This window comes from Musa acuminata, chromosome BXJ1-1, assembly GCF_036884655.1.
Source record: "Musa acuminata AAA Group cultivar baxijiao chromosome BXJ1-1, Cavendish_Baxijiao_AAA, whole genome shotgun sequence".
NCBI classification, from domain to species: domain Eukaryota; kingdom Viridiplantae; phylum Streptophyta; class Magnoliopsida; order Zingiberales; family Musaceae; genus Musa; species Musa acuminata.
The window spans coordinates 19,124,754-19,195,936 of record NC_088327.1 but is presented as its reverse complement, the minus strand read 5'-3'; the positions used below and the strand labels follow the sequence as shown (position 1 = coordinate 19,195,936).

The 71,183-nt window shown below is 39.3% G+C and overlaps 6 protein-coding genes, 1 long non-coding RNA gene and 1 other non-coding gene across 16 annotated transcripts; 2 read left to right on the top strand and 6 right to left on the bottom strand.

Annotated features, from left to right (window-relative positions):
• The first annotated feature begins 3,434 nt into the window (after positions 1–3,434).
• Positions 3,435–6,429, top strand: LOC135676795 (protein DEHYDRATION-INDUCED 19-like). The gene is made up of 5 exons (XM_065188366.1): positions 3,435–3,700; positions 3,826–3,986; positions 4,893–4,970; positions 5,060–5,337; positions 6,104–6,429. The coding sequence occupies exons 1-5, from the start codon at positions 3,619–3,621 to the stop codon at positions 6,213–6,215; spliced, it is 711 nt and encodes a 236-aa protein (XP_065044438.1). The 5' UTR covers positions 3,435–3,618; the 3' UTR covers positions 6,216–6,429.
• A 1,116-nt stretch (positions 6,430–7,545) lies between these two features.
• On the bottom strand, positions 7,546–15,977 carry LOC103999841 (callose synthase 12). Its single transcript, XM_065188345.1, has 3 exons — positions 15,688–15,977; positions 9,611–15,075; positions 7,546–7,826 (listed from the first exon to the last, which is right to left on the bottom strand). The coding sequence occupies exon 2, from the start codon at positions 14,989–14,991 to the stop codon at positions 9,613–9,615; it is 5,379 nt and encodes a 1,792-aa protein (XP_065044417.1). The 5' UTR covers positions 14,992–15,075; positions 15,688–15,977; the 3' UTR covers positions 7,546–7,826; positions 9,611–9,612.
• LOC135592691 (small nucleolar RNA J33) lies at positions 11,907–11,987 on the bottom strand. Its single transcript, XR_010479192.1, has one exon. It is a non-coding gene; the product is annotated as a small nucleolar RNA J33 (small nucleolar RNA).
• LOC135676792 (uncharacterized) lies at positions 15,083–16,628 on the top strand. 2 transcript variants are annotated; one of them, XR_010514427.1, is made up of 2 exons: positions 15,083–15,598; positions 15,669–16,628. It is a non-coding gene; the product is annotated as an uncharacterized LOC135676792 (long non-coding RNA). The 2 variants fall into 2 exon arrangements; XR_010514426.1 differs by having other exon boundaries at positions 15,666–16,628.
• Positions 16,629–17,439: 811 nt separating this feature from the next.
• Positions 17,440–19,565, bottom strand: LOC103999939 (pentatricopeptide repeat-containing protein At3g58590). Its single transcript, XM_009421849.3, has one exon. It carries the CDS (start codon positions 19,518–19,520, stop codon positions 17,535–17,537), a length of 1,986 nt encoding a protein of 661 aa, XP_009420124.2. The 5' UTR covers positions 19,521–19,565; the 3' UTR covers positions 17,440–17,534.
• A 2,086-nt stretch (positions 19,566–21,651) lies between these two features.
• On the bottom strand, positions 21,652–26,527 carry LOC135581006 (interactor of constitutive active ROPs 4-like). Of its 7 annotated transcripts, none has more exons than XM_065188310.1 (6): positions 26,277–26,527; positions 26,103–26,195; positions 24,677–24,769; positions 23,297–23,370; positions 23,063–23,210; positions 21,652–22,983 (listed from the first exon to the last, which is right to left on the bottom strand). In XM_065188310.1, the coding sequence occupies exons 4-6, from the start codon at positions 23,308–23,310 to the stop codon at positions 21,979–21,981; spliced, it is 1,167 nt and encodes a 388-aa protein (XP_065044382.1). In that variant the 5' UTR covers positions 23,311–23,370; positions 24,677–24,769; positions 26,103–26,195; positions 26,277–26,527; the 3' UTR covers positions 21,652–21,978. The 7 variants fall into 7 exon arrangements, with proteins under 7 accessions (XP_065044382.1, XP_065044372.1, XP_065044385.1 ...); XM_065188300.1 differs by having other exon boundaries at positions 23,297–23,358; XM_065188313.1 differs by lacking the exon at positions 24,677–24,769.
• A 2,813-nt stretch (positions 26,528–29,340) lies between these two features.
• Positions 29,341–35,229, bottom strand: LOC135676780 (ubiquitin-conjugating enzyme E2 36-like). 2 transcript variants are annotated; one of them, XM_065188331.1, is made up of 8 exons: positions 35,010–35,226; positions 34,798–34,825; positions 34,612–34,698; positions 31,804–31,862; positions 30,849–30,890; positions 30,707–30,780; positions 29,680–29,777; positions 29,341–29,530 (listed from the first exon to the last, which is right to left on the bottom strand). In XM_065188331.1, exons 1-8 carry the CDS (start codon positions 35,223–35,225, stop codon positions 29,493–29,495), a joined length of 642 nt encoding a protein of 213 aa, XP_065044403.1. In that variant the 5' UTR covers position 35,226; the 3' UTR covers positions 29,341–29,492. The 2 variants fall into 2 exon arrangements, with proteins under 2 accessions (XP_065044403.1, XP_065044411.1); XM_065188339.1 differs by lacking the exon at positions 34,798–34,825 and having other exon boundaries at positions 35,010–35,229.
• Positions 35,230–47,225: 11,996 nt separating this feature from the next.
• LOC135676758 (uncharacterized) lies at positions 47,226–50,873 on the bottom strand. Its single transcript, XM_065188274.1, has 2 exons — positions 49,413–50,873; positions 47,226–47,516 (listed from the first exon to the last, which is right to left on the bottom strand). The coding sequence occupies exon 1, from the start codon at positions 50,206–50,208 to the stop codon at positions 49,780–49,782; it is 429 nt and encodes a 142-aa protein (XP_065044346.1). The 5' UTR covers positions 50,209–50,873; the 3' UTR covers positions 47,226–47,516; positions 49,413–49,779.
• Between the last annotated feature and the right edge of the window lie 20,310 nt (positions 50,874–71,183).

Here is a 71,183-nt window from a genome sequence, read left to right as displayed (position 1 = left end):
TAGAAATAACCTTAACAAAGAATTAAGATATAAGAATGTCCATGTGAAGACTGCTACAGCAGAAAAGAGTATGGGGCTTCTAACAGTTTTTTACATCAGCAGATCCCTTTTTGTTCATCCCTGGTATATTTGTCCTTCAGACTATAATTTTTTGTTGGTGTCATGATCTGGATTTCTTTTTTGCATTTTGGTGTAAAACCGAAAGTAATACTGATTTTTTTTTTGCATTCAACCAGCTGGAAATGATGACGTGTGACAAATACTAGGTGCAATCTAGCAAATAAGTTATCTGATCTTCTCAAAAATACAGGTTGGCATAATGAAAATTCATCTTTTTCTTGGTTAAATATCTGGTTATATCATTCATGTTCTGATTGACTTGATATGTTTATCAAGGCAATTTTTGAGAGAATTAAGCAACTATTGCTCCGGTTCAGAACAACAGCTTTAAATAACCATGTTAGTGACTTACCACAATTTTCAAACGAAGTAGTGTGGTTTCATGAAAACATGAAATTGCTATTCAGTTATTTGAAATGCCATTTGCACTGAATATTTCTTGTTTCCCTTGACTAGGTGACTTGGGCTTCAGACTAGTAACATCCTTGTTTTCCTTAAATACTGCTTTCAGTTTATGTCATTGGTGCTGCCTGTTTATGTATGCTTGTCATGTGATTTCTCCATGTACTTTCTACTGACTTTTCGATAACAAGATGACTCATTTTATTAACTAGAATACCAAGAACATTTTGCATTTAGGTGAGGAAAGCACTATACTTTTGCACTCTTTATACAATGTCACCAAAATGAACAGATATATGATATATTGTGTTTACAGTACTTGCTAATGTTGATGTGTTATGATATTGAGTGTATCCATGCAGTATTTTGGTCATGAAACTCCTAATATGTTGAGACAGAGGTGGCTTGTTAAATCATGGTAGAAATTGATTCACATTGGTGTTGTGAACTTCAGCTAGATGAACCAGTACATTTTTTCTTTGTTCCCTTATATGTTGTATGGTCTCAACACATTTTCCATGTATTCTTAGAGCTTTGTGGAGCTCAAAAGTGAAAAGTGTGATAAAAAATTATGTTGGCATGCTTCCACCCACAAAATAAAACGAATGTCATTCTTTCTTTCTAATTTGTCATGCTGGTATGTTGTTAGTGATGAGTTCATTAGTATTAGTAGCTTAGTTTCTGGAAATGTTAGAATAATTGAACGATTCTGGAAGCATTAGAAATGCCTCCTTTTTTTGTTTAACATCAATTTTAAGTTAAACCCATATGTTTATGTTTTGCTTATGTTGTTCGTGGGACTTACGAGTTGTGTTATTTGAAGCTAGTCACCTATTATCTTGTATTTGCTAGCTGTATTTTAGACTGATGTTTTTAAAGGTGTCATATTTTGATTTTTTCTGGTTAATACGTGTCTGATATGTGCAAACTTGTTGATTTCTCATTTGTTAAACTCTGTGATTTCTTATAATGGAAGGTCTTTGAATTGAAACTGTCATCCCTCTTTAACATTTTGGTTTATTAATGCTGTATCTGATGTTTTCTGACTAGAAGTTTTGTCATAGAGGAAATTTTGGTATTTGTTGTTTACTGTGACTATTATGATTGATCACCATTTGAAGTTGTATCTGAGATACTTGGCCCTTGTGTTGCAGATGGATGAGTGGTAGATTTTCGAGGACACTGCACTGATCATGGAGCCACAGATTTCTTGATAATGAAAAATTTTCTGGAAGCAATTTACTGTAGGTATAGCTGCTGGAGACCAGTGGATGGTACAAATAAAACCATGCTTGTTGAGACTATTGGTTTCTGTTGCCCATTTCTTTCTTATTTCTCGAAGCAGAAATGTAGATTGTTTTCTTAAACAGTTGAGACATCACCGGCATGGATTAGCTGGCTGTCTGGGTTAAGCTTATGATGGGCTACTACTGTACTGTCTCGAGCAAAGTGAGAAATGCACACCTGTTTCATGGTTGTCGCAAAAGTAGTAAGAGGCCCAACTGCTCTTTGCTTGTTGCTTTTGTTACATGCTGTTGCTGAAGCCATTTTTCTCAATTTTTATTTACTTGCATTGCCTTTTTCCCTTGTCTGAATCATTTTTACGATTGGAGCTAGACATATAGGCATTGTAGTACAAGGCATGTTAGGTTTGGGGCAAGATGATACTTAAAAAGACTGGTTTATTCCATTCAAGGATTAAAAGATTTGCTATTGATATCATCAGCACTTAAAAAGTCCCAAGTTTCCATTATTTGAAGTGGTATGCTAGGCTGTACGTGTGACAGGCTTTCTTTATATTCTCTACATGGCCAGCCAGTTTAGAGTGCTTAGGGTATTATTGGTTGTCATACGAGCTCTCATTCATGGTTACCTAAACCGGATAAGTGGGGGGGTGCAAATGATAAGTGGTGAAAGTGGGTTTTGATCTTAGAGATGTTGCAATAATATTATAAAGCAATTTACTACCTAAGTAGTTAGTATATTAGAAAATAATATGCAATGAGATTTTAAATCTTCATAAATTATATATACTATAATTGTTAATGTTTTAAATATAGTTTTGTACAATGAGTGTTTGAATCTTTAATTTAATTAATTTTTAAAGTGTTTTGAATCTTCAATTTAAGTGAGTTAGGTGTAAAAATTTATTTATTTATTTATTTATTACGTAAAGAAAATGAAGAAGTGGGAATTTGGGTTTAGGATTTTCGATAAATTGTCAAGGATTGTATAGCTGACACTTTTTTTTTATTTTAGAAAAGACTATTAATGCAAAAGTTGAGTTTAGTATTTGCTTTTGCTACATGTATATTCATGTACTTATATCCATATTTATTTTCTCGAATACACTCGTTCTAAAGCATCATTCATACAAAAATGCATTAACGCTATTAGCGGTGTCATCACATCTCTGAAGAATGTTTTCATGATTTATGGGAAAGTGGATTGAAGTGATGGAGATAAAAAAAGTCCAGTCAAGCTCGGCTGACTTGGAAGGTTCCGACTGCTTTCTTCTCCTCGAAAAAGGATGGACACGTGGATGTAAACCAAGCCGTCGCAAGAAAGTTGTCTTCCTAACAACCATACACAGCATCCACCCTTAATGAGTCTTATTAGTCCTCTCGTGCACGTGTCAATATACCATTTGTGCGGTAGCTTAATTATTCTTGCCACCATACTTGAAGTGGATCCTTAAACATACGGATGGGGATCGAGTGAAAGGTACTAAATAAGATTCCATCTTTACCGTGCACGTGTGCCGAAAGCAAATGACACCCAAGGAACTGGCGCGCCCTTGCCCGCTATTAGGGACACGTGGAGCACCGAGGTCGGGTCAAACAAAAGGAGAACGAGCCACCATTTTTTATCCCCTCTCTCGGTCGATCTCGACATCTTCCTCTTCCGTCTTCCGTCTTCCCAACCCCAAACCCCCCCACCCCCCGCTTCTCTCTCTCTCTCGATCGCGAGTCCGTCGTCTTAGTATCGAAGAAATTTGAACTAGCAGGAGGAGACGAGAAGGAACCGACTCCTCTTTGTCGGATTTCGAGGTCCGACGTCGCCGCCAGCGAGATTTCTCGGGGGCGCACACGGTCGATGGATTCCGATCTCTGGATCTCTCGCCTCGCCGCCGCAAAGAGGCATTACTCGATTCAGCATCAGTACAGCTTCCAATCAGGTCATGCCCCGATCACTCCTCCGTCCGCCCTTCCTTCTCTTTGCTGTTCCCGTGGAACTCCATAGTTCGATTGGAATCCTTTTGCCTGTGTACCGTTTTCCGAGCTATAAATTGGATTTTGATAGATCGGTTGAGCATCGATGAGTTCGAGATGGAGGAGGAGGAGGAGGAGGAGGAGGAGGATGTCCGGCCGGATTTCCCCTGCCCCTACTGCTACGAGGATCACGACATCACGTCGCTGTGCTCCCACCTTGAAGAAGAGCATGCTTTCGAGTCCAAAGCCGCTGTGAGCATACAAACCCTATCTATCTAATGATATTAAGGAATGAATATGATGATAAATGTCAAAATAAATGAGTTTTCACCCAAAATTAATAGTATTAGTTTTTATTTGTCTTTGCTTATATATATATATATATATATATATATATATATATATATATATATATATATATATATATAAAGATCATATCTCATCTAACAACTTAACCTTTTAGATGCAATGATATTGATAATAAGTTTAATTTTGTATCGACACGACACGAAAGGTCCTTTGTTCAAAATTTATCGGGATCACGCTTGTAAAAAAAATATTTTTTGATTAATTTTCCGTGTTGAGTTGAGCAGTTTGCCCTCACACTCTATGGGAAGCATTAAAAAAATATAAATTAAGATTGTATCTCATCTGATAGCTTAAGCTCTTGGATGTAATAGCATTAATAAATAAATTTTAAAATTTAAAATAAAAATTTATAATCTAGAAAATATGATTTTAGGATTTCCTTGGCTTGGATGCTAAAGATAGTAAGCTTCCTCTATTTGATAAGTAGAATCGAATGCTAGTCTTATCTTTCTCTTTATTTGCACAAATCCCCGCTTATATTTCTCATGTAGATGTCTCGGATCCTTTAGATTCCAAACTAGGGATTATTGTCTCTTTTGTGGTAGATTTGAAGCTCTTATAGTTTCTCTTGCCATGAAATATCCACTTTCTTTGATAATCAAACATGAGAGATCTAGCAATACGTGTAAATTAGACAAAGGGAGAATGAGTTTTTCGTAGAATTAGATGTGTCTTCTATTATTCATATATTTTAGTGGTCATCAAGTTAATGAGTTAATTATCCCATCGAGCTAAATCATGACACCATCTATTCCAGAAAATTATATTTGCTCGGTTTTCTTTTGACAGGTTTGCCCTATCTGCACTATAAAGGTTACAAAAGATATGCTGAACCACATCATCTTCCAACATGGGCACATATTCAAGATATCCTTTACACTGTGTTACAACTTATAAATCATGCTGTCATGTGATCGTAAATATCTTATCACTTGTTTTCTTTGACAAAGGATTACCTGCAAAGACATCGAAGATTACGCAGATTTGGGATCCCTAGCGGTCACACACTCTCTCTTTTGGGGAGGGATTTGTATGAGTCTCATTTGCAGGTGCTTTCGGGAAGTGCTGGTTATGGATCAAACCACATCGATGAGTCAAATATCGCAGCCGACCCATTTCTTTTGACACTTCTGATGAACTTTCCAACATCTGGGGCAGAAGAAGCTTCAAAACGTTCCCCCGATGAGAATTCTTATAGGAAAAAAGAATCAAATTTACCTTATTCAAAATCAAGGTAATTTATGTTTATTTTTTTTCCTTAAATAAGCATTGATTTCTGCCGATATATGGTCTTAGCATAAAAGGTTGTAAATGGGTAACGTTTGGGGCTTAAGATATTTAACAAGAGGATCACAAAAAGTAAAACTTGGACTTGATTTTGGATATTATAATCAACTTAGTGGCTTAATGCTAAATGTAAGCGATAATTGGTATTTGAATGTGAGAATATTCCTATCTTCCATGCTAACCTGGCTGGAAGAACAATGGAGCAGATACTGAATGAGAGGCTCAGTTGATGTTAACGCATGAGGCCCCCCCTCGCCCGCCAATGCAGGCAGGGTCTAGGGATGTTTAGGATTGTTATTGGTGGCTTTGATTGCCTGAACGCTTTGTCCTCATTCGTATTATTACTGCAAACACCTTGTCATCTGTTTCTTCTTGTTCTTCTTAACTGGTGAGACGGATCATCGGACTGTTAGGTTTATGAGCTACAATTATATGAGCATCGATTCTTTGTACATATTAGAAGGCATACACACATGTATCCAACCATCAACGGGAAACAGGGCCAAATTGCAGTAGATCTTCAAAATAATTGCATGTGCCACTACTTGGGGTGGATATTGGACTTAATGTTCTGATTATATTCATGATCTGACATGTCTGATCTGTCTATGTGGTTCTCAGTAGTCGCATGAAAAAACTCCTTTGAGAAATGATCTCATCATCATTGCTTAATGGCACCTATTTCTCATCTGAGAAACTTTCTTTCATAACAGTTTGAACGCTTCTTCATTGGCATGCGAGCAAAAGGAACAAAGGCAAAAACAGGCCACAGGTAGAGCAGATTTTGTGCAGGATCTACTTGTCTCCACTCTTTTTGGTGATTAAGAAAGCTGGGGGACATGTTGTTGATGCTACATGGAGGCCATTTTGGTTTCTTCTTCCTGCCTTTTAGATGCAAGGTCAAGTTTGGCGTATGTATACTACCTTAGATTATGTTTACAGTGCAACCGCCCACTTTGCAGAATATGATGCATCATATGTATTAATCAGTTTTAACAATGCTATACGTAGTAATGATGCAGCATACTTATTTCAGAAACATCAGATGTGCATGCTATTCTTATGCACTGAGTTTGATGATTAGTGCATGGAGGACTGTATTTGCAAACATAACTGAATCTCTAAAGAGAATTATGTTAAACGACAAACATTAGAATAGCCTTACTACAATTTCAATTATTATGAGACCCGTGTTAGTAGTCTTATGGTCGGATCAACGTGTTTGCATACTACCCAATTAGGACGGTTTGCATACTAAATCAACGGTTGGACCAATAAATACCCATAGAAACATGCCAAAAACGTATATTTGGACCAAAACTAATAATCTTATTTTAGACTGTTAACAATGTGATTACTCTTGTTTGATTAGAGCCGCCACAGCATGATCTGCAAAATGAAGAATGACATACTTGAGATATCCATCAGACCTTTTATATAACATGTTTGCTTAGACTTGATGATGATGCAATTATATTGTTCTGAGAACGGAGAGAAGAAAAGGAAGACTAAATGCAAAAACAAGATACATAGAGATACGAGGATCTCTAATTTGATTACAAATCCTGCATCAACAGAGAAGGATGTAAACACTATTTTAACTCTTTTTCTTTTAGATAAGCTCTCTCTCTCTCTCTCTCTCTCTCTCTCTCTCTCTCTATGCCAAAGTTAAACAGATTTGGTGAAGACGAGTTTAGGTGATACCTTTCACACCTCCCTTTTGTCCGTCGAAGAAGAAGGGCACCATGAAGAAACAGTCTGAACTAGACAGAAACAACAACAACAACCTGTTTCAACAGCTTTCAAGAAACTCAACATTTGTAAGTAATCAATTGCATTAGAAATATCATATCCATAATTACTATTATCTACAAACTCACAATATAAAATAGAGTTGCAAGCTAGACTAATCACCAAAACCTCCTTGCTGAAGCTTTTTTCGCTTAAGGTCATCTATCTAGGCACCTCTCCTCACATACATGAAGCACTTTGCTTCACACGGAAGGCCCAAACGAACTACACAAACATTCTTGAACATTGAACAACCATCATCTCGATCATCTCATTTGTGTTGTTTTTTTCTTTTGAATGCTGATATTGAGTTCCTTTGGAGAACACAGGCATCTTGGTTTACTAAAACTAAGGATGTCAGAGATACTAAAAATATCAACACACCCAACTCATAACTTCAAAATTACAAGTAATCTCAAACTTTCCTGAGTCTATGCCAAAAACCTAAATAGAACAGAGAGAATCAAAGTTCCAAAATGAGATACTTACATACCATTTGACTTGCAAAGGAGTACCAACTCAAGAAGATACAAAAGCAAAGAAAATTACTAAGACATAGGTATTCCCGCCAGGAAGTAGCAGAGAAAATGCTAGCCATACAGAACGCGAATACCTCCAATAACCGAGGTTGATTATTAGTCTTACCTGCAAAAAATCCTTTCCATATCAGTAACAAATGATGTATCAAGACTGCAAGATCATCCAGAAGCTTTATGTGATTTCAATGGTTGATGAAAGTAATTTAGTGTAAGAGACCATGTTTCATAACAATTTGACACCTTCAAGCTCGAATGAGCACGACAGTATACCATAATCTAAGGAGATCCAGTGACAAAATTCATACAAAACTGGTTAGGTGAAGAATTTCAAAGAGGAATGTGACATATCCTCCAACCATGTGAATGTTTTACAAGCATCAGCACATTGATCATTGGCATTAATATGGAGAGACATAGTTCCATATGAGCATGACACAAGCAAACAGAGATATAATACAACTATAAATTGAAGTGTGCCAAACTAAAGTGTTGTGTTCTTTTGAAGCTCATAAGTTGACAAATGCAGAAATAATTACTTGATAGATGCATCAACAGTGCTAAGTTAATAGAAACTACTTCAATAATCAGCTAAACGCAGCATCTAAGTTTAGCTTGAGTGACTAATCCAACGATCTGATCCAACCAACTTCATTTATTGCATGTCCTTCGTTGCATGTAATCATCAAATGGTCTAGAATAAATTATTGTGAGTGAACCTAACCAATCAACATAAAAAAGATGATCCTTCAGCTCTCAAATTGTGTATGAAGGTGGAAGATAAGACTTGCAATTCAAATTATTGATCAACTATAAAGTGCATATCAAGTTCTCATGGGAGCACACCAGTTGACTTCTCTAAGCTAGTTATGACAGAGAAGAACAATACTTGTCCTGTGGGCAACCACATCAAACATCGCTTTCTAAAAGTGACACAAGGGAGCTCCATCAATCTAGGTTGATAAGCAATCTGAAGAGTGAATATGGTGTAAATATTTTAAACTTAATGATTATTATAAAAAAAGTACCAAATTGTCATCATCAGCATGGCTTAATTTATCTTTTGAGATAAACATCGATCCACAGCAAATTTTGAAGTTTCCCCTTTTAGAATCCTCCAAGTTGACAGTTGCTCCACCATTGCATGAACTTGAACTGCAAGCAATATTGTAGTTTTCTGTTTCTCCCAAGAGATTTTTTTTTCTCCTGAGGAGATCATCTATATTTGATCTGCATTGTTGGGAACAAGATTCTAAATTTCCCAAGTATGGTTGGCACCAGACAGCATTTACCAATCAGAAATTGGACCTGTGTCTGTCAGTTGGTGTCATGCTGGTTAAATCATTTATTTTTAAAATTTCCAGGTTGGGCTGGATAATTACCAACAAGAAACAGCCCCGTACAGTACACAATCATGAAGCAACAAAAGTAATCAAGGTGAACTCTATAGTTTAAGTAAAGAAAAGAGAGTCGACAGAAGATATTTTTGCCAGCTGGTTCAACTTGGTGAATCAGCCATGAATTGCTGAAAATAAACTTTGAAGAACTCAGCAGAGTGATATAAATCTTGTCTTGAAAGAGTCAAGACCCAGTCTCAGTGGACTGAGTAGTGACATAGACATCTGATCAAGTCAAATAAAAACTTGGACCAAAAGACAGAAAGTTTTTTGCCTTGTTCTAGGTATAAAATGTGCCTAAGTTCTTATATCAGAGAAATACATAAATTAAGGCAACCAACCAATTTGCAGAAAGCACTCGGGGAAGACTCAATGTCAATTATAGAATTCCATCAAAGAATCATATCTATACACATTCAGACATATGCATCATAGAAAAGTAAGATGCAACAGCTCAAAGTAATGTATAACATGATGAATTATATGAAAGACATACCTCTACATGGTTTCAGATTTTTTCCCAGTGAGAATACGCGATATCTGGAGACCTCGACTGAATGCTTCATTGAAGAGAATCCTTGTCTGCATTTCCTGGAACCCAGGCATCCAGGACAAAAATGCCACTGGAGCCATTACAACCAATCCAAACATTATGTCATAGAGCCGAGCCACGGCAACCACAGTTTCCCATAGCACAGTGGATTCAATGAATGGTTTGATCACTTGAGCAATCGAAATTAAACCCCAACCAGTTGGAATAAATGCCAACAGGCTTGTAAAGATATCAACAATCTCAAAGGAAGTAACCTCCAGTAATAGAACGGTCACAAATATCACGAAGATTATTATGAAGGACTGGATGGCTCGATATGTTATGTGTTCCTTTGCAGCATACTTGTCTCGAGCATAATTCACATAGACAAAAATCCCTACAGCTGCAACAATACATATCCAAGAAAGTAGGTACACAGCAACACTGTGGCTCCCATCAGCAATTTTTAGCTGGTACACAATCCCATATTGGAATAAGAAATACCGGAGATCTAATATGATCTCCAATAGCTTTCCCCAGAGGCCAGTTGTCCGAAGATGATCATTTTCTTCATTCCACCATTTCTCCCAGGACAGGTCAGATGTAGCAGAAATATAACTAGGATACCAAATCCAGGTCATGAAATCATCAAAGTCATAGACAGTTTTTAACCAATCAAAACCAGATGGGTTGAATGCAAAGGGAGCCATGATCCATGATACCACCAGAAACCAGCTAGAGATTGTCATTACTATGTAAACAAAAGTATTCTTCGCAAGAGGACTGTAGGAAGCATACACAGTCAATATCACGCCAATCTCTATTGCTTTTATGAAGTGGCTACGTGAAAACAGTCTATAATTCTCTGCAAATTTCTTGTGTTCAACCACAAAACCACGTCCTGTTGCTCTATATTTTGCACCGCCATGGAGGATTGTGCGCCCATAATAATGGGCCTTAGTTCCCAAGGAGAAGGTATAGAACATCGATGCAAGCTGGAGCTGCATTGTCAAGAAATCCCAAATCGCAGGAAGAAAGCCATGCTCAATAGAGTTTTCAATAACCATTGGCAAGGCAGTGAAAAGGCCAAGCTGGATAATGAACTGCTGGTTGATAACAGTACCCAGAGCTGCATTGTCAGTAGAGTCAGCAATGTTTTTGATGGAACTTTCTAGACCACTAAGTGCCAGATAAACATGTCCCCAAATATATGCATAAACAGTCAGCACCACCATCATGGTGTTAAAGTAGAAGCCCACAGTTGTGTAAAAGAAGGAGAGCATTCGAAAGAAATCCAACCTATGACCCAACCTATAAACATCTCTGCTTAAGGTCTGTTCACCATTGCCACTAGCAACCTTGGCTTCAAACATAGATATCTGATTCAGGCCTACATCCCGTCCTTTCCCCACCTGGATGTATTCATGGTGGGTGACATTGCCACCACGAAGCGTGCAATTAAAGCCTGCAAATATGTCCTCACTGATATTGATGACTCTGGATGCCTTACTAATGCCACCTCGGCTCAGAAACCAAAGGCGATCAAAGACATCAGGATGGCCATAGTGCATTCGGACCTTCAAAGGATTTGCCAAAACCCGTTGTCCAAGTGTGACAAAGCTTGTCTCCTGTGCAGACATGAACCATGCGAGGGAGGACACTGAACCAGTAAAAACATGTTCACGAACTCCCAAGATTGTTGGTTTTCGAGCACCATAATTATAGGAGTACTCCTCTAACAGGTTGCGCATTTTGAGGGCCTCTTCAAAATAATTGTCTTGATTCATGTCAATAGTCTGCACTGCATCACCCCTTGTGAAGATGAGGGCATGGTTCTGGTTCTCTGGTTTGCCTTCTCCAAGCTTCAGTGGCCCTGGCAAACGGACCCGGTATATCTCTACCTCTTTCTCCAGTTGCTGATCATATCTCACAAGAACAGAGTAATATTCCACTTCATCCCTCCCGGACTTCTTTTCATCAACATAAGCCACACGAAGGGCTTCGTTGTTCTTCATTAGATACAAAATATCACTGGCACGTGCATCATTCTTGGCTTTCTGGTTTCCATAAATCTGGCAGGCCAGCACATAAGTGTACTTCATCATGGCAGTCCCATGTTCATGGCCTTTAAACAACAAGCTGATACCACTGCTAGCTCTGTTACGGTCTCGTGATAGTGACTTGCCCCCATCTTCCAAGCCATCTATATCATTTATTCGTCTCCTTGACAAACCAACAGAAGCTAGCTCCCTTGAACCATCGCTGATGTCAATCTCAGAAGCATTATCAAGAAAGGTAAGCATTTTGAGAGCCCTGTAATAGTACATCATTCCTCTCACCGTGCGTGACAGTGTCTGACCCCTATATGAGGCCCAAAGGCGAAGATCTCTCGACCTTTTGTTCCATAGCTCTTCCTCATCAACCATGCCTTCTCTATGCATACGTTCCAAAAAGTTTGCCCAGTCATCTTCATAAATCTTCTGCAGATAGAATATGATAGAGATGCCATCTTCATTTTCTGAGTGAAGCTGCTCCTTGCTGTACAGAACTTCCTCATTGTAATATGGAGTCAAGACACTAAAGGCCCTCATCTTTTCCACCTTGGGAGCTCTGGGCATGTTCATGAACAATGAGTTGCTGAAGAAAGCAATACGCCTTCGGGCCTCCAGATTTTTCGGTACATTGTTCATTGAATCTTTCGATGTAAGAATTGTGTGCAGCCGTCTTACCTGCCTGTAGAAGTTCTCATTGTCTGCATTGGGCAATTCAATGGCATTCTCAAAGAGCAGATCACTTGATCCCCTCGGTGCCAACCCTGCTTCTTTAAGTTGCTTGATGCTCTTCTTGTTATTGGGGAAGTCACGGGTAACTATGTCATAGAGGGTCTGCAATGTGTGGACCACTTTGTTCCTGTCCTTGTTTGGCTTGACCAATGTACCCAGGAGGATAACCAGTTTATCATATATACTCTGCAGAATGAACATATTATATTCCACCGAAAACTTCTCCACCCTAATCCAATTATCAAACTCCTCATATACCCGGGCAACAATGGAATGCTCTTCGGTTCCTTTATTGATGATATCCAGAAGCAAGGACTTGATGCTGTCATATACCTCGATTACTGCACATCGCCTGTATTCATTCTTGCAAATCATTCTCCAGTGTTTTCTGTCATTAGCCTTGTATTCGTTTACCTGGCTGAGAGCAAGCAACAGCTCATTGCAGAGTAAAATGCATGGCCACCTAATCACCCGGATCTTCCATGTATAGGGTGGCAGCTCAAGAAGCTCTACTTCGCGGTCACTTAAAATATCCTCCTCCCTGAACGTTTGAATTATCTCATTCCATATCAATGCAAACCTGCTGGGACCAACCTGATTCGATTCAATCTTCTTGTATGGGCGCCCCAAGCCATACCTCAGCTTTAGCCGGTTGACAGCATCTCTGAATTTACTCCTCAGCGAGTCATGTTCCTCGGTTAGTTGCTCCTCTGGCATCAGATTGAACTTCATTGCACTAGCAAAGAACTGGAACCTCAGTCTCAACTGCTGGACATCACGAATCTCACCCAGGTGCGAGAACAGGCCCACTAGCGCACCAACAAATGAAGAGAAGATTGAGTACCAAATCTGGATATCCATCAGATAGATCAGGATGACAGGAAGCCACAAGATAACCACGCCGAACCTGTTGGTGCGAGAAAAGAACTCATGCCACTCATACTCAATGTTTCGAAGTTCGAGCATAGCCTTGGTAGGGGCAACCATCGGCTTGATCTGGAGGAAGTAACTGAAGGAGAACTTGGCAGAAAGGAGTGCAATCCAGAAGATGGCATACTTGAGGTTGTCCAACAAGCCCTCCCTGAGCCCTCTACCGATGAATATTCGGCTCTGGAACCACCAAGTGAGCATGTAGAAGATTCTCCAATTGGTCTTCTCGAGGAAGTTCCGGAGCCAGGGCAGGATGAAGAGGATGATGGCGAGCAGCTCTGGGAGGATGAATACAGCAGCCGCCTCGAGAAAGTTCACCAGCTGCTGGTTTGCGGCCTGTGACCACCGCCTGTCACGGTTCCTCTGCTCCCATATCTGGGAGTAGAGAACCGAGAATGCAACCGTCCACGTGATGGCGACGAGGCTCTTGAGCACCATGCGAACCCCGAGCAGCTTGGTCTCGGATGACACGAGGCTGTACTGGGTGCCGGCGTCAAGGATGGACTGGAGCAACCGGAGGCCAGCCCAGGTGATGAAGATGGTCAAGACCCGGACCTGGTCATCGCGGGTCTGGAGATTCTGCCACGGGTATGTCTCCCCACGCCATGCCACGATGATGGCCGCCTGTAGGAAGAGAATGAGCATGACCCACAAGCGGTCGAAGCTGCGGAAGAGGTTCCAAAAGGAGCGCTGCTCCACGAAGCCCGTCTTCCCAATGCGGTTCTTGTTGGGCGGCGTCAGGAAGAAGTCCTTGGACCGGTCAAGGGGCCAGCGGAGGCGCTCGAAGCAATGGTTGCTCCAGAAGTACTCGTTGATGTCGTCATAGTTGCGCCAGGCGGAGTTGGGGGCGGTGCCATTGCGGCTGGCCTCGACCTCGCCCTGGATGGTCAGGTAGATCGGGGTGACGACGCGGGTGAGAAAGCCGTTCTCGCCGGAGGTGACGGGTAGGGCGCGCTGCCCCGTGGCGTCGTCAATGTAGCCCTCGAGGACGCGGTTGAGGTCCATGGCCATGTTGTGGAAGATGTAGGAGAGGCACTCGGGGAGGAAGCGGAGGTTGGCGGCCTCGCCCCAGACGAGGAGGTAGAGGGAAACGTAGAGGAGCTCGCGGCGGGGGTCCGGACTGGCGCGGCGGAGGCCGGAGTCGGGGAGAGATACGTGGGGCTTGCGGCCGAGAAAGGCGCACCAGGTGGTGTAGTTGTGGAGGAGCTTCTTGCGGACGTGGCGGACGACGGAGGGGTCGAGGACGTCCGCGTTGTCCGGCGGGGGCTGGAGGCGCATCTGCGCGTTGGCGAGGAGGAGGACGAGGTGTTCCCGCTGGTTGCGGACGTTGTCTCGTTGGAAGCCGAAGGAGATACCAAGCCAGTCGAGGAGGTCGAGGCCGGAATGCCAAGGGACGAAGAGCGGCGTCGGGATCCCGACCATGTCGCGGAGGGCATCCATGGCGGCGCGAACCTCGGGGAAGCGGAGGCAGGGGTGGTCGGCGAGGAGGTTGTGGATGGGGATGATGTTGTAGACATCCTCCCCCGGGCCGCCGGCACCGGGCGGTCCAACCATGTTGCGAGGCGGCGCCGTCGGGCCGGGGCCATAGACGGCGCCCGGGCCGGTCCGGGTGGGGCGCTGGCGAAGGTTCATGGCCGCATCAGATCTGGGCGAACGTCTGTACCTTTCCCTCTCCCGCTCTGCTGTGTCTTCTTCTCCTTTTCGAATCTTTTTGAGCTGTAGAGAGAGGAGAAACTCGTAGTTTCGGAGCGGGGGAATAAAATACGTACAAAAGTGTAAGCTGACATGTAAAAATAGAGAGATTTAAGTGAAAAATGCAAGTTTCCTTCTTCTCTCCTCTTCTTTTCTTTTTCTTATTCTCCTTTTTAGCGCTCGTGATTCGAAAACTCCCAAGCCACATACTTCTGTGGGACCCAGACGCAGGATGAGAAGGAGACAATTTTGGGGAAACAAGTGCGGGACGCGTGTAACGAGGTTCATTTTCTCTTGTGTGTGTCTCACTCGCTCTGCTGCCAATCTCACGCCCCAATTATTTTCACCAAATCACCAACCATGGCGACGTTCGATGGAGGAGCTTATCGCGTAGAAAATTACTCTGCGGTTACGACGGCTTCTCCCCCTATGGCGGTTTCTGGAACGAGGTAATGACGGGACGACGCGGAACAAACGGCGACTGTTGCTTGGCCGGGAAGCAAGAGGAAAAGAGGCGAAGAAAGGACGATAATAAGAGGAAGAGCAGGCAAGTACCTCTCGACGGTTCTCTTCTCTCTTTCTCTTCTCTACAACTTTGCTAAGAGCACAAACAGTAGAAAGGAAGCGATCATGTACCTGCGAACAGAGCGAGACGAGAGGAAGGAGGCAATCTGCTGCCGATCCAGTGACGGCGATGGGGCAACGGGCGAGTGGAATGTGGTGACGAGAGGAGAGGAAGGGCAGCGGTGGCTTTGGGGTGCAATGAAGCTTGCGTGGACGGCTTCGCTGAGGTTGGAAACCCTCGGCGTGAGATATGGGCGGAGCCCCTCTTTTGTGTATCTTTCTCCGACGACGCAATGAGAAGAGGTCTCTTCTACCAGATGATTCGGTACCCGCCGACCCCCGTACGTTATCCTGACTCAGTAGGTCATTGGGTCCCGCGGGGGGCGATGCGTGTGATTCTAGCGAACGGTGTGAAACGGTGTGAAAGGTTTTCGCGGTGGTTTCGAGTTTGGCAATCGAGGAGCTTTGTCGTCAGGCGATTGAAGGGTACGCGTCTCACCTACCCGCGCTACTAGTCGACCTTGGTAAGTGGATTCCACGGCTTCCTCGTGGCTACCAGGCACGCGAATGGGTCGGAAACGGTGAGTTGTTAATTTGGACTTGGTAATGGCGTCGTTTCAGTATCTTACGGCTGCTTGTGCTTTTCTGAATCCGACCCGCGAGAGGCTACCGTTGATGGACGAGCGGACGAGTCCCACGTGGTGACTGCAGCACTACTCTCGAGGTGGGCCGTGGAAAAATTATCTCACACGCGCCATGCACGTGCCGGGTGGCAATCAGTGAACCCGTATGTGGGGCCAAAGACCGCAGTCTTTCGGGTGTCGTCAAATCGCCCCACGTATAAATCTCTTCCCCTATGAGAGACAGACACATGGGCCGAGGGGCCTGATGGAGCCATGTCATGTAAAATATTCTCACGCGTTGGGGAGAATATTATATATGTGGTCCATCATGTTGGATGATTGAGTTACATTTATGGGATAAATTGATGAAATAGTTGGTGTCATCCTTTACCTGACACTCGTGTTGTAGATAATTGTTAGTAATTAGCACATTAATATTCAAAAGGTAAAAATAATAATAATTTTCAAATTCCAGATTTAAAAAACTGTTCCACACCAGCACTGCAAGCGTGAGGCATGTGCCGAGATCTGCTACGTTGGATTGTAGTGCCAAAAGCCTCTTGGCTTGTTCTTATGATTGGAATTGTCCTTTGTACGTAATAATTTTTATTAAATATAGTCTAATATTCGGATGATTTTTTCTTTCAGTTTTAATTTTTCTATTTGATTCTTTTTTCTTTAATACCCTCTTATCGTTACCATCTCCTTTGGATGGACATTGTCGATCGTCATAGGCATGTCTTTTATCTTCTCAAATTTTTTATCTTCTCAATTTTTTTATTAAATATAAGTTGAGAAGTTGAGATTAAAGATGCTCATGATTGAGTGAAGACATCTATGATAATGTAGAAACAACCACAATAGGATGAAAACTATCACGAGATAATATTCATACGAAGAAAAAGGTGATAGTGATGAAGGGCATTTAGGTACCAGAGAAGAAAGGGACACCAAATATGAAAATTGAAAACTAAGATACCTTCCTAGAAAAATCTAAAAAGAAAAGTTTTTTTTAATAAAAATCACCACTACTATTATTATATAAATATGGGGTTTATAGATACATCAACAACGTTGGGTCTGTGGAAGGGCCTATATATATATATATATATATATATATATATATATATATATATATATATTGGTTGAATCGGATGAAAGATCTTGACCCGCATACTGGGCATACTGGTGATACATGGAATGAAATTTGAAACCATGCTTCCAAAAGAATGAATCGTAGTTGTCTATTGTCCTACTTCAGTTGCACTTTAGACATAGTTCCATCCTTAAGTATGATCATGTCAACAGACCACCAAATGTCTTGCATCCTCGAAGGAAGGTGCGCCATAAGACAGCATTTGGCTGAAAGGGCATGCCACTGATCACAAGCTCTGCTTTCTTTAGATGCCCACATTTGCATAGCAAATCAACCACACACACATAGTGATCCATCTCTGGTTCAATGCCATAGTCACTCTTCATGCTTTCCAACATCAGCATCCCCTCTTCCAAAAGACCTCCATGCCTGCATGCTGAAAGCACTGCGAGGAAAGCGACTCGGTCGGGCTCGAACCCTTCGGACTCCATCTGCTTAAACCGCGCAAGCGCTTCATGAGGGCAGCCATGGAGTCCTAATCCTGAGATCAGCGCCGTCCATGAAACGAGGTTCTTCTTATCACCCATTTCATCGAACACCTTCAGACAACCGTCCAGGCTGCCGCATTTTGCGTACATATCCAGCAACACGTTGCAGACGAAGGTGTCCATGCAACCAGAGATGGTCTTGACGATAAGCCCATGGACTGACCTCCCGAGCTCCAGGCTGTTGATCCTTGAACAGATGCTTACCAAGCTCACCGCGGAGTAGTTATCGATCGAATGACCAGAGGATTGCATGCGTTTGAACGACAACAAGGCTTCGGAGTAGCCGCGATTTCGAGCACAGGCATTCAGCAAGATGTTCCATGACATGGTGTCAGGAGTTTGCAGCCGGAGAAGCAGCTCCTGTGCCTCTTGGTATCGACCGGCTCTGTTGTGAACACTAGCTGTAGCATTTGATCGAGCAGTAGAGGTAGCCACTGGATCAGCATCCTTGGCAGAGGAGGACGCATCAGATGAAATGCCAGGAGAATCATATGAGGCAATGAGGGCACTGGAAACATACTCGTTGTTGTCGTGTCCCATTCTTATGATCAATGAATGCAGCTGCTGGAGTTGGGCCGGAGACAGTCGCGTGAGCATAGAAGAGAAGGACAGCTCGTTTGGTCTGTTCTCCGATCGCAACATCGACTTGAGAAGAAGTAGGCAGGTAGGTGGATCATCCTTTGAATAGCCTGAGATGAGAGCATTCCAACAAACTACATTCTTCACGGGAAGTTCGTCGAACACTTTGTGCGCATCCTGCAGCCTCTTCCAATTTGCATAGTAGTCGATCAGCGAACTGGCGACGAACATGTCGTTGTCAAGATTGCGCTTGATTGCTTTGGCATGGATGAGCTCGCCGTACTCTGCGGAGTCGAAGCAGGTGCAAGCATTGATCACGGTGGCGATCGTAGCCCCGCTGGGTGATACTTCATCGACATGCATCGCGAAGAAGAGCTCCAAGGCTCTCTCCGGGATACTACTCTTCGCGAACCCTGTCATCATCGTGTTCCAAGAAACCACGTCCCGAGTCTGCAAACTGTTGAAGAACCGCTCAGCTGCGAGCACTCCCGAGCAAGTGGAGAGTGCATTAAGCAAAGCATTTGCGACGACAAGGAAGGAATCCATCGCGGTCTTCACAGCGAGCCCATGAATTTGCTCCACACACCGCAAGCTGTCCGATGAGCGGAGAGAGCACAAGATGCCCAGAAAAGAGCATTCCGTCAGACCCATTCCAGTTCCCAACAGCCGTCGGAACAAGAATATGGACTCCTCGACGAAGCCGCGCCGGGAGAACGCCGCGATGGTGGAGTTCCAAGTGACGACAGTCTTGGTGGGCATTTCCTCGAACAGACCGAACGCATCATCCAGTCTCCCGTTCCTCGCGTACAGGCCAAGCAAAGCGGTGCCGGAGAAAGGGTCGGCGTGGAGAAACCCGGACTTGAGTATCAGAGAGTGCAGTTGAATGCCACGATCGAGATCAAGCGAAGGGAGGGAGAGAAGGGGTGCAAAGGCGAAGCGAGTGGGTCTGAGGCCGGCAGCCAACATCCGGGAGAGCACCGCGAGCGCCTCGCGCGCGTGGTTCCGGTGAGCGTAGACGGCGACGAGGGAATTGTCGGAGGCAGAGATCCGGTCGAACATACGGAGAGCATCAGGGAGGTCATCTCGGTTCAAAATGGCGCGTATACTTTTATTGGGTTTAAGACAAGTGTGTGTGTGTGTGTGTATATATATATATATATATATATATATATATATATATATATATATATAGTTCATTCATTAAAAGAAAAAAAACCCTAATAATTTCTCAATAGAGAAATGACATGGCACTAAACATCAATACATTGTTTAATAATGAAACTTTCTGACACATATTATTGCATTGCAGTCATGAAAGGTGGATTCTGCAATCCGAGAGGAGTGTTTTCTTCTCTTGTTTTGTTTTACCTTTGAAGCTGTAGACTTCTTGGCGAACACAAAGATGCAAAAGGTTTGTCTTATTGCCTCTTTGCATTCTGCCATTGACGATGACTGAATGCAAACATATGTTTGACACAGAAAGAAGCATCACATCATTTTACAGATTCCTTGGAAAAGGTCAACACCAAAACTTGATTACAAAGTGTGCAAAGGTTGGTGGCATCCTTCTTTCTTCAATAAAATGTCATCTTGTGAGGTTAGTCCACACATTATAAGAGAAAGGTGAAGAGGTTCCATCAGCCAAAAATTTAGCCTCCATGCTTTTCCTAGTTAGATGTTGAATGTTTCCAGTGGTTTATTGATTAAAGTCTCAAATGTTATTTGGCCATATGTAATTTATCATGGTGAAGCATTTCTGAGAACAACAGCGAAGTAGCTCCATCCTTTGGTTTTGCTAAGCTTAGTCACTATGATTAGGGTTTTCTTACACTCCAAAGCTTCGAAGCTGTTGAGGACAACAATGTATGGCTGAAAGCACAGCAGACATGGACTGTTGAAGTGCCTGACTGTGTCTCTAAGATTGAGTTCAAGTTCTAGCAGCAATAATTTAAGAAGGTAATCAACAATTCACATTGTGTGATTCCAAGGAATTCGTTGACCTTTTGGTCTCATAATTAAGCAGAAAAAACTGCATTAAATATCTTCACTACTACTTGCAGCTTTAGAGAGGCAAAATCAAATTTTAAGCCATGAATCAGCATGCTATACTTGGGATTACAGACTAACAATTGTATGTATTCTTCAAATATATATATATAATCCAAGTCCATATATGATTTCCAGATATTGCAAGCATTCAGATTTTGACCCATCGTGTAACATCCTATTAGTCCCACATCGAAAGTGGACAATGTGTATGATTAGCTTATAAGGACCTGATGAGTATACTACATTAACTCCCGTTTAACCATTTTGGTCCGTGACTGAAGGACCAAAATGGAGTTATTGACCAGTTGACTCATCAAACTCGGCTCACATTTGGTATCAGAGTCGACCTAACGTTTAGAACAATCATAAAGCATTGTTCCATAAATTTCCTACTTGTCTTTGAAGTAATGGATTTACCATTATAAAGAGCTTTGCCTCACATGTAAGAGAAGAAAAAAAAAAAAAAGTACTTCTTTAGTTCATGTTAAACTCTGGTTAGTATGCAAAAACTAGTAGAGATGATCCATCTCATATCCTCACATTTGTACATCTCAAGCATAGTGGATGATGATCAACATCAAAGTCAATTTCATTCATATGATTGTATATGTATTAAAATAATATATTTGGATGTAGTTGTGTCAGTTCTACACATGCATACAACCAACCAAGGCTTGAAGCCAAAGGGTCCTTTTAGGTCTCAATTTCATATAAATTGCAATTATACATTGACCTTTCATGGATGATAAATTAATACGTTCATCACTATGCAAACACACACAAATGGTTTGAAGGAACACTAAAGAACAAATTTCCATCCTAATCCCCTTTTTTTTTTGGTAACATCAATTCTTATTCTTAAAGATGTTTTCAAAGACCATTTTTGCTCTTTTTCACCTTATATAACATTTTATTACGGTTGACTTCTATCAAGAAAGATCAAGAATAAACAATCAAATTCAAACGCATAATATGCTCTAATAATTAATCACTTTTCGTAAATTATTAAACAATCAAATTCCATTCAATCAAATTGAATAATCAAATACCAAGACATAAAAGTAAATTATTAATCACTTTTCGTAATTTAAAAAAAAACTCCATTCAATTTAAAAGAAAATTCATGACAGATTAGTGTGAGTTTAGCAACGTAATTAAAATGGGGAAGGATAATTACTCGTGCTTAAACCAAGAATGTTGATATTTAAACCTAATCTAACATGATTAAAAGTTACATAGCCAATGATTTGTGTGCTAAAACAGTGAGCCAAAAAAAACTCCCATGTCTACCGAGAAGAACTCATACAACTTCCCTCCGTTTATGATTCAAATCCAAAGCAGAGAGATGCAGAGACCAAAAGATTGCCTATTACCGACAACTACAACAGTAGTAATAATCGAACAGAGTAAGCATAACGAGGGACGGATGAGGATGAGCTACTCACCTCCTTCCTCTGTTTCGATCAGCTCATTTCCGCTGACCCTTCTTCTTCCACAGCTCCCCGAGCACTCGAATCCCGGCGCTCTTTCTCCTCCCGCTGCCGTCTTCGTCCATGTCCCCGGCCACCAGCGGCGACCCCCAGCCGAGGTGCTTGTCCATCGACCCACACCGCTCCGCCACCCTTCTCCCCGTCGTGTCCTCGGCCGTTGCGTCCCCCGTTGCCAGTACCGCGGCAGCGGCCTCTGCCGCCTTCCGCCATTGCTCTGTCTGCACCCTCAGCCGCTTCATCTCCGCCTCTAACGCCGCCTTCGCGCCTTCTGCTGCCTCCAGCTGCTCCGCCAGGCGACCCGCTTTAGCTCTGCTTTCTTTGAGCTCTTCCTCCGTGGAGTTCAGCCTCGCCGTCAGCTCTTCTTCCTTGGCCCGAGCAGCGTCTGCGATCTGCCTCGCTTCCTCGTCGGCTCTGGTCTTGAAGATGACGTTCTCCTCGAGGAGTATCTCCACTTCCTTCTCCTTCTCCGAGAGCTTGGCCTTGAGAGCGTCCACCTGTGGGCTATCAGGTATCACCACCGGCTCTCTCTTGTCTTCCTCTTCTTCCTTCTTTTTCTCCTCTGTCTCAGCAACTACTGCATCGCTGATCATTGCCTTTGTCTCCTCCTTTTCCCTCTCCACCGCACTCTCTTCTTTCTTCTGCATGCTGACGTCTTCGTTCTCTCTGTGGATGGGCTCAGTCGGCACTACTACTTCGAAGACATCCATCGTCGCGGGAGAAGTGACGCTCTCCTCCTCGGACTTGTTCTCCTGCGGTGGACCGCCCTCCTTTCGAGACTCCTGAGGAACATGACGCTTGACGTCTTCTCCTTTCGCCGTCGGGGATGTGGCCGTGATCCGCTTCTTGGCCTTCACGAGAGCTTGCTCCGCCTCGGTCTTCGCGGCTTCCGCCGAGGCCACCTGGTCTCTCAGCCGCTTGAGCTCCTCCTGCGCCTTCTTCAGCTTGGTCTCCAGGTCGGTTACCCTCGTGCCCCGCTTCCTCTGCTGCATCGAAGCCATCAGCCACGGAGTTGAATCAGTGCATGAACTGGTGGCCAACAAGAGCAGGACGCTCCTCGCTTACCTCTTGTAAGACACCACGAGGGGACACCCTGGGGCTGCGGTCGGCGGCCACGGGGCGGTGGTGCACGCTGTTGGCCTCGGAGCAGGCGGTGGCCCTCAGGTGGAGCGGCGCCCGCGGCGACTGCCTCTGCGGCGCATCTGACGACCCTCTGCTCCCCATCAGAACACCTCTCACCAACTTGGTGGCCTCAAAGAGAGAGCTCACGAAACAAAAGTGTTCGACGAAAGTCCTTACCTTGATCTCGGCATTGGATCGAATCTTAAAGCTCAAACCCACACCCCAACACTTGGCTTCACCTGCTCAGATGCCTAAACTATGCTTCAGAACCAAAGAGATGGTGGACAACGGTACAATTAAATAGAAGCAACACCGCACAGATGGAGGCACACATTTCCAAGCCCCACTTCAAATTTCAAACTCTCTCCATGGAGGAAGGAAGGAGAGGTGGTGGTGAGAAGCACAACAGCAGATACTGAATTAGCTAAAGAAGTGAGCAAACCGTGAGTAGAGAGAGAGAGAGAGAGAGAGAGAGAGAGAGAGAGAGAGAGAGGAATAGGAATAGTAGAGCTTGTGCATACAGAACTGTTCTGTACTCCCACATGGCTGCTCTCTCTACAATTTTTTTACCATGGCAATACATGTACATGAGCGGTAGATCCATAGCAATGTGAAAAACATTGCGTGCAAAGGAGAAAGATAGAGAGAGATGGTGGAATGGTTCAGGTCAATAAATGATGTAGAAGCTGGAGGAAGAGACAGCTTTGGGAACAGCAATACTTCCAACTTTATTTCATCTGTGCAATTCTTTTGCCATGGCAATGCATGTACATGAGCTGTAGATCCATAGCAATGTGAAAAATATTGTGTGCACAGGAAAAAGATAGAGAGAGAGAGAGAGCGAGAGATGGTGGAATGGTTCAGGTCGTCAATAAATGATGTAGAAGCTGGAGGAGGAGACAGCTTTGGGAACAGCAGTACTTCCATCTTTATTTCATCTTTGCAGATGAGTGGATGATAAGAAACAAGGACAGAATTAATGGTACTCAAGTTTCAACTGGCATTCTCAGTGTTTTAGCAACAATCTTTACCAAAGCAGTAAGCAGAACATCCCCTTGTAATTCTCCCAAACGGAAACAAGTGTATGAATCATAGCAACAATCTCTATCCATGCAGAAATAAAGAGTGACCAGCCAAAAAAATTGTGGATTTTGCAAAGGGAACTATAGGATTATACTACTTTTCCAAGCTTTCTAGGCATGAGAAAAAGGAGGAGGACATGCTCTGTAGGAGCATTTAATACTAGAACATGTGGATCTGTAAAATTGACAAACTTTGCATGAAAGATAAACATTTGCAAATATGCATTCATAAAAGTAGAAACGAGACCACCTTTTTGTGAATCAACATAAAAAGCTACTTTCACATGGCTAGGGATTATTAAATGGGTGAACAACATGAAAAATAATATGAAGTAATAATAGGTCAGCAGGAGTCTCCCCCTACAGCAATGTGCTTTCACTGTTGTCTAACATGCAAAGAAGAAGATAGCAGAGACTGGATTTGTCAAAGAAACACAGAGATCCAACTGAGGAGATAAAAAGAGTGGAATCTCACCTCTGTAACAGTATCTATGCTCATACGCCTCAACTTATTTGTTTATCCGAGAGTTCCTCCACAGCCACCACGCTCTGGGAACTCCTCAGTCCCCTTCGCAGAGGGAGAGAAAGGATAAAATAGAGTAGAAAATTGGGAAAGAAGGGCTTGGGAAGGTATGCATATTATTACTCTAGAATGGGGTTGGAAGCTCCAAAAGAAAAGCTAAGGGAAATGTTTCCTTGTTGCCAAGACAAATATATCTCATCATTAGGATAAGGATGGTAGCAGCATTTGAAATACAGTGAGATAAAGTGGTTTAATTTAGTGCTTTGTAAAAAGAAGCTACAGCTTAGGAAGGATTGCAAGAGGACAAAAGGATCCATCTGCAAAGACTGGCACCTTCTCCCATGTTTCTTTTGCCTTTGGGGGGGTGGTGTTATCTTGTTATCATTACCACTGCAACAGTTGTCCTTTTTTATCTTGGGAAGGCTGACTCTCACAGGCCTCCTCATGTGTAAGAAGGTGTGTAATATTAATATTCTACATTGTATTACTCCCTCTTACATGCATGTTTTGTGGATGGCTTTATAGATTTTTGTGGTTGCATGAGCTTTGGATGACTGAACCCAATATCTTGTTATGACCTAAGGATGACATATCCTGTTTAATTGAAAAATACTATAACATCTGCAAATCTCCTCTCAAAATCCCTGAAGGTTTAATTCTGTTTTTTCTTTTATTATTTATTGCTGCTGATGCCATTTTCTTTGATTGAAGTTTTACCTTAGTGTGATGGAAGATTAGCCTTGAGATGTCATTGTGTATATGCTTTTTAGAATGTCAACAAATAGATCTTCCCTAAATCATTCATTCATAATTTTTTTGATATGCTAAGCCCTAAGAGCGAATTATTGATACAAAATAATTAAGTCCAAGTCGACGACTATCCTTTACAAACCCTTATAAGCCTGTAACATTATTATAAATACTTTTACCATGATTATGAACAATATGAAACAAAAATAATTGGTTGGTTAAAAGAATTATAACAATGTTGGAACAAAGCTACATACGTTCATACTAATAACATCATCAAATAATCTATTACAACCTAAGACCGATTAGTTTTGCATGATTAAGAGATTAAATACTATACTTGGAGTCGATAGTATTATTGTGAATCCATATCCTACTAGATATATTAGGTTGTTTGATTTGCTCCCAAAGCATTCCATTGAAATTACCAGCTAAACACAATTAGTTGTATCAACTTTAAATGATCGAATCAAACTATGCGATGCTTAGTTTGTGCATCGGTTATGATTGTCGTCACACACTGTATTATGAACGAACCTCTATAACCAAAAGACTGACGTAGGGAGGTGAAGCGATGGAGGAAAAAAGCTAAGAAAAGACTAGAGAAGTAATAAATAGCATAGCATACCTTACGCGTTTGCCGGTGTCAGGGATTCTTGAATACGTTGCGGCAGAGCGATTCCATTACTCTGCCCTAAATAGAGGACAACGAATGGCAAACCTAAACCGAAGGGGAAAATGATTGATACGCTATGCTGCCAGCAAAATCCAAGCCGATGGATGGGATTGAAACAAGCATCACCTGTGAGCGCACATTACGAGTCCCCGTGACGCAGTGGTTGCTATCAGAGTGACGACGATGAATGCCGCCATGGGAGAGAAAGAGGGAGGACGGATCCTGGTGGTGTCTGCGCATCAAGTCAAGAGGTGAAAGAGATGGAGAATCCGTGTGACCAATAAATGGAGGCGGCCGGTCTCGTTCACGAGGGAGTCGAAATGGCTCGCCTCAGCCTTTCTTCCTCTCGCGGCTACGGAAATGGTGGTCCTGAGGAGAACAAACCATGGAACAGAAGGTTGAGATATGTAGTTAGTACTTGGCACAAGTGAAGTGAGCTGTTTATTCTGAGGTGCATGCACAGGTCCAATACCCATTTACCTTTATTATGAGTTTGTCCCCTGTATAAATAATAATAATAATAATAATAATAATATTATTATTATTATTATACAGTCTTATTTTATAGACAAAGAAAATATTTTTTAACTTAAATAAAATTAATAGGAAGCCAAACTTTTATGTCATTTTGTGCTAATAAAAGATTGGGTGCTAGATAAAGCATAATTCTAAGCTCTATCTTGAGACACAACTACTTGCCACTTACATATTATGTATTTTAATGTTGGAGAGTAAAAAATAAGCCAAGATTTAGTTTTGAATATAGTAAAAATTCTCATTAATCCAAGATTGTTGCAAGAACATTTTAGAAGAAGAAAATTTACTATTAGTCATTCAAGATATAAGAAAAAGATATATATATATATATATATATATATTCGAAAAAAGATTAATTTTAGAAGCAATTTTATCAAACAATCAAATTTAAAGGCTCGTGCACATGTATTATTCAAAACAACAACAATTCTGTAACAATTGAAAATATTTTATTTTTTAATAATAGAAAAACACAGAGATTGCAAGTCAAAATTTCTAACAGCAATCTGTGGTTAATTTCTCATCATGACTTTACTCAGGGTGATGTAGCTATAGAGCAAGATGAATTTAAAATATTTGTTAAATCTGTTAGTCTTATTATAAATGTTAAATCATTCGAGTGAATTTGATACGAATGTCAGATGGATCTGAGAATCATGGTGCTGTTGTTTTTGCAGGTTGTGTGGACAGATGTAGCATACGTAATGAAGCTATGACTATACGGAATGGCTTATTTGAAGCTTGGAGTATGGACATATAAAATATTCATATCGGAAGTGATGCTGCTGCTTTGATCCATCTATCGAATACTAAAGACTTTGAGCCATTGTTAACATTCTTTTTTTTATATGTGTTTTAATTTTAGAAACTTTGATCTCTTCTGGTAGAAGAGGAGATGGTAAAATGACGTTTTTTTAGAGGAATACAATTAAGTTTTGCCTTGGAACAAAAAAAACAAACACTATGAAACTTCAGGATGGCCCCTTGTGCAACACACAGAATTTGCACATGCTGTTGTTCCATAGCAAGACAAGATAACCATCTTTTAAGATGCTGTCCTCGTGCAACAATTTCTGAGCAATTCAAGTCTGCTCAAGTTATGAAATTCTACAGCAACAACACAAGCCAAGATCAATGCAGATGTACAGGGTTAATTACCTGGAAGCTGAAGGTTATCAATCAAGACCATTCTGCAACAGAAGATTCCTTGCCTCACAGAAATGTCCACTGACAAAATCAAATGGTGTTCGAGCAGCCATGCAATGATGCTCTTAATTAAAGGAAAAGGGGATGAGGCCGCAGCCATGGGCATGTGAAAGCCGAGAGATCTTTTTGGTTGTGGACAAACATTACATGTGACCTCACTGTCTCTAGAATCCCACAAACCTCCCACCCAAACCAATAACGAAGCTACAACTATCACCAACTGGTGGGAGACCACCATCACTGTCATTGCAAAAAGATCTCATCAGCAGGTGGTGTTGGGTGTTGAATCTGCTCAGAATGCAGTGTCTGGTTGTGCATTTTATGAACTACTGTCATTAGATTTCTTCTTCTTCTTCTTCTTAACACTTTCTAATGTGTTCAGAAAAACAAATGGAGGTCCCCATGCATTGTTGTTGTCATATGACTCGCATAAATCCATCCATCCATCCAACACTGGCTTGATCTTTTCTTCTCTCGCTTACATCCAGTTCAGATATGGACAAGAGTTGATGGTCCAGGAGTACATCACCAAGGGACTGCCATGGTTCCATGTTTTGTCTGGGATAACTCGGTGGTCTCAGGTAAAAAAACAAAGTACAATTGCAGCGGCGCGGTTATTGCAGCCGTATTATCCATTGCATTGCCAACACAAATAAGAGATCACCGTGGACGTCCATCTCTGAGCAAATCTAACGACGGTGGGTAGTAACTTAAACTAGCTATCGTACAAGTGATTAACATGAGGATTTTAGATAGTTATATATTAACAAAAAATTGTAAAGGATCTTCATAATACACCCAAGCGCAGATGAAGACCATGCAATAGATGTATGGTACAGAAAACATAAAAGTGAATAAAAAATTACAAGCCTAAGGCCAGTTTAAGATAGAAGAAATTTAACCTTCACCCCTTGAATATGATTGTATAATATGTAAGCAACGCGTGTGTATATTTGTAAACACCCTACCTTATCTCAGGCAGTTGGAAGCTCTCGAGTCACTTAACCAAGGCTTATTTTAATAATGCATCACACACAAATGCACATGCATATAAAGAACAAAATAACATAAAAAGATTATAGCGTGTTTCCGGTAATGCCATAAGATCATGCTCCCTATGGATGAATATATCCAATGTTTGGAGGGACCAGAAATCAAAGTCAATATCGCAAAAGGTGCAAGTCAACCTACGGTTAAACTAATGATTTTTTTTTTATTTATGCATCCAAAACCTGTATAATAAATACAAAATTAATGAATTTAAATAACATACAGAACAATTAATCTAAATACCAATAGGCCCTAAAGACTGATAAAAGGATTATTTTGTCCTCCAAAAATGTTCCTAAGCTTTTTCATTGGAGAAGTGTTGTGACATAGAAGAAAATTCACTCCAACCATGTTTGCTACATAATTTTTTTCTTTATTCTCTTGCAGACAATGAAACTTGCTCAGAGGGATGAGATTGTATAAAAAAGAGGGGGTTTCAACCAATGTACACCATATAGTATAACAGCAGGAGCTTGAACTAATTAAAGCTTGGAACAATTGAAGTTCGGTAGTAAAGATGTTATTACATGCAGAACGCCACCTTCGCTTTCATGCCCCAGTTGCATATAGACGGGTCCATTCTTTGGCTGCAGGAAATTGAAATTGAAAGAAATATAATAAGAAATTTCAACAAAACGATCATGAACTCAAGAAAAAATTGGTACCATCTTCAAAAGTTGTTGATTCGTGCAGAAAGCAAAGGCAGAGCTGAAACAAGCATGACTGGGCCTATTACCTGTTTCCACAGCTTCTGCTTCATTTGTCTTCCAGTGCCTTGCAATGTTGTCCGATAGTGGATCGTCTGGGTTTGGGGCACTGAGAAGAGCTTGAATACTATAGAAGAGTATGTGAAGGATCAAAGATCAAATGTCAGGCTCAAGAAATGAAACTCTTACAAACTCAAGAAGCTATTATCCAACAGCTGATTTAGAATGAGCTCATAAAAGTTCAGTCAATGAAAGCATGGTCGTAACATTCATCAAATCTGTTAAAGACTTACATAACCAAACATGCTTTTTTCCCCCCAGCTAAATAGATCTGAGATTTACTTGCATGTTCACATAGTATTCATTCTTGAATTAACTAGACTATATTGATATCTGATGTTTGTCATGAGAAAAATTATTATTTCGGTATGTTAATGTACCAAATATCTATTCTTTTTTAGTATTCATTATCCAGTACTCATTTCAAATTTTATTACTACTTCCCAAATTTCAAGTAACTGCATTTGTGACTATGGATGAAGGTAAAAGTAATTATCATAATGATCCTTAGAATGAACATTAAAAAAGAGGCATATTATGTATACATATATATACAAGTAATTATCATGCAACTGTATTGTCATGCTTAAATGAGTGGTACATGTCTAATAAATAGTTTGAACAATAAGGAAAATGACATGCTTTGTTATTTCTTAGGGTCATTAACAGCAAAGGCAATTCTCGCCATTGACAATTTGTGAACCAAAGTTAGTCCTTTAATAAGAAAACAATGGCTAAAGTAACCATTTAAATTATTTGCCTTTAATAAGATATTTTTTATTTAAAATAAATTATCTGAGCAGCAAGAATGCAAAAAGATCAAAAAAAAAAGGAGCACACCATCGGATAGAAAGCAAGTTAGAAGTATCAAAGCAAACACATTATTCACAGGAATGCATATGCAAGAACCTGAACTGAGTAGAACTGAGTAGCACATGCACAGGAGTGCATTGTTCCACGATGCAAACAGAATAGCCAAGAAAATGATCATGTCACCTGAGGAGCACAGTTCTAATTTGGAGAGCTGGACTCCATTTGTCTTTCAGAATGTCTAGGCATATTCTTCCAAGCTGCAAAAATCAAACTATTGATGAAATTACACTGCCTGCATAAAGACAACGAGAGACAATTTGCTTACCTTGTCAATGTTTGGATGATAGATTTTGGTCAGAAAGCGGACCTGTTTCAGGGACAATTAAAACAGAATTGGTAGCTAACTCAAGATGCAGTAAGACTGGGCATGATTCAAAGAAGACAAACTCCAAGGGCAGCAGAAGATTAAAAACAAATACAATCAGTGATATTCCTGTTCTAACTTGCAGTGGGAGGGAGAAACTGAAGGCTCAGATATCAAAAGGTAACATATGCTTGCAGTTTAAGATGAAGAGCCACAAAGAAATTAAAAAAAGAAAAAGAAAAAGAAGTGCAAGCTCCAAAAAAGAAATACTATACATCAGTGCCCTATATCTCCACAGTACAAGCAAGAGTAAACAAAAAATCGAACATCTTGTGAGAATGATGTGTAGGCTTTGATTTAAAATATCACAACTAAAACAGTACAGAGACATCAAGTATAAATTATGGCCCAGATGATATAATAAATTGAATATCATTAGGTTATAAAAGCTCAATGAATAAGAAGAAGCATGACAAGCATGCTGAGGTTACCAAAAGCTATGTATGTCAAAATAGAAAAAGCATGACTGGTGAATTACATATAGTGAAGTTAAGATCAGTACATCAAAATACAGAGTTGAGACTCGGAACCTAAGCCTTCTCCTGCAAGGTGTTATGACAACAAGATATCACAGACATGACATGTGCAGAACTTGGAAGATCCCTAGTAATGTTTTCAATTTTTGAGGATTAACCTAAGGAGAAGACAATTGACCTGCATTTCATCTTAAAGATGATTATTAATTCCCAACTGATCAGATATGATGTGAGAAGATAACTATCAATGTATAAAAAGTTTAAAGGAAAAAAGGAAATCTTGTTATTGCACTGTGATGACCTAATGCCAGCTGTTTCAGTCTGCTTAAAAACATCTTACTGTAGATGCAAACAAAACATATGACTAGGAGTCATCATACCTTTGGAGCAGCCATTGGATATTCTTCAGGTAGAAACAGCTCAAGCTTGAATACTCCTCCTAATATAAGAGGTCCAACAAGAGGGAAACAGATAAGGATACTTCAAGTATATTTTGAAAGACCACAACATTCCAGAAGCTTTTGACTGTTTACACTGTTTCGACAAATATCTTTCTAAAACATAGACCATCCTTAAAATAAAATGAATTATCATACATACAATAATCTCCTGCAACAGATCTTGAGACATAACTAATATTCTATTATACTTCAGAGACCAACCTTTTGTTATAATTCAATCCAAGTTTCAAATAAAGACACATACTATAAAGATTACTTTAAAGGTGCTACTAAAGACAATAAATAAAACATATGATAAAAATCATTTATAGAACCTGAAACTAAAATCCAAGAGATACAGAACTTAGAGAAGACGCTGAATTATATGCATCAAATACTTCGATATACCAACAAACAGATACAGCTTACCAAATGCAGGAACATTCTAGATAAGGCTCAGTAAAATTAAGATGATCATGATTCTTCTGTTTGGGCTTCATCTCTTGCAGGTAAAAGCAGGAATCAAAAATTTGCATTTAGTTCTTATTGGATGGTCAAACGATCATGAACTTCAATGGATTCCTCTTCTCTGTTTAGCTAGTTCTGCAAGATTCCTTGTCAGAAATATTGTTTAAGTGACAATAATTTTTCTAGTGAATTCTATCGTCCGCTCAAGAACTACATAACCAGATACAAATTTGGACTGGAAACATGAAAGATATGAACTGCAATTAGATAATTTGATCATGCCTGAAGGTAAATTTAGAGCTACATGTTTTATCACAACACATTTCTTACATTGATTTTAGTTACCTATGGCTCAAATTGACTTCAGATTTTCATGAAACTTTAAAGATTGACATCTCCATCATAAGTAGTGCTTGAGATCTTCTTTCAAAAATCAAGATAACAACTAGATAATTCTAATCCTTATATGATTGTGTTTTTCGGATACTGGCATTGCTTCAACACAAGGGAACAGGGTTTCCATAAGATTTGGGGAACCCACATAGGTCAAGAATATGCATGTTTTTTGCTCAATTAGTCAAGCAGTTTTGGTTCTAACTATGATTTCTATTTCATTCTAGTATATTTAGATTCAGCAGGTATGGTAAATCATAATTTATTGGCATTTTGATGTGCTAAAACTGGTTAACTATATTAGTCCACTCATTAAAATCACAATTAGATGACCAGTATGAACCTATCCAGCTAAATTACTATGTAAATGAAAAAGATTCAGTATGCTTTGCCTCAAAACACAAATGGAACATAATAGAGGTAATCCATATCTTTATAATCACCAATGTTTCAACAAAGCCAGACATTAATTTTTAGGTTTTATGTCATCCTATTAAAAGATATCTATGGCGGAGTGCTCACTAGCATCAAGACCATCAGGAGCCTCTTGCTAGTTCCCCATGAACCCATTAAGGAGTTTCTTACTAGTGTACATAAAGGATCAGATTCAAGTTCTTGCCCTTTCACATTAATAATAAACAAGCTCACCAGACAGTTATATAATAAACTTTCATGGTGCATATTGTTTGTTAATGATATTGTGATATTAGTTTGAATGATGGGATCCTGAGAGACTAATTGTAAAATTTATCTATGGAGATGACATTTCTTAACTAAGTGGGATAAGACTGAATAGACGAAGTGCAACTTTAATCATACAATGGACAAGAAAATTCCAAAACTAAAAAACTCAAATAAATTCAATCTAGTCTTCAGCAATAAGTGAGATTGATGAAGACGAATTTATAAGATTGAAATTAGACAGCACTAGAGAAGGGGCTCAATAATGTACGTCATCAATATGTACCCCTTGGTCCAAAATTTTATTGAACAATTGCATTTTCAATTATGATTTATAGATCAAAATGTAGGAAATTATGAAACATATACAATAGTTAATTTTATTAAAATGATAATGTTGATATGAATATGTAAAATCATTAGGGAAGAAAAAGAAAGTCACATTTGTACAGTTAGGGTAGTTAAATGAGAAAAAAAAACTTAAAGTGGTATGGACATAATGAAGAGAGATCTATAAATGCACCGATTTGACTTGTAATACAAGGTGAGTCGATGATGACCGCCACTGCTAAAAAATGTACAGGAACACGTAGAAGAACTTCATTAGAAACAATAATATTTAACCATTCTTTCTTTGAGTTGTATAATTGCACTCCACAATGCTCGTTGGCCAGAAGATATTTATGTGGTTGATCCCAATAATTCAGATCTTACGGTTTGTTGTTGTTGTGGCTAGTCACTCAGCAAGTTCAAATGGCAAAAATAAGAAAGTCAACTGAAAAGTAGAAATATGGATACACAATCAGTCAAAAACTAAGCCTCCATATGTTGGCCCTCCCCGAACCCCACACTGGAAGAAACCTTATGCACAGGTCATGGCTTCCATGCAACTAAGGGAAGGAGACTACAGAAAAAACTAGCCTCAGAGGTGATGATTCTTGTATCCAGGGAACAATACCTGAACTAGGCTGATAAAAGCAATTACAAATCAAACCACAAAGAGCTAAGACAAATGTAAATCTTAATCGTCTTGAAAAATGTTTGTGAACTCCATAGCACCAAATGATGCATAAATGGTCGGTCATACTGTTACGAACCAAGTTCCAACTATTCATAATAGAAGAAGCCTATTTGCAGCTCCAAGCATATGCTATAGACGAGTTTGGTAGCAAGAACTATTAATCATCACAGAGTCACGAACCTCACCTTCATATGGAGATTGGGACGGCCCAAGAATCATTACGTTGAAGTAGCGCATGTTGTCTTCGGAGGGAGACGCGCTTATCCCCGGAGCTGCAACACACGATGACATACGTAAACCAAAACCCTACACGCTAGAAGGCATCACCCTAATCTATCATCAGCAGAGACCAGCATAAGGTCAGATCGGACCTGGTTCGCTAAGAAGCCGCTGCGTCTCCTGTTGGAACGACGGAATCAGCAAGCCAGGATCAGCAAAAGAACATTTCGAGGGATCATAAGCATCGAAACCCTAAAGATCTGGTAATAGATCCACCAAAAGAGTCCCGCTCTCCTCGAGATCTAAATAAGGGATGGGAGAGCAGGTAGAGATCAGAGAAGATTGAGAGGGAAGAATTGGTTACCTTGATGATCCTACGAGGGAGATTGCTGTTGGCCATCCCAGCCGATTCTCGATCGAACGAAGGCGGAGAGGGAAGAGGAGACGAAGAACTACCGGGGGCGACGAATGGAGGAGGAGATGGAGTCGAGAGGAAGGCACCTAAAACTGTCTGGAGAGGGCTTTTTGTTCTTCCAAAAGAGCGACCGCTTTTGGAGGACGCAACCCGTACGAGTGGCATATTGGTTCCTTGGCTTTTTATTTTCCTCATGTACCCGCATTTGCATACCCACAAGAAGAGAAAGCCCCTAATCTCGCGTACATATATTATTTGTATACACGTGCTTATAATTAAAATTTATCAGATTATTATTTGATTATTTGTGACGTAAAACATTTTTATGATAATAAAATATTAAAAATATAAAGTTAATCTTCATTAATAGTGATTGTTGGCTCAAACTTATTTGGAAGAATATTTTGTTTGGACCAAAATCGATAAGAAAGGGGGTGAATTGGTGCTTTCGATAAAAACATTGATTTTAAAAAATTTTCGTTTCATGAAAATGATAGTGAAAGTATGATTGACTTAGAGTAAGTAAACTAAACAATTAACTCAGAATATAATAGCAATGAAATGTAGAAAGAAAGTACAAACCAGATTTATAGTGGTTCGATCGTCGTAACCTACATCCACTCTTGATTCTTTCTCCGTTGAGATCACCAATATCCACTTGGTAACCAGATTCCTTCTCCTTCAATGAGCGAAGACCAACTATCCTCTTACAACTCTTTCTCCTTTTCATAGGTTTAGAAGATAACTTTTACAAGCCTAACACCTCTCTTAAAATAATCACAAAGCTAAAGAAGGAGGACACTTAGTACTTTTTCAATACTATTACAATCCAAAATCTCAAGACTTTTGTCCATACTTTTGTGCTCTTTCATGTAGAAAAAAATGAGATATTTATAGGCCCCAATGTTTTCAAAAATAGAGTAAAAAAGTATCTCATCATCGATTTTTTGGGTACTAGCGGTACCACTGTCTACAGACTAACAGTAGCGGTACCACCGTCCAATCTGGGTGGTAGGATCGCTTAACAGAGCATCGGAGACTGGGCTCTAACGGTACGACTGCCTAAACCACTTGGGAGGCCGAGCCTCAAGCGTTTCCACCGCCCAGTCTAAGTAGTGCCACCGCTTGACGTGGCTCTAAGTGGCTGAATGGGCCATCTAACCGGCCCAATTCAACCTCATTTTGGGCTCAATTGGCCCCTACTCGAGTTAGTAGGATTTTTTCCAAAACTAACTCAAACTAAAGTTCTAACTACGATAGTTAAGGTTAAACAATTACAATACAAGTAATCCTAGTTGTCTGGTACGTTAATTATTCATCTAAACTCCCGACGAAATTTTCGGCACACTCCTGACGATCTTTTGACGAACTCTTGGTGAGCTTCTGATGCATCGTCCGAACCTTCAGCGTATTTCCTGATTCATCCGGCCCGATGCTCGATCATTGACTCCGGCACAACATTTGATTCTTCTTTAATTGTTTTACCTTTTTAACGATGGTAGTTAGTCCTATATCACTTATCTCAATACATGTATTAGATCATTAATTTATCAATTGATTTCATTATCAAAATTTGAGATTCAACAATCTCCCCCTTTTGATAATGATAACCAATTGATGATGGAGTTAACCTTAACTCGCCCTATCTATATGTCATATTGAGATAAGGCAAACTTGAATTCAAAAGGAATCATAACCTTTGAATTCAAGTGAAATAATTTCGATTATAGTGATCAAATACAATATATCATATCAAAATTTCATATATTATGTATTATTATTATTTCAAATTATTAAAATATAACATGCACAATTTCAAAACATTACAATTCATCATGCATGATACCAAAAATAAATCAACATCACTTTGGGCATAACATACATAATATCATAATATGCAAAAAAAAAAAAGAGTGCCTCGTAATATGCAAAAAAAAAAAAAAGTGCCTCATAAAGTGCCTCATAATATCATCATTTCATACTTCATTTGCATCAACATAATATCATCATAAAGTGCCTCATAATATGCAAAAAAAAAAAGAGTAAAAAAAAAAAAGAGTGCCAAAACATTACAAAGTATATTATAATACCAAAGTGTGTAAGGAACACATCAAGAAAGCTATTGACTTCTCCCCCTTTGTCATCAGTAAGAAAAGAGAAATATATAAGCTACTCAAGTGGTGGTAATCCAAAATGCCTAAATAGAGTATGAAACTAAGCATGAATGTACTGTTGTCAGTTAAAATTTGATCCTGACAAAATTTAATTCGATCCAATTGAGTTGCTATGAAATCAACAGATGAGGAGGGTGTTGGAGCTGTCGGAGGTGTTGCCTCAAAGGACTAGTAGGAGGAGATTGACTTCTCCTATATACAGGTATTTCTGGTTTTGGCTCAGGTGGGCAAGGATCAGTTCTCCTAAGTAATTTGGGCCAAACATGGTTCATTACTATGCATCTTAATCTTCTTAATATGTTTCTATTAATAATGTTGAATATGTCCAGTTCCATAGTTTCTTCATCTTGTGAAATGACTATATCATATGTATGTTTTAGTTGAGTAATTAAGCTAGCATCATGTCTTTCATTAACAACTCAATCATGTTTTGATATATCAAATATCCAAAGCAGTTAGCATGACATTTCATAATCTAATACATTGTACATAATTCCATTTGATTAACTTCATCATGATGGTATTGTTTGGGAAATAGAATAATAGTCATGATATGATAAATGGTAGCATATGCTCACAACTTTTCAAAACAATAGACATATTAGGATTTTCAAAGATAGTGGTTGATGCCTCAGAATATGTAACCCTAACCGATTCAGTGTCCCATTGTCCTATAAAGTAACAACATTTTCTTTTTTCAGGAATTCCTATAAGATTACAAATTGTGCTATCTGTAATAGGTATATGATGCCTCAAAAGATGTGGATAAATTATCATGCTTATGTATATGCAAGTTATTGTAAAATAATCGAACAAGTCTAGGATAGATAGATTCATTAATTTAAAGAATTTAAAAAACATCTATGTTAGCAAACTATTCAATTATTTCCAAACCACTCAACTCTTCTAGATCTACATATTTTCCCCTATGCATATTTTTGACTCAAAAGTTGGCATGATCATATGAGTCAAACAATGTGGACTCAAAGGTTTCATCTAATCTCCTCTTTCCTTTATCTCTTTAAGATCTTCTAGGTATCATGAGAACTATATATATTACCAATAATAAAAGGTAAGATCAAACAATAAATTGAGAACGAGAGAAAAGTTTAAGGGTTACTCTTGTAGTTAATCTTCTTGTGATCACAGTTGAGATTGATCCTAAGCTTTGTAAAAGAGAGGTTTTCTTGAGTTTCTAGAGATAAAGCAAGAGGAATGAGGGGTGAAGAGCAGTTTAGAGGGGTGTAGAGAAGGTTGGGGGTGGTTCTAACATTGGCACTAACTATGGTTTTTATAGTGGAGGGTTACGGGCGGTGGTACCGTAAACTGGACGGTGGTATTGTCAACTAGACGGTGCTACCGCCTATAAGTAGTGCTTTCTAGTGGTGCTACCGTCAGTCCAACAATAACACCGTTGGTGCACTATTTTCACCTTATTACAACAATCACTCAACATTCACTTTATCCTATATTTAAACATTCAAGCCAGTACAATTTGTTTTATGAATTGTGTAAGCTAGCCTCTTGTGCATGCTAGACATTCTCTTTTTCTAGCATTTTTGCTTCTCTTTTATGATGCTAGCAAGCAAGTAGTCTTGCTTCTTTTAGATGAACAAACATCACATGGTTCAAACATTCAATGGTGCAAATATTACAATCATCATATGAATAAAAGAGAGATTAAGTCATGAATTTAAAATTCCATGAATCAAAGCACTACTTTTACAAATAGAAAAGAGAAGGATTCATGAATTAAATCTCTTCTTTTGTAAATAGTAAGAAGAATGAATGATTTAAAAGGAAGACTACGAAAAATGAGAAATATGAAAAATGTACAATAGTAATTCATGCATTAAGAAGATTTAACATGCCTAATTTATAAAAATATCAGCTAATTGATATTTTGTATCAATAAATTCTAAAGATATATTATGGTTATTAACATGATCTCTAATAAAATAATATTTAATATTAATATGCTTAGTTCTAGAGTGTTGAATGAGATTTTTTATTAAACATATTGCACTAGCATTATCACATTTTATAGAAATATTTTTCAAGTAAATTTTATAATCTTCTAAAATATTTTTCATCCATATAACTTATGCATAATATACACCTACTGCTATATACTTAGTTGTAGATAGTGCAACTGAATTTTGTTTCTTGAAAAATCAAGAGATACACAATGATACAATCATGAGAAAACTCCAATATTTTTATACCTAAAAAGAATATGCAAGAAATTATGTAAACTCTACGAGAATATATAAACAAGAATGATTTGAATTATTTTGAAGGATATAAACAACAGTGATCCCAGTTTTCATATTTAGCTAGTGGTGACTACATTACTTAAGAGTAACTCCTCGTCAAGTGATCATAGAGTAAATCGGGTCAATGATTTTAGACTGATCATACAATGAATTGATCCAATTCATTTATTATAACACTCTTAAATACTATAGATCCGTTCAAAAATACTGTAATCGATGTGGAAGTTTTTATATTTATTTATTTATTTTTATTTCTAAACTAATAAAGATATGTATTTGAAATCTATTTTTTTTATATGAGTCAAATTTCATACCTTTTTGAGTCTATTTGTTTTAGTTATAATATTTTTGAATAGATTTATAATATTTTATATGGTTAAGTTTTATTGGTTTTAGTGAACCTCTTAAGCCCTTTATAGTTTATTCGTATCTAAAATGATCCTTATATTTTTTAAAACATAGCATATAAGTTTCTCCTATCAACTCTGAGTTAACAGAGTCTATTTACATAATATATTGATTTATAATAAATTATTAATATAATGATATGTATAATTTTATTAATAAAAAATTAAGACCATTATCAATGGCGGAAGGAGGCGTTATCGTGGAAGTGACCACCAACATCACCATTGAGCTGCTATTGCTACTACTTAGCAAGGCGTCATATGCATGCATCCTTTCCCACACTGACGATAAGCTCTGGAGTTTCCGGTCCTGTCTCAAGTGGATGTGTGTCAACCAGTCCGACACTAAGCACTTAGTAGTCTCTTGATCCCTTTTCCCTCTCTTGGGCATCTTCGTCCCTACTGTCTCCCACTTCATTTTCTCCTACGTCTCCACTCGTCGCGACTACAATGTGGTGGTCTAGCTCTTCCTTACCTCTGGCCTCTCCTACCTTTGCCTCTTCGTGGGAGAGGTGTCTTTCAAGATATAGTGGTACTCATCAGGATAAGAGTGAGTGTCATTTGCGATGGTGGGCAGTGCCATGGTGGAATACGCCTTGGAGCTAGTGAGTGACATTCGGTATATCCAACTCGTCAGCTCCAGGGCACATGCTGTTAGGATCAAGAGTGGCACTAAGAGGGGGGGGGGGTGGTGGTGGGTGAATTAGTGCAACGGAAAAATTACGTCAATTCGAAATACTTCTTATGATAAAAATCAATTTGGACTCAAATCATTTATTTCACTTTGAATAAGTAGAGAATAGCAAAGTTGAATGCAGTAAAGAAAGTTTACAGTAAGGAAAGAACATATTAGAATTTATAGTGGTTCGGTCGGTGTGACATACATCCACTTCTGATTCCTCCTCCGTCGAGGTCATTGGCATCCACTAATGGTTTTCCTTCAATAGGCGAAGACCAACCATCTCTTTACATCACTTTCTTTTTTTTACAGATTTAGGAGATAACCCTTATAAGCCTCACACCTCTCTTGAATGATCTCAACTCTTAGAAAGGGAGGAGGAGGACTCTTGTACTTTTACAACACTTTTAACACCCCAAGAATTCAAGATTATGTTTTCACTTTTGTGCCCTTTCATGCAGAAAAGGGTGGGGTATTTATAGGCCCCAATGGGTTCAAAATTATAGTAAAAAAATGTCACATCCCTAGATTTCGAGGTATTGGTGATACCACCGCTATTACTGGGCGGTACTACCGCTTGATAAAGCTTGGAGACCGAGCTCTAGCGGTACCACCGCCTGATAGGGGCGGTGGTACTATCGTTGGTACCATTAACTGCAGACGGTATTATCGCCCAGACCACTTGGGAGATTGGGTCACCAGGTGATGCCACCGCCGGCCATGACTTCAGGTGCTGAATGAGCTGTTTCAACCAGCCCAATTCAGCCCTTTTAAAGAACCAGTTGACCCCTAATTAAGTTAGTGAGATTATCTCTCAATCCTAACTATATTTAAGTTCTAATTACAATAATTAAGATATTTAACAAAGTATTCTTATTCCGGTACGTCAATTGTTCTTCCGGCGACCTTCCGACGAACTTCCGACGATCTCTCGGCAATGTTCCAACGGACTCTTGGCAAGCTCCTGGACTTTATGATGATCTTCTTGGCGAGTTTCGACGAGCTTCTTTGGCAAGCTCCTAGACTTCTCAATCAGTTCCGGTAGAACTTCCGATGAACTGTCACGGACTTAGCTGGTTTTGCCTAAGTCGTGCGGCACCCTTGTGTGTCCGTCCGCAAAGGTCAGCCTCCTTGAAGCCTCCCATTGTCCCTTAGCACCCACCAAAAGAGAGAACGGGTTAGAGAGAACGCCTTAATCGGGATCCACAAGTAAACATCTCCGAAAAACACTTCATAGACAATACAAATTATAAACAGACTTTACAAGCTCTGAACAGTGGCACAACAAAGGGTAAAATGGTCCATTACATATCGAAAATCTCTCGTACGTGTTCACATGACACAACCTTTATTTACAAGCCTAAAGAGGCCACCAACCCAACTAAAATGGGACTATTAAGCCTTCGGCCGCCCCTCTACATTCTGTACAAGGCATGAACATGCCAAAAGACACGGACATACATGAGCATTACATCAAACATCTTGTTTAGAAGTTTGTCTTTGACATTCTCCCCCACTTATCCCTTCGACATCCTCGTTGAAGCCTTTGTCGACACTGCAACTCCTCGCCTTTGCCGAGTCTTCAATCTTCTGCTCCAGCTACAATGCGCCTCTTGGCTCCTTGCTGCTCTCTGCTACTGTTTTTGAGTAGTCGAACCTTTGATCCGCCATGCTGCTTCAACTCACCAATGACTCTGACTCTGGTGTGGGGTTGGCTGAGTTGTGTTGATCTTTGTTGATTCCTGCAGATCCCCTAGGTGAAGGAAAAGACCATCCTTACTGCGCCAATCTCTCAAATTCCTCATGCTGCTTGAACTGGGTGGATGCTTGTTGGAGCTTTAACGAGCATCGTCTCGCAAACTTCTGAAGTTTTGGGTCCTTCCTCCACAAAATTTGCTCATTGACTCTTCTCTCATTTAGTTGTCACATCCAAGTAGGTTCGCATCACTTCCGCTTTCGATTGGCATTTCGTTGGGAAATGAAGCGGACAATCTACTCTTAGTAGCACTTATCACCGTTGGTGAGGATTTGACAACTATTGTCTTCCATTATCTTCGAAGGGTCTTTGAACATATGCAGAGCTCCTCTACTAGATAGATAAGAGAATTGGGGTACTCGGTTTCGCCCATTCTCTTAAGAGTTGAGAAGGCAAAGGTTACTTGACTTCGCCCGCCTCCTCGAGGTTGTACTTCATGCATCGAGCTGGTTACTGGCCTTCGCTTGCTCTTTGCTCACACTTCTGAAGCACTTGGAAGTGTTTGCACTCCTTGTGTTGAGTTAGCTACTGTGATTCACCTTCTCAATGCCATCGAACTTCTGGAATGCAGGAAGTTTTCACCCCAACTTGGAGTAGTTCTCTCATAGGTTTGGTCGCCTCTGGGATTGTACCGTCTTCTCCATCAACCCTGCCGCATACTCCGTTGAGTAGCATAGGTACAGCACCGCGTACTACCTGCTTCGTTCCTTGGTTATGCACTCTTGCATGACCCGAAGTCCTTCACTTTCGACTATCTTGATGAGAAGCTCATTGACACCGGTCTTACGAAGTTCCTCGGCCTCTGCCCTTCAGCCTTGTCTCGGTACTTGGAGATTGCCTCTGCATGCTCCACCTCCTCGGCCCCTTTCACGACCAAGCGCTCTCCCTCCATGAGAGCAAGGAATCAATGAGTTTCACGGAAGTCCCGCCTCTGCGGTACCATGGCGCTGCCATGCCCATGGCGCTACTATCCGTCGCCTCGCATCTGTATCCCTTTTCTTTACAATCAGTAGATATGCCTCTGTGGTACTCCTCCGAGTCCACCTCCATTCTAACTGATTGCTTGATTTTGGGTAGCTAAGTCCCTCTGGACTCGTGGTCGCTTCCTCGCCCCTTTCGACCCCCTGCTTCAACACCTCTGTGTTCTCCAAGCAGTCTGTTTGGTCGATGGAAAGACAGACTACAACTCCCATACATGGCCTCTGCCATCGCGTTGTAGGGTTTGCACCGATTCTGTTCTCCTTAGCTTCCTTGGTAGCAACGTTCGCTTACTCGACCTTGTCCTCTGACTTGTCAGGCTCCCTTAAGCGAATTTGAGCTCTGGAGCAGTCCAACTCTCCAGCTGCTTCAATCATACCTTTGCATGATCAAGTCCATCCCATGGAACTCACTGGTACTTGCATTCGAACTTGTCCCTTGGTGGAACCCAGCCCCCATATGCTGATGACCAAGGTTTTCATCCGATGCAAAATTCGATGCACGCCCGGAAGACCCGCCTTTGCGGTACCATGGCCTTCACTCCATGAATCCATAGCCCTTCTTGCCGTCGTGTTGTTCACCGAAGTGGAGCTTCCAATAGCTCCCGATCATACCTCCATATGATCTAGTCCCTCCCGGGACTATGTCGTGTGTATCGCATTACCACGAATTGTTCCACCACGATCCGCTGCACCATGTCGCCTCCTGGTGACATCTCCATTACATTCTGATCCTTGTGGAATAAACTCGAATTGTGAACCCTCCATGTGTGGCCTCTGCCAATACATCGCAGGGTCTCTTCCACCTTCGATTTTGTTCGCTCCTTTGGTAATCGACCTTCATCCACCCACTCTTGGGTCACACCTAGATGAAGCACCGCTTCCTTCATGGCAACTTGAATGGCAACACTATGGCATATTCTTCAAGAGTACCCGCCTCTGCATCCTCTTGCCCCGTGCTAAGGCCTTCTGAACCCAACTTCGCCTCCGCAAATTGAGTCGCCTTAGTTCCTCCATCAAATGCTCCTCCGAGATAAGGTGCATGTGCCCAGAAGCTCCCTTCATGGCACCATGCAAGATGAGTCCTTTATGATAGAATGAATGACCCATGGAACAACATGATCCTACTCTTGCCTCTGCAAGAGTTCATGTCCTTGACCTCTGTCTAAGGAAAGCACTAGGCCTCTGCTCCATGTTCTAACTTCTATGATGGTTCCCTTCATGCGGCTTGGGTACTTCGCCAAGTTACACCCAAGTTGCTCCGCTCCTCGTTTTTGTATTGAGTCGATGGTGGCCCTCGCACCCACCATTCCACAGGTCAGCCCTCCCTTGAGTCCGATCTCCATATCGACTCCAAGTGTGCCTTCATTTAAGTTGCTTTGGGTCGCTCCCTCACTTGATCTCACAATGCATCCACCAATGCATTCTCTTAAGCGAGATCATGCGACGACTCCTCGCCACTTGCTTAGTCCATCGAGCTTTGTGGAGTTGTTGTTTGTTGAGGTACTCCTCCTCAACATGTGAGGTCCGTCTCACATGATTCTCCCTCTGGAGAGCCGGGACTTATCCCTCCTGGATAACTATCCAATTGGAGCAACATCTCTCTTCATTTCGGAGACCACCATCCCCTTGGACTACTCCGATCTGCTGAACAAACTGTGCATTGTTCTGCCTCCTGCAAACGCACTTGCTAGATTGCGACTCCCCGTCAATACAGTCCCCGCTGCACCCCTCAAGGCCTAGCAACATGCTGAACTTGTTGCACACTTCAGCCTCCTACGGACGTATCCTTCACATGCCGAAGAGAAAGTTTCAATGCTCCATGGCGCCGGGTTTCGATCGCCTTGGGATGGCCACGAACATTCCATCGTCCGCATACAAGCCCATGCATGAGTACCAAATTCTTCGAGTTGGCAATTCCCCTCACCTCTGTGAGCTTTGCATAACTCTTTTGGTCATTGAGCAACTCATTCCACCTTGCATGGTCTCATCCTTTTCCAAGCGCCTCGCTTGGCTTGAGCACCATCAAGTATAGTTGTCAACGTTGAGCCGTAGCTCAAACTCAGCCATCCCAACCTTTATGCGCTCCACATTCTTCCAAGCTTGCCTGTTCTCGTGGTGCCTCTTGCGCGAAGGGTTGGTCATTCCTCTGAATGCCAATCTCAGATGCCCACACCTCCGAGCGACTCCTTTTCCCTACATCTCCATGCCCGTTTTCCCCCAAACGGTCGCGCGTGTGCTGACTGCCCTCAACGCAGCCCCGCTAGGTCCCCCACATTTGCATGATAAGTGTTTCTATGAGTGCTTGTCCTGCTCTGATACCATCTGTCACGGACTTAGCTGGTTTTGCCTAAGTCGTGCGGCACCCTTGCGTGTCCGTCCGCAAAGGTCAGCCTCCCCGAAGCCTCCCATTGTCCCTTAGCACCCACCAAAAGAGAGAACGAGTTAGAGAGAATGCCTCAATCGGGATCCACAAGCAAACATCTCCGAAAAACACTTCATAGCACAACAAAGGGTAAAATGGTCCATTACAGATCGAAAATCTCTCGCACATGTCCACATGACACAACCTTTATTTACAAGCCTAAAGAGGCCACCAACCCAACTAAAATGAGACTATTAAGCCTTCGGCCGCCCCTCTACATTCTGTACAAGGCATGAACATGCCAAAAGACACGGACATACATGAGCATTACATCAAATATCTTGTTTAGAAGTTTGTCCGTGACAGGACGTCCAAACTTCCGATGAACTCTCGAACTCCCAATGAAGTCTCGATCTTGACTTCGGCACAACATTTGCTTTATGTCTTATCGCTATCATAGTTAATCCTGCACACTTTTCTCAACATATAGATTAGATCAAATAATTTACAATTGATTTCATCGTCAAAATTCGAGATTTAACAATCTTCCCCTTTTTAATGATGACAATCAATTGATGATGGAGTTAACCTTAACTCCCCCTATCTATATGCCATACTTGAGAAAATACATTCTTGAATTCGAGGCCTTTGAATTCAAGCATCAAACCGATAAGTTGTATTCATTCTAAACATATCAACATGCATATCATGATACTTATGATTTACCGATTTCAAAATATGATACAACGTATTTATCAATAAAAATGATGTCGAGACATGACATCCATTTTCAAGTTCAATATAGAAAGATGATAAACAATCATCATTTTTACATATGATAGAAATTTCAAATATGAAACTTTTCAAGATTCAAATTTCAAAAAATGATGATTCATCAATCCGAGGCATGATTCCAATACAAAATAAAGCATGGTAATTTCGATATTTCATTATAATGATAGACATTTGTCATTTTGATATGAAATCAAGCATGATACTAGGAATAAAATATTTATAAGTAATCATGCCACATTACGGTACATTTCAAGCAAACATTTGATATTTTTCAAGTACTTATATTTGACGATATCAATTATATTTCAAGCATTTATGATAAGATACAAGCATATATTTACAATACCAATGCCAATTGGTTATCAATTTTACCATATTTTGGTATCATTTCTCTCCCTTTGTCATCAACAAAAAGGAGAACAATTTTAACAATGCATCGTTGCATGGTAACATTTAAAAGTTCTTAACATCAAAAGTTATCAACATTAAAGCGATCATAACAACATCAAAATTTCTCAACATCAAAAGTTATCAATATTTGTCACGCCCCTCAAATATATCCATGATTTTTAAAATTTTTCATCATCACAAACCAATCCAGGATCCAAACTAACGTTTGAGGACACTGAAAAACATTCAATCAAATTCACATCCATAAAACCTGTGCAGTTTATAATCATATATCCCATCACTCGATAATTCACATTTATGGCAACCCAAGCCAACTTGACAAATATGAACAACATTTATAAATCCACAAGCTAAATAAATTATACAATCAGAACTCCAACTATTCACCACAAGTTCATATCGTCATAAATTAGACTTAACATTCCGAAATTCCAAATAAGAGAGATCTTCTAACACTTTTACACAGTATATCCATTTCGATCTTCGGAACAATTCATTACATACAAAATATGCTTATACAACAATAGCATAACAACCGACAAGACTTGCCCATAATTCTGAATAGCTATCCACTGCCTCAGCCCAAATCAAACATCTCGAAGAGTGACAAGCTGACCTGAAAGATTTATATAACAACGGAGTGAGCCAAAAACGGCTCAGCAAGTGACAAAGCATATTCAGAATAAAAGAACGATTTCAAACAAGTAAGGTATCATAATGCAAGGCAGAATACAAGAATTCTCAAGGATACCATCTCATTAGATACAAAATCATATGTATCATGTCATTCAAACATATTTGATTCATAACAAATGGAGCACAGAGTAATTGGAGCATATCAATGGCAGATAGGACATTTCAGAACATATCAGTTCATAGCAAATGGAGCACAAAGTAATTGGAGCATATCAATGGCAGATAGGACATTTCAGAACATATCAGTTCATAGCAAATGGAGCACAGAGTAATTGGAGCATATCAATGGCAGATAGGACATTTCAGAACATATCAGTTCATAGCAAATGGAGCACAGAGTAATTGGAGCATATCAATGGCGTATGAAATGTTCCGGAGCATATCAACGACATATGGAACATTTCGAAACATATCAACAGTGAATGAAGCATTTCAGAGCATATCAATAACAAATACCGTACAGAAGCTCAAACGTCGTCTTTGACGTTGCAATCATATCATTCTTATCCAGAGCATGAACAGAAACAACTCACCAAAACTCTGGATGTCATATCAAACATATAGAAGGTGTAGTGGGATCTCAGTCAGAATGTGATTCATCCAGAATATCCCACATAGCGGGCAATAAGCGCATACCCTTTACCATTTCTGGCAAAGGTCCAGAATATCCCACATAGCGGGACCCCACATAGCGGGCAATAAGCGCATACCCTTTACCATTTCTGGCAAAGGTCCAGACAATCCCACACACCAGAGTACAAGAGGGCAGTTTCAACAATAAGTAGCATATATTGGAAGCACAAGCGGAACAACAAACGTACATGTGCCTTTACGAGTCAAATACGATGCAAGCAACAATCTCTCACAAATGTATCCAGATTTGGAATGAAATAAAAGCAAGAGTATACACGGATTCCAAACAATCATATATAACTCAATTCAAATAAGAAGGTTAGATGAATTCGATATCCAAAAGAATGAAACTAGAATAGGCACACATCGAAAGCAAATGCGGAACAATGGGTTATACATATGCCTATAGGAGTCAATACGATATAGCTTAAACGTTACACAATAGTTTTCAAGAATGCAAATAATTTTAAGGACAAGAGCATACAAGAATTCAAAGCAGTAATATAAAGCTCAATTGAATAAGAAGGCTAAAGGATATCAATTTCCAAAGGAATGAAACCAGAATATGAGAAATCGACCAAAGCTCGATTTCTGGCAGAATACAAGAGGCACATTGAACAAATGATTCGAACTATCAATCGTGCTCCAATTTACTAAAAAATAATCATTGGATTATACTTTCAGATAAGACAGGCTTCATATGAATTGAACTGTCCAACAGAGAGAGTTACAAATAGTTTGGTAAACCAGGGTCACAGAACAAAATCTCTGTTTGGCAGAATTCGTAAGGTCAGATTCAACAGATAACTGGGCAGGTGTTTGGATTCCAGATCTTTCAATCCATATTTCAAAAGAAGGATCTACGAGTCTAGTTTCCAATGAAATCAAGTTTGAACAAATCGGAGTTTCCAACAGACTTATAGGCAGCTCAGAATCAAAGGTCAGAATATCAGAAGTTGCACAGATTCGAATCGTTACGTCTAAACAGGAGATATATCAAATGCAAGGCTAGAACAATTCAAAGTTCCTCATATTCAAAGCAAATGTAGAGATAAAAATGACAGTGAGGAACGATCAGGATACTTGCAATAAGAAATATCAGAGCAATTATAGGAGAAACGATAAGGGAACTTGCAATAAGAAATATCAGAGCAATTATAGGAGAAACGGTCAGGGAACTTGCCTTTCAAATATTTGATCTGAATATCCAAGGAAGGTGCCAGTCCAATCTTTCTACTTTTCCTCCGTGTCCTCTCTCTGTTTCGTTTTGTGCTCCCGTTTTCTTCCTTTCGTCGTAACTACATCACGTGTCGAACATCGAGGCACAGTCACCTGCTCTCTCTTACTCCCATTCCTTCTTTTTCTTTCCCAAACGCAGCTGCCACAGCCGCCGCCGCTGCCGCTGCCACAATCGCAGCCACGACCGCAACTGCGGTCACAAGCGCAGCCCCTTCCACTGCACTATTTCCTTCTTCCCTTCTCTTGTTCCTACTCTTTCTCTTTCCCAAAAGCAGCTACTGCAGCTACTGCAGCCACCACCGCTGCCGCAGCTACCGCAGCCAACGTCGCAGCCGCAGCCGGAGTCGCAGCCACGGCCGCAGCCACCACACTCGCAGCCTCTTCTTCCTCCCCTGCTCTATTTCCTCCTCCTCTTCCAGCTGCAGCTGCCACTGCCGCAGCTGCCACCCCTTCTCCTCTTCCTCTCTTCTTCCTCTCCTTCCCTTTCTCTTCTTCTTCCTTTCCTTCTCTTCTTTCCCAGCCACAGCTGCAGCTGCCATCGCCGCAGCCGCAGCCCCTTCTCCTCTTCCTCTCTTCTTCCTCTCCTTCCCTTTCTCTTCTTCTTCCTTTCCTTTTTCTCTTTCCCTGCCACAGCTGCAGCTGCCATCGCCGCAGCCGCAGCCCCTTCTCCTCTTCCTCTCTTCTTCCTCTCCTTCCCTTCTTCCTTTCTCTTCCTCTTCTCTTCCAGCTGCAGCTGCCATCGCCGCAGCTGCAGCCCCTCCTTCCCCTTCTCATCTTCCTCTCCTTCCCTTCTTCCTTCCTCTTCCTCTTTCCCTGCCACAGCTGCAGCTGCCACAACCGCAGCCGCAGCTACTTCTTTCCCTTCTCCTCTTCCTTCTCCTTCCTTTCTTCTTCTTCTCTTCTTCTCCTTCCTCCCCTTCTTCTCCCCGACGAACAGCACCTCCTTTCCTCTGTTTCCTCCTGCAGGAAACAGAGGTGCCGCCTCTTCACCCGCTTCCACTTCTTCTCTTCTTCCTCACCATCTCTTCCTCTCCTTCTCTTCCAGCTGCAGCTGCCACCGCCGCAGCTCCTCCTTTCCCTTCTCTTCTTCCTTCTCCTTCCTTTCTTCTTCTTCTCTTCTTCTCCTTCCTCCCCTTCTTCTCCCCGACGTCACACCCACCCTCTCCTCTGTTTCCTCTGCAGGAAACAGAGGTATCACAACCTCTTCTCCTGCTTCCTCTTCCTCTTCTTCTTCTTCTCCTCTTCCAACGCCCCACACCTCTCCTCTGTTTCCACCTGCAGGAAACAGAGGTGCTGCAGCCCTAGCTGCTGCCACCTCTCGCTCCTCTCCCTCTTCCCTCTCTTGTCCCTCTTCTTCTTCTTTTCTTCACTCCTCATGCCCCACCGCTCCTCTCTGTTTCTCGAAAGAAACAGAGAGTGCGTGGGAGGCGGTGGGATAAAACCGAAATTTTCGGTTTTTCTTTATTTACTTCTTTTTACAACTTAACAGTTTAGTCTTTGAAATTTCTATATTTACATATAGGTCCTCCGATTTATAAATAAATCTTTATTAATAATTTTTAAAAGCGAGGGATATTACAATATTAAGGAGATAGATTCTCCCCTTTGTCATCAAAACTTTGCATGAAGAAGAGGAAGGAAGGTAAGGAGGGAATCCATTAAGAACCGAATTTGTGAAATGATTTGTGAAATCAAATCGACATTCTTGCAAATAATCATCACACACTAAAATTTATCTTTCAAGGATCAAGATATCCATTGGAATTCATAAAATTCATCTTTCATGAGAAGATTAAGGAAAAATTCATGGGAGAGGAGCATCACATGAAAAAGAAATTCACGAATAAAACTTCATAATGCAAATCCGTTAAAAATTCACAAGAGTGAAATCCGTGAGAGATGCATTTGTTAATGAATTCCATAAGTGAAGTGTATCAAAAATCATTAAGTGATGGAGCAAGGATATAAAGTAAACTTGATATCAAGGAAGATAAAAACAAAATAAATTCATGAAAGCTACATTCATGAAATACATTAAGAGAAAGATAGTCTGGAAAAAAAAAAACCTAACAAACTCATGCATTCGGACAATTTAACATTCCTAACTCCCTTTTAATGAAATCAAATTGTTCTTCGTTTAAAAGTTTTATAAAGACATCGGCTAATTGATATTTCATATTAATGAATTCTAAAATTACATTATGATTATTAACATGATATCGTATAAAGTGATGCATAATGTCAATATGTTTAGTTCTAGAGTATTGAATAAGATTTTTCGTTAAACATATTGCACTTGTGTTATCATATTTTATGAGAATGTTCTTAAGGTGAATCTTATAATATTCTAATGTATTTTTCATCCAGACAACTTATGCACAACATGCACTCGCGACTATATATTCGGCTTCGATTGTAGATAGTGCAACCAAATTTTGTTTCTTAGAAGACCAAGAGACAAGTGCATGACCTAAGAGTTGATATGTTTCGGATGTGTTTTTTCTATCTAATTTATATCGAGCAAAATCCGCATTAGCATAAGAAATTAATTTAAAGTTTTTAGATTTTAGATACCATAATCCTAGATTAGTAGTTCCTTTAAGATATCTAAGAATTCTTTTAACTACTTTAAGATGAGACAGCTTAGGATTAGATTGAAACCTAGCACAAAGTCCTATGCTAAACATGATGTCTGGTCTAGTTACGGTGAGGTATAGTAAACTATATATTATATCCCTATAAGCTTTTTGATCAAAACTTTCTCCGCTTTCGTCAATGTCTAACTTAGTGGAGGTACTTATATGTGTATTGATAGCCTTTGAACAATCTATTTTAAACCGTTTTAGTAAGTCTAATGCATATTTTATTTGACTAAGAAAAATATAATTACTAAGTTGTTTGATTTGTAAGCCTAAAAAGAAGATTAATTTACCCATTAAGCTCATTTCAAACTCTTGGCTCATACTCTTGGCAAACGATTCACATGAAGATTCATTTGTAGAACTAAAATAATATCATCAATGTAAATTTGAATAACAAGAAAATTATTTTCAAAATTTATAATAAACAATGTAGTATCGACATTGCCTTTAGAGAAATTATTTTGGATAAGAAATGAGCTAAGTCCCACATACCAAGCCCTTGAGGCTTGTTTCAATCCATAGAGAGCTTTAGTCAATTTAAACACATGATTAAGAAGATTATCATTCTCAAATCCGAGAGGTTGTTTAACATAAACTTCTTCAGAAATAAAGCCATTAAGAAAAACACTTTTGACATCCATTTGAAATAACTTAAAATTATTACTACTAGTATAGGCAAAGAGCATCCTTATGACTTCTAATCATGCCACAGGAGTGAAGGTTTCTTTATAATTGATATATTTTTCTTGATTGAAACCCTTGACCACTAATCTAGCCTTATTTCTAACCACAATATCAAATTCATCTTGCTTGTTTCTAAAGACTCATTTAGTACTAATAACTAAATGGTCATTTGGCCTCAAAATAATCTTCCATACCTTATTTCTCTCGAATTGATTCAACTTTTCTTGCATTGTGATAACCTATGAATAATCTTTCAAGGCCTTATCAATGTACTTAGGTTCAATTTGAGAAAGAAAAGCAGCGCTGGCACAAAATTTTTTAAGAGAAGAACGAGTTTGAATCCCTTTTGATGTGTCTCCTATAATTAGCTCCTTAGAATAAGCATCTACGTACTTTCATTCCATGGGTAAGGATGTTTCGAAAGAAGATGCATCCAAGTTACTAGTTGAAGGAGAAGGTTCATTTGAATTCAAAACATCAAAATTAAGATCATCATCAAACTCATTTTTCTTAATTTTGGAAACTTTATTAAAGACAACATAAATAGATTCTTCTATAACCAAAATTCTTTTATTAAAGATACGAAAGACTTTGGAAATATAAGAATAGCCAAGAAAAATTCCTTTATCAGATTTTATATCAATCTTTCCTAAGGCATCTTTTTCATTCAAGATAAAATATTTACAATCGAAAATTTTAAAATATGAAACATTGGGTTTTTTTTGTTATTCCATAATTCATAAGGAGTTTCGGAAAGTAATGGTTTTACTAAAATCCTATTCATAACATAGTATGTCGTATTAATGGCTTCGGCCCAAAAATATTTTGGTAGGCTATATTCATTTAATATGGTTCTTGTCATTTCTTGCATTTCTATTTTTTCTTTCTACTACTCCATTTTGTTGAGGATTTCTTGGAGTAGAGAATTTGTGATTATGTCCATTTGATTCACAAAAATTTTAAAAATCATAGTTTTAAAATTCGCCACCGTGATCACTCCGAATTGATGAAATCATAAAGCCTTTTTCATTTTAAATAAGTTTACAAAACTTTGAAAAATACCTAAAACAATAACTTTTGTGTGCCAAGAAGTATGTCCAAGTGTATCTACTATAATCGTCCACAATTATAAAGACATATTTGCTACCTCTTAGGCTTAATATATCAATTTGTTCAAACAAATCCATATAGATCAATTACTATGGTCTAGAGGTGCTTATTTAATTCTTTGATTTGAAATTATCTTTTATTTATTTTCCTAGTTGACATGCATTACACACATTATCTTTAACAAACTAATGTGAAGAATACCTCTTACAAGTTTTTTAGATGAGATTTGAGAGATTAGTTTCATGCTAGCATGACCTAATCTTCAATACTAAAGCCGATCATCGTCACTCAAAACTGAAAAACATATTTTATTATAAAGATTATCAATGTCGATAGTGTATATATTATTTTATTTTAGGGCAATTATAGATATGTTTTTGTATGGTTTTTCAATAATGCAAGCATTGAATTTAAATCTAATGATGTATCCTTTATCACACAATTGACTAATGCTCAAAAGATTATGCTTTAAACCATCAACTAACAATACATCTTCAATCAAAAAGTTAGATTTGTTACCTATGATTCCTTTACCAATGATTTTACCTTTGTTGTTGTCTCCAAATGTGATATACCCTTCGTCTAGGTTATTGAGCTTAGAGAATTGAGATGGATCTTCAGTCATGTGCCTTGAGCATCTACTGTCAAGTTACCATCTCTTGCTCCTAGCTTGTGATGGTAAATATTTCTACAAAAAAGGATGATTTTTAGTTACCATTTGACCTTGGGTGCCTAAAAAATCGATTAACTTAACTTCTCATTTTGCATAGAGTTCTTTACGGTTCCTTTAGGAACCCAAATCAATTTGTGTGGACTATATCTTTTAAGTGGATATTTATAGGCAATATGTCCAAGTTTGCAACAAAAGTTACATTTAGTGTAGGGTGATACATATAAGGCAGGGCCTTTAACAAAGGTGGTTGGATTTTGGTGAGAGCTACTCACAAATCCGATTCCGCCTCTTCTATGAACTTGACCCTTATTAGTAAATATTATGTTCAAGGACTTGCTACCAACCTCAAACTTTTCTAAGGTTTCTTTAAGTAGCAAGTTTTCCCTTTTAAATGCTTTTAATTCATTACATTTTGTGCAAGGAGCTAAACTATCATCATGCTCAATTTTTAGCCTCTCAAAATCGCTAACAAAAGAAGCATGCTCCTTTTTTAATAATTTATTTTTTTACTAACTAATTTAAATTCATCAAATAAATCATAAAAAGTACTTAGTAATTCATCAAAAGATAAATTTTCATCTAATGAATTACTTACCTCATCTCCAATAGCCGTTAGTGCATAGTGAGCAACTTGCTCTGTGTTGGTTGGCTCCTCTTTTTTGGATGCACTTGAATCGTCCCAAGTTGCTTTAAGAGCCTTCTTCTTTTTTTGTTGCTTCTTCTTTTCTGGGAGACATTCATTTTTGAAATGTCACGGCTTCTTGCATTCATAGCATATAACTTGTTCTTTCTTGGGTTCAATTTTATTTTTAGTGTCATTTTTAAATTTATTTATTTTTATAAATTTTTTGAACTTTCTTGTCAAGAGTGCCAAGTCATCATCATAGTCCTCATCACTTGAATTTTATTTCAAGTGGTCTTCATGAGTTCTTAGTGTCATATCCTTTCTATTCATTGGAAAGTTATTCTCAAGATCTTCATGAGTATTGCAAGTCATCTCATAGGTCATTAGTGACCCGATTAGTTCTTCGAGAGGAAAGTTATTTAAATCATTGGCCTCTTAAATGACCGTTATTTTAAGGTCCCAACTCTTAGGAAGGGATCTCAAGATTTTATTAACAAGTTCAAAATTCAAAAAACATTTGCCAAGAGCTTTTAGACTATTGACTACATTTGTAAAATGGGTGTACATGTCGACAATAGTCTCGCTCGGTTTCATCCGAAATAATTCATAAGTATGAACTAAAATATTTATCTTTGACTCATTTACTCTACTAGTTCCTTCAAGAGTTATTTCGAAAGTGTGCCAAATATCAAAAGTATTTTCATAAATAGACACTTGATTGAACTCATTTTTATCTAAAGCATAGAATAAAGCATTCATAGCCTTGGCGTTTAAAGCAAAAGTCTTCGTCTCCAATTAATTCTAATCGTTCATTGGAAGAGAAGACTTTTGAAAATCATTTTTGATAATATTTCAGCTCAAAATCCATAGAAATCAGAAAGATCCTCATTCTAGTCTTCCAATATGTGTAATCTATCTCAGTGAACATTGGAGGATGTGTGATTGAATGATCCTCTTGGTTACCGACAAATGTCATCTCTCTTGGGTTTCAAACCAAATGAGAGTGATATTGCTCTGATACTAATTGTTAGGGGTGAATTAGTACAGCAAAAAAATTACATCAATTCGAAAGACTTCATACGATAAAAATCGGTTTCGACTAAAATCATTTGTTTCACTTTGAATAAATAGAGAAAAAAATGTTGGGTAGTTTGCAATGTAATAAAATTGAATGCAATAAAGAGAGTTTGTAGTAAGGAAAGAACACACCAGAATTTATAGTGGTTCGGTTGGTGTGATCTACATCCACTTTTGATTCCTCCTCTATCAAGGTCACCAGCGTCCATTAATGGTCTTCCTTTAGTAGGCGAAGACCAACCATCTCTTTACAGTGCTTTCTTCTTTTTATGGGTTTAGGAGATAACCCATAGTGCTTTCTCCTTTTTATGGATTTAGGAGATAACCCTTACAAGCCTCACATCTCTCTTGAATGATCTCAACTCTTAGAAAGGGAGGAGGAGGACTCTTGTACTTTTACAACACTTTAACACCCTAAGAATTCAAGATTATATTTTTACTTTTGTGCCCTTTTATGCAAAAAGAGTGAGGTATTTATAGCCCCAATGACTTCAAAATTGGAACCAAAAAGTGTCACATCCCTAGATTTCAGGGTACTGGCAGTACCACCACCATTGCTGGGCAGTACTATCGCTTGACAAAGCTCGGAGACCGAGCTCTAGTAATACTATCGCTTGACAGGGATGGTACCACCATTGGTAGCATTAACTGTCGGTAGTACCATCGCCCATACTACCTAGGAGACTAGGTCACCAAGCGGTGCCACTGCCGGCCGTGACTTCAGGTGCTGAATGAGCTATTTCAATTGGCCCAATTCAACCCTGTTAAGGGCCCAATTGACCCCCAACTGAGTTAGTGGGATTACCTCCCAATCCTAACTCAACTTAAGTTCTAACTATAATAATTAAGATATTTAACAAAGCATTTTTATTCCAGTGCGTCAATTGTTCTTCCAGCGAGCTTCCGGTGAACTTCCGACGATCTCTCGACAATATTTCGATGGACTTCCGACAAGCTCTTAGACTTTACGATGATCTTCTTGGCGAGTTCCGACAAGCTTTTTTGGCAAGCTCCTGGACTTCTTGGTCAATTCAGGCAGAACTTCCGATGAACATCAGAATTTCCGATGAACTCTCGAACTCCCAACGAAGTCTCGATCTTGACTCCGGCACAACATTTGCTTTATGTCTTACTACTATCGTAGTTAATCCTACACATTTTTCTCAATATATAGATTAGATTAAATAATTTATAATTTATTTCATCATCAAAATATGAGATTCAACACATGCCACCATGTCGCCAACCATAGTGGCAACATTAACTGTTGGCGGTACCACCACCCGACGATCTGGTACGTTAATTGTTCTTCCGGCGAACTTCCGGTATGTCGATGATCTTCTTGGTGAGTTTCAATGAGCTTCTTTGGCAAGCTCTTGGACTTCTCGGTCAGTTCCGACAGAACTTCTGACGAATGATCTTCTTGGCGAGTTCCGACGAGCTTCTTTGGTAAGCTCCTAGACTTCTCGGTCAGTTCCGGCAGAACTTCTGATGAATGTCTGAACTTCCGACAAACATTAACTCTCAACGAAGTCTCGATCTTGACTCCGGCACAATATGTCCTTTATATCTTACCGCTATCGTAGTTAATCATTCACACTTTTCTCAACATATAGATTAGATCAAACAATTTATAATTGATTTTATCATCAAAATCTAAGATTCAACACATGCCACTATGTCACCAACCATAGTGGCAGTATTAACTGCCAACGGTACCACCACCTAGTCTGGGTGGTACCATCGCCCAGACCACTTGGAGATTGGGTCACCAATGGTGCCACCGCCACTCGTGACTTCAGGTGCTGAATGAGCTATTTCAACTAGTCCAATTCAGCCTTGTTAATGTTAGGATCGGAGCGGCACTAAGAGGGGGGGGTGAATTAGTGCAGCCGTAAAGTACGATAAACTTTTGACGATTTAAACACTTTCGGAAACTTCGTACGATAAAAGCAACGTTTCGTTTGAAACCATTTCGATTACGTTTTAACTTGAAGGGATACATAAGAAGGAGACAAAGAAGTAGAGCATCAAAGTGAAGATGGTTTGCAGTAATATAAATGACAATAAGATAAACGCAAACCGATTTATAGTGGTTCGGTCATGCGACCTACATCCACTTGCGAAGCCTTCTTCGATGAGGCTCCCAACTTCCACTAGCAAATCACTTTGAAGGGGAAGGACAAATACCCCTCTTACAACCTTTTACAAGTGGTTCACTCTCTTACAAATTTTCAAAGAGAAAGAAGGAGGTGAACACTCAAGCAATTGAAAACAAAAACTTGCTAAAGACTTTAGTAAGACTTTTATCTCAATCTCTTGCTTCTCAAAGGTTGTAATCTTAGCTGAGAATTGAGAGGTATTTATAGGCCTCAAGAGGATTCAAATTTGGGCTCCAAAATTTTTCTCTTTGGTTCTCGATGCTGGCGGTGCCACCGCTTGTCAGTGGCGGTGCCACCACCTGTCAGTGTCTGACACTAATAGTGTACTGGCGGTGCCACCACCCAGGCAAGCAGTGCCACCGCCTGGCTCTCGGGTGCTGGGCGGTGCCACTGCTTGGCTCTCAGGTTCTAGGCGGTGCCACCGCCTAATCTAGCGGTGCCACCGCCTAATCTAGCGGTGCCACCGCCTACACTATTTTAGCTCACTGGTTGGGCTCCAAACTTGGCCCAAACCAGTCCGAACTCGGGCCCAATTGACCCCTACTTGGGTTATAGGATTAACGCCTAATCCTAACCCTAATTAATGTGTTAACTATAAATTTAAAGATATTTTCTAAGCTATTACAAAGTCCGTAAGTCAAGACTTTTTCCGGCGAGCTTCCGGCGAACTTCCGGCGGTCTTCCGACGAACTCTCGGAAACCATTCTATGGACTCCCGGCAAGCTCCTAGACTTCACGATTTGATCTTGGCGAGTTTCAACGAGCTTCTTCGGCAAGCTCCGATCTTTCTCGGAGAGCTCTGCGAACTTCCAACGAACCTTCCGGTGAGCTTCCGAAAAACCCTTCAGCAAGCTCCCTACTCATTCTCGGCTAGTTCCAGCAGCATTCCCGACGAACCTTCGGACTTTCGTCGAACTCTCGAACTCCAAAGAATCCTTCGCGCTTGACTCCGGCACTTTGTTTCTCTTTATGCCTTCATCGTTATCGTAGTTAATCCTGCACACACAAGCCAAAACTCTACTCCGATCTAGACAACTATTACAACGCGAATTGACATTCTATTGCCCGGCACATCATTGGTTGGCGCTTCGTTCGATTCTTCAGCGCATCGTCCTCTCTTGCGGCTTGTTGCCCAATCGACAATTGACCTCCGCAACCCCGATATCCTTGGCGCAATTCCGCTCTACTTGGCCCGGTGCCCGATGTCCGAAGCCTTCTGCCGTCCAATATCCTGACTTGATCTCCTCCGGCGCAACGTCAATTCCTCCTGTGTCAACTGTCTAATCCTGATCGAGTAGACCTGCATCACTCAAAATGCAGTTTAAATCATAAACACATAACAAGTGGTTTCATCATCAAAATACGAGATTCAACAGTTAAGGGCCCAATATACCCTTAACTGAGTTATTGGGATTACCTCTCAATCCTAACTCAACTTAAGTTCTAACTACAATAATTAAGATATTTAATAAACCATTCTTGTTTCGGTATGTCAATTGTTCTTCTAGCGAGCTTCCGGCAAACTTCCGACGATCTCTCGGCAATGTTTCGGCGGACTCCCGGCAAGCTCTTGGACTTTACGATGATCTTCTTGGCGAGTTCCGACGAGCTTCTTTGGCAAGCTCCCGGACTTCTCGGTCAGTTCCGGCGGAACTTCCGATGAATGCCTAAACTTCCGACGAACTCTCGAACTCCCAATGAAGTCTCGATCTTGACTCCGGCACAACATTTGCTTTATGTCTTACTGCTATCGTAGTTAATCCTACACACTTTTCTCAACATATAGATTAGATTAAATAATTTATAATTAATTTTATCATCAAAATATGAGATTCAACACATGCTACCATAGCGCGTGCCAGCACATCGACACTCGCTTTGATTCCGACAAGTACTACCATACCTTGTAAGCTATCTCTCACGTGAAACACAACATCACAAAGACGGAGAGCAAGCATAAAAAAGTGGTTGAACTGGTCCATGTAGCCCTCCTGCACCCACTCGCTATCTTCAACCAGCTTGTCGAGAAAGAGGAAGCGGTGGAGGCTATAGCGACGGATGAAGGCGGAGTTGTCTTAGTTTCCTCTTTACGATGAACTCTTTGTTCTCAAGTAGAAACTGAGTTCTTAACTCTCGCTTTAAGTCCTCCCATGTGTCCACCCAACACCGACCTTGTTGTATCCCCATTCAAATACATGGTTGCTATTGAAACTTTAGTCTCTTCAAAATCAGGCCTCATAGCTCGAAAGTATTGTTCCATGTCGAACAGAAAATTCTCGAGCTCTTTAGTATCTCGGGCACCTCCATAATAATACAGCTCGAGTGCTCTTAAGTTTTGTGGCGGCGTAACATGGGTGTTGCTTCCTCCCGCATTTAGTGCCCTTGTGAGGATGGTCACCCTAGAAGTGAGTTCTGTCACGACTTCCTATAGATGTTGCACGGAGTCTTTGGTATCGTCCGACAGTTGATCGACTAGGGCCTCGACCTTGTCGATTCGGGATTCAGTTTCTTCTTGTAAGCTCTCTACCCCAAGAAGCCTTCGCTGGCCTTGGTAGAGCTCCTCCAAGCTCGCTTCGAGAACATCCAAGCGGGTTTTCGCCATTGCGAGTCTCTCCTTATGGCTCTTCTTCCCGGTTGGCGCTCCAGATTGTGCCTCGTCTGCTCATGGAGAGTAGACAATTTCTCGCTCATCATGTTCACTATCACGATCCTCCAAAGTGGCTCCAACGACATGAGAGTGAGTTTGCATTGCAGCCCACTTGTGGTAGCTTGGGGCAAAGGTCTGGCTTGCCCCACCTTACTCGATTCGCCACGATGTTTTTCCATGGCAAAATTGTAAAGTTCCTTCACTGCTTACTCGCTTTGATACCACAATGTCACGGACTTAGCTAGAATTTCCTAAATCGTGAGGCACCCTTACGGCAAAGACACGAACTTAGCTTGAGTTGCCTAAGTCGTGACGCACCCTTGCGCTAACTTCTCAGACTTAACTAGGATTGCCTAAGTCATGGGGCGCCCTTGCGACATATGTATCCGCAAAGTTCAGCCTAGTTGCAACCTCGTACAGGTCCCAAAGGACCTATAAAACAGAAAGTTGATTAGATTGAAAATGAACGATGGATAAGTTCCGACGTCTCGTGAAGAGGAAAGCTTTACAAACAATTTAACAAACACCTTGTGTATACAGGAGAAAAGAGAGGAAGGAGAAAAACAAAGGACTTTAGAAGGTAGAACGAACAGTTGCAAGTCCACAAACAACTGCTCATCGGGTGCCGGGCGCAAAGGTAAGTTCCTGTCAAGAGAATGTGCGAACTTGTGAAGATTATAAAATGCCCAACAATATACCGAAGTCCCATCTTACCCTGTGCCACCTGGGGGGTTCCAGGGTGCTGAGATGGCTAACGTTTTGGGCGTTGCAGCGGGCTACAGAAAATAGCCCACGACATACGAAAATGGAGCCATTTTGGGGCTTTTTGGCCTGGTGCGGTGAGCGGTAGCATTGCAGCGCTGCAACCTGTTCGAATATATATTTTTACAAGCAAAACACATAACACCAAGGCAAAACATGCTGCCATGTCTCTGTTTAAGCATGCAAAAGCGACGAACGATTCGTTGAATGAAGTTGTTGTGAGTGTGTGATGACCGTTCGTGACACGATGCCCAAACTCATGGCACGAAGCCTTCTGCCGACACGTCGACCGATCCTTTGGCTCGACATCCAATCTTTTGACATGTTTCACTTCGGCCAAACATTGATTCTTCCTACTTTAATTAAATTGTCTCTTCATGATCGAAGCTAGTCCTGCGTCACTCAAAACGCATATTAGATCATAAACTTATCAATTAATTTTATCATCAAAATTCAAGATTCAACAACTACTTCGCCAACCATAGCGCTGCATGCCACTGTGAATGTCACTTGCTTCGATTCCGACAAGTACTACCATATCTTATAAGCCATCTCTCCCGTGAAGCATAACATTACAAAGACAAAGATCAAGCAGAAAAGAATGGTTGAATTGGTCCATGTAGCCCTCCTACACCCACTCACTCTCCTCGACCAGCTTATCAAGGAAGAGGAAGCGATGGAGGCCATAGTGATGGATGAAGGCAGAGAGGTAGAGCTAGGAGAGGTTGGAGGTGGAGGTGAGGGAGAGCTGAATTACCACATTGTAGGCACGACGGGAGAGGGCACACGAGATGACAAAGTGAGAGGAGATGGGGACGAAGGCACCTAGGAGGAGGAAGAGGGATCAAGAGATCACTGCATGCCTAATGTCGGACTAGTCGACGCACATTCACCTGAGACAGGGCCGGAGACTCTTGAGCTCATCGTCAGCGTGGGAGAGGTTGCATGCGTATGATGCCCTGCTAGACAGTAGCGACATGGTGCTGCTGTTGGTGGTTGCTTCCATGACGATGTCTCATCCCGCCATTGATGAAGATCTCAGTATTTTTTTTAAACTTAAATTAAGTATATCATTATATTAATAATTTATTGTGAGCCAGCATATCATGTAAGCAGAGTGTAAAGTCTGTTAACTTAGACTTGACGAGAGAAGCCTATATATTATATTTTTAAAAATATAAAGTTTATTTTAGATATAACTAAATCATAAGAGTTTGGGTTGATGTCCAAAATCATAAGAGTTAAAATAGATCTTTATTTTATTTTATAATATTTTGTTGGAGATACCGAGAATACTATAAACTTATTTAATAGAAGATCATAAATTGACATACAAGTCATACAAGTCATGTATATATAAACTTCACCTGTATATATAAACAAAAATGGTAGCAATCATGAGAAAACTCTCTTTTTGAATTTTTTTAAGGATATAAACAACAAGTGATCCCCCACATTTTTATAAACCCTAGGAATACGCCTGTCATTAGAGTGATCATAGAGTAAATCAAGTCATCGATTTTAGGTCGATCAGAATCGATCCAATTCTTTTATTATAGTGCTCTTAAATAGACATATAATACTTTCCAAAACACTATAAATCTGTTCAAAAATACTCTAATCGACATGGAAGTTTCTATATTTGTTTATGTTTATTTCTAAACTAATAAGGAAATGTATTTGGAATCTATTTTTTTATATGAGTTAAATTTTATTGGGTTTTGAGTCCATTTATTTTAGTTATAATATTTTTGAATTGACTTATAATATTTTTATAATATTTTGATGGAGATACCAATAATACTATAAGCTTATTTAAAAAAAATATCACATAGAAGTCTTCCTTATTTGGTTGTTCATGTTCATAAACTAATAAATAATAAGGATAAGGGGATTACTATTGACAATCATCTTATTTTGTAAAATCATCTAAAAATAATAAAATATAATTTTATTAAAAATAATTTTTTAATTACTAATCATATCCTTATTTTCCACAACCCCTCAATTGACTCACTCATAATATGATATCTTTTGAGTCAACCTAGATTGACATAGAAGATAATATATTTCGAGCTACTGTAGAAATATTTTAAATATCATCTTCCAGTTGAATTAAGCAATAGGTTGAGGACATTTACATATATTTGCATACGAGTATCCTAGAAATATTTAAAAAAATTAAAATTAGATTATAGATAGCAAAAAAAAGAATTGTCAATATATTCTTCAAACAATAATTATTTGAAATCATATTTTTTTTCATATAAATTGGTCTCTATTTGGTTTTGAGATAAGTTTACATTATTTGGTGGATGTGCAAAAAAAAATTAAAAAATAAATGATACAAAAGTCTCCCTATTTGATTGTTGTTATTCCTAAATCAATAAGGATGATTAGTTGAAATTTTATTTATATATATAAGCTAGTTTATATCAGGTTTTGAATCAATGTCTCACTTATAATATTTTTAAATAAACTTATAGTGTTTTGGTGGAGATATCAAAATTACTATAATCCTATTCAAAAATATGTCATAGGGTGTTTGAATAGAAATATACATATAAGGTGTTCAAATAGAAAAATATATATGTATTAAAAAACATATCAAAATTACATAAGATATTAGGGTTCATCGACCTATATCATAGCGTGTTGGGATAGAAAAATATAATTGATCATGTTGGAAGTATTTTAAAAATTATAAAAAGATGAATATACACCCTTAGAAAATATGAAAGGAGAATTTTATTTATAATTTTTTTTACTATTTATAATCACATGCTAAATATTGAATCTCGGATTTTGATGATGAAACCAATCAATATATGTTTATGTTTTAATCTGCATTTTGAGTGACGCAGGATACTTTGATCAAGATGAGACAATTAAAAAAGGAAAATCATGTTAGGCTGGAGGAACATGTCAGAAGATTGGACGTCAAGCCGGTGGATCGATCGACGTATCGACAGAAGGCTTCCAACTGTGGATTCGGGCATCGGGCCAAGAAAAGCGAACATTGCGCCAAGAATATCGGAGTTGCGGAATCAACTGGCCAATTGGACAATAGGCTGTAGGAGAGGACGATACGTCGAAGAATCGAACGAAGCGTTGAGGGACCAATGATATGCCGGATAACTTGATTAGATGCTTAGGATTAATTGTCTAGATCAAAGTGTGTTTTACATGTGCAAGATTAATTACGATAGATTGAAGACATAAAGCAGACAATGCGCTAAGGATATCGAAGTTGCGGAGTCAATTGGCCAATTGGGCAATAGGCCGCAAGAGAGGACGATGCGCCAAAGAATCGGACGAAGCGTCGAGAGACCAATGACATGACGGACAACTTGATTCGATGCTTAGGATTAATTGTCTAGATCGAAGTGTGTTTTACATGTGCAGAATATACTACGATAGCATGAAGATATAAAGCAAGTTTACCGGAGTCAAGTTCGATGGGTGTTCGAGAGTCTGCCGAAAGTCCGAAGAATCGTCGGAAGTGCTGCCGGAACCAACCGAGAAAGAATCGAGGACTTGCCGAAGTTTTTGAAAGTCCACCGGAAAGATCGTCGGAGGTTCGTAGAGATCACCGAGAAGGTTCGGATACTTGCTAAAGACTTGTTAAACTCGCCATAAGACTGGGAGCCTGCTGGGAGTCCGTCGGAAGAAATCCGAGGGTGTATCAGAAGTCCGCTGAAAGTTCGTCGAAAAGCTCGTCGAAAGGAAACTCAACGTTACCGGTTAAAGTTTGCTTAGGGCTATATCTTAATTTCATAGTTTACATATAATTTGGGTTAGGATTTAGGGTTAATCCTATAACCCGATTAGGGGCCAATTAGGCCTGAGTTTGGACTGATTTGGACCAAGTTTGGAGCCCAACCAGTGAGCTGGAACAATCCAGGCGGTGGCACCGCCCAGAATCCGAGAGGTCCGACGGTGGCAATACACTGTCGGACTGGGCGGTGGCACCGCCCAAAACCCGAGAGGACCGGCGGTGGCATCGCCAGTACACTATCAGTGTCAGACACTGACAAGCGGTGGCACCGCCACTGACAGGCGGTGGCACCGCCACTGACAGGAGGTGGCATCGTCAGCACCGGGAAACCCAAAAGCAATTCAAATTTGGAGCCCAAATTTGAATCCTCTTGGAGCCTATAAATACCCCTCAATTCTCAGCAGAGATAATACCTTTTTGACAAGTTAGAAAGTGAGAAAAAAACTCTAGCAAAGTCTTGTTTTCAATAACTTAAGTGTTCACCTCCCTCTTTCTCTTTGGAAAAATCTGTAAGAGTGTGAATCACTTGTAAAAAGGTTGTAAAAGGGGTATTTGGTCCTTCTCCTACAAAGTAATTTGCTAGTGGAAGTTGGAAGCCTCATCGATGAAGGCTTTGAAAGTGGATGTAGGTCATTTGATCGAACCACTATACATCGTGGTATTCCTTGAATGTGTGAGTGTTTAATTTTCTGAACCATTTCTCTACTTAGCTGCAAATCATTCGGTCTTCATCTCCCTACTCTTGACTACCTTTACTTAAGCTAATTTAGCTAAGTCATCCTTCGTCGAATTGAAATCTCTATACATTTACGAAATCGATTTCAAACTTACGAGTTTTAATCCGTTGCACTAATTCACCCCCCCCCCCTCTTAGTGCTGTTCCGATCCTAACAATTGGTATCAGAGCAAGGCTCACTCTCATATTTGGTTTAATAACCAAAAGAGATGGCTTACTCCGGCATGCACGAGGGTCACTCTATTACACGTCCGCCTATGTTTAATGAGTCGGATTACACGTATTGGAAGACTCGTATGAGGATCTTCCTTATTTCCATGGATTTTGAGATTTGAAATATTGTCAAAAATGGATTTAAAAAATCTTCTCTTCCGATGAGCGAATAGGATGAATCGGAGAAGAAGGTTTTTTACTTTAAACGCAAAGGCTATGAATGCCTTGTTTTGTGCACTTGACAAAAATGAATTTAATTGTGTTTCGATTTGTGATTTGACTTTTGATATTTGGAGAACTCTTGAGGTCACTCATGAAGGCTCTAGCCGAGTGAAAGAGTCCAAAATCAACATTCTTATGCTTTCTTACGAATTTTTCCGGATGAAACCAAGTGAGTCCATCGGAGACATGTACACCCGTTTCACGGATGTCATCAATGGATTCAAAGCTCTTAGTAAAGGTTTTTCTAACTTTAAACTAGTAACTAAAATTTTAAGATCCCTTCCAAAGAGTTGGGATCTAAAAGTTATGGCTATTCAAAAGGCCAAGGACCTTAAAAGATTTCCTCTCGAAGAACTTATTGGGTCTCTAATGACCTACGAAATGAACAATGTGGCAAAAAGGGAACTTGAGAACAACCTTCCAAAGAATAGGAAGAATTTAGGACATAGAACATTTGAAGACCACTCGAGCATAAGCTCAAGTGATGGTGAATTTAAACTACAAATGAAATAAAAATTAAAAAACAAAAAGAACGGAACTACTTGCTGTGAACGCAAGAAGAAGAATAAAAATTTGGATGAATCGAGCTCCTCTAAAGACGAGGAGAAAATCAAGAAAGGCGAGGTGGTAAACTACGCCTTAACCGCTTTCAATGATGAGGTAATCGAAACCCCCTTAATTTATTTTGAAATTACTTGATGTTTTCCATGATGTATTTTTTTAATAATTATTTTTCTAAAAAATTGCATGTTTAAAAAATTAAAAATACAAAAATAGGATCATGATCATAATTTTAAAAATAATAATAAAAATTACATGTTTTATATTAATGGAATAAAATGGTAGATTTAAACCTAATGATCATATGTATGTTTTTCTTAAAAAGAAAAAATGTGTATCTTGATGATTTCCGATTTTGATTGAAACCATTGATGTTTTAATGAAAATATTAAGAAGTTTAATATCATGCTTAATGATGATGCATGGCTTTTGTATGGAAAACTAAGCATGAAAAGATAGATTCACCTAAAAAGAAAAAATACATGACTACAACAAATAACAAAATGATTTTGGTTGAAAATACCTTATGCTTAATGAAACCATGATTGATGAATATCCTTTATGTTTAATGATTTCTTTGCCTTGTATGTCCTATCATGATGAATATTTTGAAAATAAATGAAATCATGTTTGATTTGAAGTAATGCATAATGATCATGCTTAATAAGTTTTCTTTCAAAATGATGCATATTGATTTTTATGATTTATGGATTATCGATTTTTACGATAATAAAAGTGGCCTTTTCAGTTAAAAAAAATGATGATTCATGTTTTGATTTGACATAAATGAAATAGGCATGCTTATATAAAATATTGTAAGTGTCATGCTTGACGATTATATATTTAATGATGCATAAAGTTGTAATGAAAATATTAAAATTTTGATACAATGAATTGACGATTTTATGCATGAGATTTTAAAGTTATACATGATGATTTTTGTGGTTTATTGATCTTGATGGTTTTCATGACGAAATTTATTTTTCGATCCTAAACGTTGATGCATGGTTTTAACATAAGAACAAATATTTGAGCATGCTAATATAAAATCAATCATGATTGATGAATATCCTTTATAAAATCAAATATTTTCAAAATACCTTATGCTTAATGAAACCATGATTGATGAATATCCTTTATGTTTAATGATTTCTTTGCCTTGTATATCCTATCATGATGAATATTTTGAAAATAAATGAAATCATGTTTGATTTGAAGTAATGCATAATGATCATGCTTAATAAGTTTTCTTTCAAAATGATGCATATTGATTTTTATGATTTATGGATTATCGATTTTTACGATAATAAAAGTGGCCTTTTCAGTTAAAAAAAATGATGATTCATGTTTTGATTTGACATAAATGAAATAGGCATGCTTATATAAAATATTGTAAGTGTCATGCTTGACGATTATATATTTAATGATGCATAAAGTTGTAATGAAAATATTAAAATTTTGATACCATGAATTGACGATTTTATGCATGAGATTTTAAAGTTATACATGATGATTTTTGTGGTTTATTGATCTTGATGGTTTTCATGACGAAATTTATTTTTCGATCCTAAACGTTGATGCATGGTTTTAACATAAGAACAAATATTTGAGCATGCTAATATAAAATCAATCACATAAATTGAAACAACTAAAAAGAGAAAAGTATTTTTCTTAAAAAAAAATTTTCTCTATCTTATTGACTTTAATGAATCTATTTAATCATCTTAAAAGTGATTTTGATGATTTTGATGATTTGAATGAGTTTCATCTAACCACGATTTTTATCTTGATTTCTGAAAATTATAACTTGAAAATTTATTTTATAAATAAAGATTGTCTATTATGATTCTTTCTTTTCACTATTTGAGTTATTAAAAAAGAATCATAATATGTCTGTTGATATTCAAAATTTATGTTCACTATTTATGTATCTCATCACCAAAATTCTTTTTGATATTCTTCATGTGATGATATGAATGCATGAAACGCTCATGATATGATTTTTATACAATTCCCTGTATTCATGAAATATTTATCTTATCATCCAATTAATTCTTCTTGATGTTCCTAATGTGATGAAATGAAATTATGCATGAAATACAAATGAGAAGTTAATGATCATGCATGATAAGATGTAATGAACTTTGACATTTAGATACCATCAATTGAAAATCTATGATCATGTTGCCAAAATGATGTATCATGAATACTTAAATATCATATATGATATGCTTATAATGATGATTGATTTATTTGTATCATGCATGAAAAATGAAATGTATGGTTTTGAAATTGTGCATGTTCGAATTTAAAAATATGATGATGCATAATGATGAAATTATGTAATGAAAATATTAAACATTTTGAAACCATGTTTTAATGTCATGCATAATGATCATGCTTAATAAATTTCAAAATTATACATGGTGATTTTTAAGTAATTTATGGATTATCGATTTTTATCATGATAAAATGTTACATTTTCGGTTTTAAGTATGATATATGTTTTCATACAAAAAACTTGAGTATATTGATTTGAAATCATGTTTAATGGTTTTATAATTCGAAATTATGTATGATGAATCTTGCGATTTACGGATTATTGATTTTTACCATAATGAAAGTGCCTTATTGATCTATGTCATAATAAATCTTACACTTTCAGTTTTAAACATGGTATATGTTTTTATTTGGCATAAATGAAATAAAATCATATGAATTGAAGCAACCAAAAAGAGGAAAATATTTTTTAAAAAAATTAATTTTCTCTATCTTATTGATCTTGATGATTATTATGATAAATCTATGTATACCATTTTGAATCTCTTGTAAGTAATGTTGAAATTTTTATGAATTTGACGATTTGAATTTGAATGAGTTTGTATTTAAATCATGATCTTGATTTCTTGGATTTACTACTTGAGATTTTTTTTAATCACGATCTCTTCTTTGTACACCTACAATTTTTGTTATTTATAAAAAGAAGAGATTTGATAAAATGAATCATGTCTTTTGTAATTCAAGAGGTCTTATCTTTCATGACATGTGTTAGAATCAAGAGCACTAAGAGGGGGGGGGGGTGAACTAGTGCAGCGGAAAAACTTTCGCCGATTTCAAACGACGTTCGTACGATGAAATCATTTCTGACGTAAAACCATTTTCGGAAACTTAACTTGAAAGCGAGTTCGTAAAGGAGTGCAGCAAAAGTAACGAGGAAGTAAAGCATATATGGAGGTTTACAGTAAGGTAAATAGCAAGAATAAATACAAACTAGAGAGCATCGCAATTTTAGAGTGGTTTGGTCAATCTTGACCTACATCCACTTTTGGCTTCCTCCTCCGACGAGGTCACCAACGTCCACTAGAGGCTTTCTTTCAATAGGCGAAAGCCAACCACCTTTTACACATTTTCTTTTTTTGACGGGCTTAGGAGACAACCCTTATAGATTTTCACTCCTCTCTTGAATGATCAAAACTTAGAAGAAGAGAGGGAGAAGAACTTCTAGCCATTTACAACACTTTTAAGCTCTCAAATTCTTAGAATAAATGTAAGCTTTCGATTTCCCTTTCATGCAGAAAGGGTGGGGTTTATATAGGCCCCAATCAGTTTGAATTTGAAATTGAGAAGTATCATCTCCCGGTTTTTCGGGGTCCTAGCGGTACTACTGCCTGACTTTGCTTGGAGATCAAGCTCAGGCGTTACCACCGCCTGACAGGGGCAGTACCATCGCCCAAAATTCCTAGGAGACCAAGTCTCCTGGGTGGTGCCACTGTTGGCTAGGAATTCTGGGTCCGAATGAGTCGATCCATTCTGCCTAATTTGG

What these genes read in the sequence shown, in the direction of transcription:
- LOC135676780 (XM_065188331.1), bottom strand. Translation starts at nt 35,225, where the DNA reads ATGCCACTCGTACGGGTTGCGTCCTCCAAAAGCGGTCGCTCTTTTGGA. An exon ending in GCGGCTTCTTAGCGAACCAG is followed by an intron (nt 34,699 to 34,797) that starts GTCCGATCTGAC and finishes CGTGTGTTGCAG; the next exon opens with CTCCGGGGATAAGCGCGTCT. An exon ending in ATTAGAACTGTGCTCCTCAG is followed by an intron (nt 29,778 to 30,706) that starts GTGACATGATCA and finishes ACTCTTCTATAG; the next exon opens with TATTCAAGCTCTTCTCAGTG.
- LOC135676795 (XM_065188366.1), top strand. Translation starts at nt 3,619, where the DNA reads ATGGATTCCGATCTCTGGATCTCTCGCCTCGCCGCCGCAAAGAGGCAT. An exon ending in AACATGGGCACATATTCAAG is followed by an intron (nt 4,971 to 5,059) that starts ATATCCTTTACA and finishes ACAAAGGATTAC; the next exon opens with CTGCAAAGACATCGAAGATT. An exon ending in TTACCTTATTCAAAATCAAG is followed by an intron (nt 5,338 to 6,103) that starts GTAATTTATGTT and finishes CTTTCATAACAG; the next exon opens with TTTGAACGCTTCTTCATTGG.
- LOC135676758 (XM_065188274.1), bottom strand. Translation starts at nt 50,208, where the DNA reads ATGGCAGCTGCAGCTGGAAGAGAAGAGGAAGAGAAAGGAAGAAGGGAA.
- LOC103999939 (XM_009421849.3), bottom strand. Translation starts at nt 19,520, where the DNA reads ATGTTCGACCGGATCTCTGCCTCCGACAATTCCCTCGTCGCCGTCTAC.
- LOC135581006 (XM_065188310.1), bottom strand. An exon ending in CTCGTGGTGTCTTACAAGAG is followed by an intron (nt 22,984 to 23,062) that starts GTAAGCGAGGAG and finishes GCTTCGATGCAG; the next exon opens with CAGAGGAAGCGGGGCACGAG.
- LOC103999841 (XM_065188345.1), bottom strand. Translation starts at nt 14,991, where the DNA reads ATGAACCTTCGCCAGCGCCCCACCCGGACCGGCCCGGGCGCCGTCTAT.